The 53,059-nt window shown below is 36.0% G+C and overlaps 3 protein-coding genes across 5 annotated transcripts; all 3 read right to left on the bottom strand.

Annotated features, from left to right (window-relative positions):
• Nucleotides 1–23,534: 23,534 nt before the first annotated feature.
• On the bottom strand, nt 23,535–27,429 carry LOC140865416 (uncharacterized). Of its 3 annotated transcripts, XR_012144587.1 has the most exons (10): nt 27,186–27,429; nt 27,009–27,109; nt 26,805–26,897; nt 25,990–26,094; nt 25,761–25,865; nt 25,102–25,240; nt 24,632–24,747; nt 24,502–24,558; nt 23,882–24,056; nt 23,535–23,775 (listed from the first exon to the last, which is right to left on the bottom strand). XR_012144587.1 is itself a non-coding variant. In XM_073270056.1 (9 exons), the coding sequence occupies exons 1-9, from the start codon at nt 27,418–27,420 to the stop codon at nt 23,952–23,954; spliced, it is 1,056 nt and encodes a 351-aa protein (XP_073126157.1). In that variant the 5' UTR covers nt 27,421–27,429; the 3' UTR covers nt 23,535–23,951. The 3 variants fall into 3 exon arrangements, 2 of the variants coding, with proteins under 2 accessions (XP_073126157.1, XP_073126158.1); XM_073270056.1 differs by having other exon boundaries at nt 23,535–24,056; XM_073270057.1 differs by having other exon boundaries at nt 23,535–24,035.
• A 3,501-nt stretch (nt 27,430–30,930) lies between these two features.
• Nucleotides 30,931–33,204, bottom strand: LOC140866816 (uncharacterized). Its single transcript, XM_073271870.1, has 3 exons — nt 32,929–33,204; nt 32,512–32,676; nt 30,931–31,290 (listed from the first exon to the last, which is right to left on the bottom strand). Exons 1-3 carry the CDS (start codon nt 33,152–33,154, stop codon nt 31,256–31,258), a joined length of 426 nt encoding a protein of 141 aa, XP_073127971.1. The 5' UTR covers nt 33,155–33,204; the 3' UTR covers nt 30,931–31,255.
• Nucleotides 33,205–34,457: 1,253 nt separating this feature from the next.
• LOC140864046 (snRNA-activating protein complex subunit-like) lies at nt 34,458–41,677 on the bottom strand. The gene is made up of 11 exons (XM_073267941.1): nt 41,338–41,677; nt 41,109–41,161; nt 39,829–39,895; nt 39,689–39,744; nt 39,354–39,546; nt 39,193–39,281; nt 39,009–39,096; nt 36,845–36,940; nt 35,273–35,398; nt 34,918–35,184; nt 34,458–34,820 (listed from the first exon to the last, which is right to left on the bottom strand). The coding sequence occupies exons 1-11, from the start codon at nt 41,473–41,475 to the stop codon at nt 34,539–34,541; spliced, it is 1,455 nt and encodes a 484-aa protein (XP_073124042.1). The 5' UTR covers nt 41,476–41,677; the 3' UTR covers nt 34,458–34,538.
• Between the last annotated feature and the right edge of the window lie 11,382 nt (nt 41,678–53,059).

Raw genomic sequence — 53,059 nt, 5'->3', positions numbered from 1 at the left:
TATTAATTTAATAATTTATTTTTGTAATTTGGTAAACATGGTATGTAGTGACCCTGCATAGAATCACCTACTAACTGGAAACTAACAGCATGCATTAAACTTAATACAACAAAATACTTAACATAGTAAAAACGTGCGGAAACATAATCCATAATTTACATATCAGCTTAGTAGCCTTGAACTACCAGCTCCGTCCATCCTGCGACCTGCCCCATGAAATAGGGTGTCCAAGATAACAATTAGGACGTGAGCGCTAACGCCCAGTACATAAACATGAGTAAACATATGTATATAATGCATGCGACATGATGACTGGTACAGGGTCATCTGAAAAGTCATGCTCAGAACCGGCGCCACATGAGTGCTGCCACCGCACGGATCAACCTCTGGGTGCAACCACACTCGTCTAGTACACCAGAGTAGACAGACATAAATGCCCCCGCCGTCGCGGTACTCTCAGTGACAGACTATCGAGTATAGAGCTGAGTGGCTCTATAGTCATGTATAACAAGGTATAGGCTCAACGTGTATATGCACATGACATATGAGTATAGAAAGCGATAAATCATACATCATGCCATATAATAATGCCAAATAAATGCAACATATAAACATGTATACTCGCTGGCAATCTCAGCCAATGTGTACGTACCTCTAGGCTAGTTCAAGTATAATAAGATCCTAGGTTCCAAGCCTATATTCAAAAGTTCACCGTATCACTACATAAATTCTATAAGCCTTAACTAAGCTAATAAGTACTCCCAAAACTTAAATAGATTCCCGGACCATACCTTCGTCCGTAGTTAGCCCTTTGAAGTCGCTAGTCCCGGATGACTATAACCACACCTTGGTTATTCCAGAACCTCTATTATAACCGATAGGGCCCTCAAGTGTATATCTCACACTATATAACTGAAGAAAGAAACTCATTCGTAATTCAGAAATGAATCTGAGAAGCCCTATTTATAGGCAAAATTCCCGGCCAGGATCGGAACTTCCGATTTCGGGATCGGAGCTTCCGATCCAGCTCATTGCTTGCATGCAAGACACGCCAGGATCGGAACTTTTGATCGGGCGATCGGAGCTTCCGATCTGCTCTATGTTCAACACTTGTCAAAACTCGCGGCTGAGTCATCGAACATTGCTGGCAGCTGGAGATCGGAACTTCCGTTCCAGGATCGGAGCTTCCGATCTCTGTGCTTCCGATGAGCTTCCGAAGTGGCTAGGATCGGAACTTCCGATCTGGTTTCGGAGCTTCCGATCCGGCCCAAAGTCAAAAGCCCATATTCTCCTCCGAAGTCCAATAATACTCCGAAACTGATTAATTACCAACCCTTAATCATGTTTAACATATTATTATCTTAAAATGGTCTCTGGTTTACTACATTCTCTCCACCTTTAGATATTTCGTCCGCGAAATAATATCTAAAAACAAATTAAGATAACCATATGAAACATCAAACCATGTTTTATTACAACAACTGTAATTACATCTTACATGGTAAATCAAAAATATAAAGCAAACAACTCAGGATATTCTGCTTGCATACGACTTTCAGTTTCCCAAGTTGCTTCTTCAATGCCTCGGCGTTGCCACTGTACCATCACAAGTGGTATAGTCTTGTTCCGAAGAACTTTCTCCTTCCTGTCTAGGATACGGATTGGTCGTTCAACAAAAGACAGATCTGACTCTAGCTGAATATCAGTGGACTGAATCACATGAGATTCATTAGCTATATACTGTCGAAGCAACGAAACATGAAAAACGTTATGTATACTGGAAAGATTTGGTGGTAAAGCCAAACGATATGCAACATCTCCGATCTTCTCCAGTATCTGGAAAGGCCCAATGAAACGAGGAGACAACTTGCCTTTCACGCCGAATCTCATCACCTTCCTAAAAGGTGATACTCGAAGGAACACATATTCACCAGGCTCAAACTGAAGTGGCCTGCGGCGAATATTAGCATAACTGGCTTGTCTATCTTAAGCAACTTTGATCCTATGCTTGATCAAATCTACCTTGTCTACAATCTGCTGCACCAATTCAGGACCCTCGACTTGTCGTTCCCCAACTTCATCCCAGAATAACGGAGTACGACACCGTCGACCGTACAATTCCTCGAAAGGTGCCATATCGATACTACGATGATAACTGTTATTGTAGGCAAATTCGATCAAAGGTAACTGATCCTGCCAAGATAAGCCAAAATCCATGACAGAAGAACGTAGCATATCCTCCAGCGTACGAATCGTCCGCTCTGACTGCCCGTCAGTCTCCGGATGATATGCAGTGCTCAAACTCAGAGTGGTACCCAATGCCTCCTGAAAACTACCCCAAAATCGTGAGGTAAATCGCGGGTCTCTATCACTGACTATGCTCACTGGAATCCCATGCAATCGCACTATCTCCTGGACATATAAGCGTGTCATGCGATCATAAGAATACTCCCGGTTGTAAGGAATAAAGTGTGCTGATTTCGTCAAACGGTCAACGACAACCCAGATAGCATCACACTGACGTGACGTCATAGGCAAGTGGGTAACAAAGTCCATAGTCACATGCTCCCACTTCCATTCGGGAATCTCAAGATTCTATAGTAATCCACCTGGTCGTCGATGTTCAGCCTTGACCTGTTGACAAATCAAACATCTAGAAACAAATTGATACACACTCCTCTTCATCCCTTTCCACCAGAATCTAGTTCGCAAATCTTTATACATTTTCATGCTTCCAGGATGGACTGATAATAGACTCCTGTGAGCTTGAGAAAGAATATCGTTCCTGAGCTCCGCATCATTAGGTACAACCACTCGATTAGATAGGCACAATAAACCATCTGTCTGAAAATGGAATCCAGATGTATTAACTCCATTGGCCAGACGTGTCAAACGCTGAGTCTTAACATCAGATATCTGAGCATCTCTGATCCGAGAATACAATGTTGGCTCAGATAGAATAGTATACAAACGAATCCCATTCCTCCCTTTCTTGTGCTTGAGCATAAAACTCAATGAACAACATTCTTGAATCATATGAGATACTTCACTAGTCTGAAGTGCAGAAAGTCTCACCTGCCAACTCAAGGCATCAGCAGTAAGATTAACAGAACCTGGATGATATTTGATTTCACAATCATAATCTTTCAGAAGATCCATCCAGCGTCTCTGTCACATATTCAACTCCGCCTGATTGAATAAATATTTCAGACTCTTATGATCCGTGAATATCTCAAATTTCTCGCCATAAAGATAATGCCTCCAAGTCTTGAGCGCAAATACAATGGCGGCTAACTCGAGATCATGCACTGGATAATTACTCTCATGCGTCTTCAACTGTCGAGAAGCATGGGCAATAACATGTCCATGCTGTGTCAAAACACATCCTAACCCCTGACCAGAGGCATCAGTATAGACAACATAACCTCCTGATCCAGAAGGTAGAGCTAGCACAGGTGCAGTAGTAAGACGTCTCCGCAGCTCGTGAAATGACTCCTCACAATCCGAGGACCAAATGAAGGCAACATCTTTCCGAGTAAGCTGAGTCAAAGGCCTGGCCAACTGTGAAAAATTCTCGATGAACCGACGGTAATATCCCGCTAGACCCAAGAAACTACGAATCTCAGCAACCGTCGTCGGACGAGACCAGTTCAGCACTGCCTCTATCTTACTAGGATCAACAGATATCCCTTCATTAGAAATCACATGAACGAGAAACACTATCCGATCAAGCCAGAATTCACACTTGCTCAATTTTGCATACAGCTGCTTATCTCGTAACGTCTGTAAAACAATCCTTAGATGCTGTGCATGCTCATCCTTGTCATGAGAATATACAAGAATATCATCAATGAAGACGATGACAAATCTATCCAGATACTCTCGAAATATCTGATTCATCAGATTCATGAAGACTGCCGGTGCATTCGTCAAACCGAATGGCATCACCAAAAATTCATAATGCCCGTATCTGGTCCTGAAAGCAGTCGTAGATATATCTGAGTCTCGTACCCGCATCTGGTGGTAACCAGATCTCAGATCTATCTTCGAGTACACAGAAGTACCCTGTAGTTGATCGAACAAATCATCAATCCGTGGCAAAGGATACTTATTCTTGATGGTGACACGATTCAACTGCCTGTAATCAATACATAATCGCATCGATCCATCCTTTTTCTTGACAAACAAAACAAGTGCTCCCCACGGAGAAACACTCGGACGAATATATCCCTTATCAAGCAGATCCTGTAACTGCTGTTTCAATTCCCTCATCTCTGACGGTGCCAGACGATAAGGCGCTCGGGATATAGGCGTAGTTCCTGGTACTAGATCAATACCAAATTCAACCTCTCGCACCGGAGGAAAACCAGGAATCTCATCAGGGAATACATCAGGAAAATCGCTGACAACCGGTAACTGGTCAATACCCGTACTACTCGTGGACATATCAAATGCATAGATAAGGTAGCCCTCCCCACCTGACTCCAAGACATGACATGCCTTCTGTGGGGACCCGGGTTGCTAAACTCATCTTAGGGCAATAAACGATTAATAAACAATTAATCATAGCATAAAAAGCTATGCAAACCAAGAGCTAAACAAAAAATTTTTTTTTTTTAAAAAATGAGCCCCTCGCTCGATCGGTAAAACTTGCCTGCATTTCTACCGATCGAGCGAGCACAGGTTACAACAACTTCTGCTGTCAAAAACTCCTGTCAAGCCTTGTAAAACCAAACCTATTTTTGCATACATGCGATAACAACAACTACAAGCTATCTTATAAACTGTTATAAACTTCTAAACATGATATACATCAACTAGCATGAATCAATAACACAATAACAAGACTTGCTGCTAAACCCGTGTCCTCACTTGCTAAGACTCTTCTTGCTGCTATCCAAGCCAACTCTAGCTTGTTCATGCCCCCAACCTGATGCAATGCACACATACAAACAAAGCAACAGCCGGATAGCTCCGGTGAGAATAAATCTCAGTATAAATAGCATGCATATATATCATTTAAACTTATAAACTAATTCACATCTGGAATTAACATATAATAACATAACATGCTAGCATTTATAAACGCATAATCTAAACCATAGAAGTCTCTAGGTTAATGCATAAATGCAATGCATGTGCCAAGGAATAGGCTAGCAAAGCTGATACCAATAAAGCTTGGTTCTTTGGGATCCCGAGGAATAAAATAGCTCTTAAACTACCGACACTCCCATTCGAGGCAGCATCAAGTATTTTACTCCTCTGACTTTGGTGCAACTATAGTGAGTCTTCTGGCTTTGAATATAAATCACAATCTGTGCCATGAGTCAAGCTGACTCTAGAAATAAATCTATATTCCATGCCACCCATTACAGCTCTCCAAACGTTATTTGCATTCTAGGCGATGGCTGCCCTCTGTGCTATTAAGGCTGGAGTTCAAGATGAATGCAACATAAGCTGTATGCATTAAAAGTTATAACACACCTTGAACACTTGCTCAAATAACCAACAAAACAAAACAAAGCAGCTAATCACATAAAGATAGCAACAAATCTGCAAGCATTTCATAAAACATGTAAAACATGTTCAATACAGCAATTAATACAAATCAGCTTAAACAGGTAAACATTTACATAAATGTTCTGGGAAATTCAAGAAAATAGCTATCCTGAATAATCTATCCCATTTATGTAAACATAAACCATAACATATATAAAAATAGACAAGTATGTGATTTTAAGCAACTCGATAAGCAAAAACTATCTCGAGTTATTCTGCCCAACTTATAATGTCTATTCATACCTGCATTTCTGATTCAACTAGCTGACACTCTGTCCATTCTTGCTCAACAACAAGCTGTCAAAATCTGACATCAAATTCTGCTTATTTCAATCAGTGCTACTTGAAGGTATTCGTGATTCAACTTCAAACACTTCAAGTCATTTGAACTCGAACTCGTCGATTCAACTTCGATAAGCTTCAATTCCAATCTGAAATAATGTATAACATAGCTAAACATCAATTTCCAATCTGAATCGATGTTTCTTTAAAGCTGATACATTTCAAATCTGACTAATACAATCGAAATTCAAACCGACGTCGCAACTATTCGAGTTCGATAATTCTTTCGATTCAAATATCATTCTAGCTTCATTCTAAACATAATCTTATAGTCCATTCATCTACAAGTACTCTTGAAGATGAGCTCTAGACATTGATAATACATATCAATTCAAAATCTTAAACCGGCGGCGTAACGATACGATTTCAATTGTTCCAAAAGCTTAAACATCAATATTACAATCCTATAAACCAATAATCATCACCATTTCATTACATACTTCACGTACATAGCAGCTGATAATTTTCAGATTCTGAATAAGTCTTTCAAAAATCGGAAACATGTTCAAACGACGATCTTTTCTCGATCCGTCTTAGATATACTATCGTCGTATATGCTAGAACATGTTTATACAATCAAATCTTAATTCTACCAACAATATAAAATTCAAACATGGTAGAACTTCATAAAACTTACGTCAAAACGTAGCACTCGGAGCTGTGATCGCAAATATATGCTTAATCGAAAATTCTACCGGGCGAATCAAAAGATATCGGAGTTGAAAGGTTGAAAATTGAACTTGGAACCCTTTTCCTCTTTCTCTCGGTCCCTTGGCTGAATGTTCTGATAGATTTTCTTCCCTTTACACGTTTTTATGGCCACTTGCATGATAATTGCATTTTGGTCCCTGTACTTTAGCCTAATTGCAATTCAGTCCCCGGACAAGCGATTTAATTTAATTTCAATCCTAAATAATTTAAGAATATTAGAATTCAAGTCTAAACTCTAAATATTCTCCAATTAAATATTCTTGAATTAAAATTAAATCATTTCGGACATTATCGCAATTTAGTCCCTGAATTGCTCAATATTTGCAAATTGACCCTTTCTCGGATTTTATCCTCAAACTTCATTCTTGATATTTATCATCTTGGAATTCACATTTTAAATTCCATAAATATCAATTTCAAATATTTTTAATCTTTTAATTTAAGAATTCCGGATAATAAACTTCTTAAAATCCGAAAATCCTCAAATTAAATATTTCTGACCCGAAATTGCAATTTCACATTTCTTAAATTCTTCAAATAAATATTTTCTCATATCCGGAATTTAAATCTTAAATCCCGTCATTAAGAACTTAATATTTACGGGCCTTACATTTCCTCCCCTCTAAGGAATGATTTCGTCCTCGAAATCGCCTTCGATATTACTGCTAATTCTCATAAGCTGTGCAGCTGACTGAAGTAATACTAACTTCAATTCTCTGAGCTATCGATATCTAGCCTGATATCTTCTCTTCTATCATAGCTTAATCTTCTTTCTGATTGTTTCTACAATCATATCTATTCTCTTGCACTACAATCACCGAGTCAACTCAGATCTAAGTTGCTCTTTCTTGTGATCTAACTCTGCATCAATTACTTTGTCTTGCTTACACTCTTATTGACTTCTGTTGCATCTGAATTGAATACACATACATGTTCTAGCTAATATTCTTCAGCCAATGCATACGGATAACAATTCATCTATCTGATACTTCATGCTTGAGTATTAATCAATAAGCTAGATCAAATACTCATAGAAATCAATTCTGAAATCTCTTTATGAATCTACTGATGCTCGATAAACAATTTCTGAATTGATCATTCTGCTCAGGCTTCAAATCTCTATATCTGTTGCCCATTTCCTAGCTCTGTCTGTGCTGTTCTGTTCTTACTCTGTTCAAAACAATCTTTCCATTCTCTATCGTTTCTTGACCCATAGCTGGTCAAATAGCTGATAGTTCTGAAAGATCATTTCTATATAAAGACATTTCTGTGTTTCTGGTCAATCAATCATCAAAATACTGCCTTTATAGCTATTCATGAGCTCTTACAGGAATCATAGTAATCAAGTGGCAAATAATCAATCAATTAGTACCAAATCTAGTACTCTAGTTCTGAGCATATCCTCGAAAATCTGGATAATCACATCTGATAGTCCACTAATCAGAGGATGGTATACTGAAATCTCATACAACCAAACACTCAGAACCTCTGACAATCACTGCCACAATCTAGAAAACCAAGCTAAAGTCTCTATCTGGACAATAGATTTCACGCATTCCTGTAATCTGATCATCTTGCTAAATGCATAACCATTATCTTTTATGGTTGTATCATATCTAATACACCATATTCTTGAATCTGTCGAAATCGAATACAATCTAAATTTGCACAATCATGACGATTCAAGTAGATTTTACCTAAAGTTGTTCGTAAAGTTGATCTTCTTTCAACTTTTATGTAACTAATCTGTTACATAAATCACTAGAGTTCTTCTTTTCTGCTTCTTTTACTGGAATTCTACTATTGGTAACGTCAATTCTGTCGTATCTGCTTTCATTTCTTTCACCAATACTTATTTCCAAGTAATACTACATGTAAATCATACATGTTTAGACAACTGAATGGATATTCATCTGTTGGCATATGCCTCTTTCAGAATCTGATATTCCATATCTAGAATATCTGGCATAATCCAACAATTAGTCAATGCAAAAATTCATCTGTTCTGCTCTGTTGTCTTATCTCTTATCTTAATCGTGCATTTTCAATCAATATTCTATTGATTGCTTTAAGATCAATGTTGTTTTTATCTTTCCAAACCAATCGAGTTTAGCTTGGATCGCAACAATTCTGATCTTTTAAATATCTGTCAAGCACAAACTTACAACAAATACAGATATGTACCCAATAATTCCAACAATTAGCTAAAATCCAAAAATCTTGCTGATATTCTAAATCATAATATCTATCAGTTACGAGCCAAATACTTCAAAATACACTGAATAAATACATCAAATCATCAAAAATTCTCAAATCTCAGCGCAAAGAATCTTGCTCAAATCAAAATCATTCAAAATTACGTATTCTGAATGATAAAATCTGCTAAGTGACACCATATCACTTGCGGCAACAATCAAGAAGAATGAATCAAATCAGACTCTAGCAAAGAAGAAGAGTCCATCAAACTCGATCGAGGTCGAATGCAAAAACCTCAGAATCGATAACAAGAAATTCAAGAATCATGATTTCTATGATGTAATAGCTTCAGCAAAATTGAAGATATAGCTCAACTGCAACTGATTTTTCTGATTCTCTAATGATATGAGTTCATTTATTAATTCTGAGCTGACAATAGTCGAATATAATCTTTTCGACATAACTTATCCTCATAGAATCATTTCGGTACTACATAATTCTTTTCTACTCAATCTGCTAGCTGTTTCTGAAGTTCTTCAGATCAAGTAATGCTCTTCTATACAAGTTGTCATAATACTTTCGTACTAGACACCACTCTAAAAAGAATTGCATTCATGTCATAGAAAAGTCAAAATAGGCTTGAACTATTTCTGTACATTCTAACCACTGACATAGCTGTCAATTCTAGGTTAATGCTGTACTAGTTCAGTATATCGACTAGACTTCTACTGACATTCTTCTACAGTCAACATGATCTAATCAGTACCGAAATAACAAAATCTTATGTCTATACATTTCTATTGCTTTACCATTGCACAAATTTCTAGCTTAATATCCCATATCTGATATCAGTACATTCAATCTTATTTCCTCAATTCTGTATTGCATCGTTTATAACTAATCTTGCACATGCATTCCATCTACTTAAAGACAAAATCTCAGCAAATACAATAAATAAAGGCTCATCAGATACAGATTATAGCATAACAAATCACTGATCTATGAATGTATGCTATATAATCAATATACAAGTGGTTAACTAGAATTAACTCACTTACCTGTAAGATTCTTATCTGATACAACTTGAGCCTCATTTTCTGTACTTGCTTATTGCCTAAGAAATTATCTATCATTCAAATGTTCTCTTGCTCTGTTTCAGCTAGGGGACTTATGCTTATAGTTATTCATTTGCTGACGTTGAGATGGAATCAATCTTTGCTGATGTTGCCACTATTTCTTGCTGTTCTTGCTGCATATCTATACTGCTATGGAATATCTGGTGATGATCATAATTATGAGGCGTGAATAAGAATTCAACTCTGCCTCATACTACCGGTTCATGATTTTTTTTTCTGGCTTGACATCAACTTGTACTTCTATTCTGCAAAATCTACTGTTCTATCTTCTATAGCATATACAGAAATAAACAATTCTGTTTACTTATCTGCTAAACAATTTCAGTACTTTTTGCTGGCTTCACCAACTTCTAGCTAAGTCCTGGAGTTGATATAAAAGCAAGCTGATTCTATGTTCATCTGAATATGCTTCTCTTGAACAGCTGATCCCGCTCGTCAATTCAACCCCTTTCTAGACATAGCTTATGCTGTATCTTTCTGGTTGGTGATCAATAGCTTTGGAGTTGTTCAACTAACATACTCCTCAGTGTACTGAATTCAAATACTTACCTCAACACTGTTCTGTGCTATCTGCTATTCTGTTCTATCTGAGGTTCTTATGCTATCTGCACAACCTGTCTGATTTGATAACAGAAGCAATATATATAGCAGAGATTATAAAATACAATTGCAGTATACAATACATATAATCTCATGCTTCTGACTAGAACACATACTTGCAAAGTATCATGCTTTTTCAAATAATACATGCTTGCAACGAATTCATTTATGCTAATGAATTCAAGAAATCAGGCATACATATCAGCATGTAATTCTTATCTCAATAAAGCAAGTAGTGTTCAATCAAATAATCATAGTCGCATACAAAGAAGCAAAAGCAAGTAAAGCATAATCATGCAATACTATAAATACATGCGACTCAATCTACCCCGCTCAACTTATATCTTAGTCCAAGACTTTACGCTCCAAGACTTTACGTTCCAAGACTTTATGCTCTGATACCACCTGTTGTGGGGACCCGGGTTGCTAAACTCATCTTAGGGCAATAAACGATTAATAAACAATTAATCATAGCATAAAAACATATGCAAACCAAGAGCTAAACAAAAATTTTTTTTTTTTTTTTTTAAATGAGCCCCTCGCTCGATCGGTAAAACTTGCCTGCATTTCTACCGATCGAGCGAGAACAGGTTACAACAACTTCTGCTGTCAAAAACTCCTGTCAAGCCTTGTAAAACCAAACCTATTTTTGCATACATGCGATAACAACAACTACAAGCTATCTTATAAACTGTTATAAACTTCTAAACATGATATACATCAACTAGCATGAATCAATAACACAATAACAAGACTTGCTGCTAAACCCGTGTCCTCACTTGCTAAGACTCTTCTTGCTGCTATCCAAGCCAACTCTAGCTTGTTCATGCCCCCAACCTGATGCAATGCACACATACAAACAAAGCAACAGCCGGATAGCTCCGGTGAGAATAAATCTCAGTATAAATAGCATGCATATATATCATTTAAACTTATAAACTAATTCACATCTGGAATTAACATATAATAACATAACATGCTAGCATTTATAAACGCATAATCTAAACCATAGAAGTCTCTAGGTTAATGCATAAATACAATGCATGTGCCAAGGAATAGGCTAGCAAAGCTGATACCAATAAAGCTTGGTTCTTTGGGATCCCGAGGAATAAAATAGCTCTTAAACTACCGACACTCCCATTCGAGGCAGCATCAAGTATTTTACTCCTCTGACTTTGGTGCAACTATAGTGAGTCTTCTGGCTTTGAATATAAATCACAATCTGTGCCATGAGTCAAGCTGACTCTAGAAATAAATCTATATTCCATGTCACCCATTACAGCTCTCCAAACGTCATTTGCATTCTAGGCGATGGCTGCCCTCTGTGCTATTAAGGCTGGAGTTCAAGATGAATGCAACATAAGCTGTATGCATTAAAAGCTATAACACACCTTGAACACTTGCTCAAATAACCAACAAAACAAAACAAAGCAGCTAATCACATAAAGATAGCAACAAATCTGCAAGCATTTCATAAAACATGTAAAACATGTTCAATACAGCAATTAATACAAATCAGCTTAAACAGGTAAACATTTACATAAATGTTCTGGGAAATTAAAGAAAATAGCTATCCTGAATAATCTATCCCATTTATGTAAACATAAACCATAACATATATAAAAATAGACAAGTATGTGATTTTAAGCAACTCGATAAGCAAAAACTATCTCGAGTTATTCTGCCCAACTTATAATGTCTATTCATACCTGCATTTCTGATTCAACTAGCTGACACTCTGTCCATTCTTGCTCAACAACAAGCTGTCAAAATCTGACATCAAATTCTGCTTATTTCAATCAGTGCTACTTGAAGGTATTCGTGATTCAACTTCAAACACTTTAAGTCATTTGAACTCGAACTCGTCGATTCAACTTCGATAAGCTTCAATTCCAATCTGAAATAATGTATAACATAGCTAAACATCAATTTCCAATCTGAATCGATGTTTCTTTAAAGCTGATACATTTCAAATCTGACTAATACAATCGAAATTCAAACCGACGTCGCAACTATTCGAGTTCGATAATTCTTTCGATTCAAATATCATTCTAGCTTCATTCTAAACATAATCTTATAGTCCATTCATCTACAAGTACTCTTGAAGATGAGCTCTAGACATTGATAATACATATCAATTCAAAATCTTAAACCGGCGGCGTAACGATACGATTTCAATTGTTCCAAAAGCTTAAACATCAATATTACAATCCTATAAACCAATAATCATCACCATTTCATTACATACTTCACGTACATGGCAGCTGATAATTTTCAGATTCTGAATAAGTCTTTCAAAAATCGGAAACATGTTCAAACGACGATCTTTTCTCGATCCGTCTTAGATATACTATCGTCGTATATGCTAGAACATGTTTATACAATCAAATCTTAATTCTACCAACAATATAAAATTCAAACATGATAGAACTTCATAAAACTTACGTCAAAACGTAGCACTCGGAGCTGTGATCGCAAATATATGCTTAATCAAAAATTCTACCGGGTGAATCAAAAGATATCGGAGTTGAAAGGTTGAAAATTGAACTTGGAACCCTTTTCCTCTTTCTCTCGGTCCCTTGGCTGAATGTTCTGATAGATTTTCTTCCCTTTACACGTTTTTATGGCCACTTGCATGATAATTGCATTTTGGTCCCTGTACTTTAGCCTAATTGCAATTCAGTCCCCGGACAAGCGATTTAATTTAATTTCAATCCTAAATAATTTAAGAATATTAGAATTCAAGTCTAAACTCTAAATATTCTCCAATTAAATATTCTTGGATTAAAATTAAATCATTTCGGACATTATCGCAATTTAGTCCCTGAATTGCTCAATATTTGCAAATTGACCCTTTCTCGGATTTTATCCTCAAACTTCATTCTTGATATTTCTCATCTTGGAATTCACATTTTAAATTCCATAAATATCAATTGCAAATATTTTTAATCTTTTAATTTAAGAATTCCGGATAATAAACTTCTTAAAATCCGAAAATCCTCAAATCAAATATTTCTGACCCGAAATTGCAATTCCACATTTCTTAAATTCTTCAAATAAATATTTTCTCATATCCGGAATTTAAATCTTAAATCCCGTCATTAAGAACTTAATATTTACGGGCCTTACACCTTCATAGCCGAAACAAGTGGCATCGGAGGTCGCGCACCCTCACCATAAAAATACCAGTTATCACCCTCATCCGGATGAAACTGTACCAGACGCTGATAACAATACACAGTAGCGTGATACAAAGTCAGCATATCTATTCCCAAGATACAGTCAAAATCTGCCATCGCTAATATCATCAAATTAGCTATTAACACATTACCCTCAAACTCCAGAAGGCAACCCATCACTAGACGCTTAGTTACTATCTCTTGCTCCAACGGAGTAGATACAACTAAATCCATATCTAATGATACATAAGGTAATCTATGTCTCTTAACAAAGCGACTAGAAATAAAGGAATGTGATGCTCCAGTATCAATTAATACAAGTGCAGGAATACCACATAACAGAAAGGTACCTGTCAACATGCGATCGCTTCCCTCTGTAGCCTGCTCCTGAGACAGAGCAAACACTTGCCCTTGAGTCTGGGGACGATAACTAGAAGAACTCTGTGGTGCTGGCTGCTGACGTGGAACAATAGAAGCCTGAGATCCAACCTGTGATCCCGATCCACTAGCAGAACCCATGCGCTGAGGACAATCTCTCCGCAGATGTCCCTGCTGACCGCAAATATAACAAGCACCAGTAGCTCTCCGACATTAAGCTGCAGGATGCTTCCCTCCACAATGACTACAAAACTCCTCCTTCTTTTTCTTCTTTCCGAAACGGAACATACCTCGTGAACCACGAGATCCAGATGAAGTAGTAGGAGTAGAAGAAGACATAGGTCCAGTTTGTACAACAGATTGAGCTCGAGGCTCAAAAGATCCACTAGGCTGTGCTGGCATCATCAGCTGTGCCCGCCTGTTGCTAGTCTCCACAAGACGGCAACGGTTCACCAAAGTCTCAAAAGATACCGGGTCATCACATACGACAACCTGAGAGTAGATATCTTGGTTCAAACCTTGTAGAAAGATATCATACTTCGATGCATCACTCTCATTGATATGAGGACTGAAAGGTAGCAGATCAAGAAATCGTTGCTGATATTGATCAATAGTCATTGATCCTTGCCTCAAAGTAAGCAACTCCATAGATCGTGCTTGGCGAACAGCCGGAGGAAAATACAATTTCTGAAACTCCCGACAGAAGTCCCCCCAAGTCACCTGTCCTCTCTCAGTACGTGCCTGAGCAGCTTTGGCATCCCACCAAAAACGTGCTCGATCCTCTAGAATGAATTCTAGAACTTCCAATTTCTGATCCTCAGTACAATCGAAAGCACGAAAAGTACTCTCGAGTTTAAACATCCAGCTTCTAGATTGTTCAGGATTCTCGCCTCCCACCAAAGGTTTCGGTCCTACTTGCATGAACTTATTGATAGAGTAGCGACGTCTACCCTCATGATGACGATGTTGATCATCATGATGGCGGCGATGATGATGATGATGACCACCTCCCTGGCCAACACTACCATGACTCTCGTCAGCCATATCCTGAAATGAATTGCACATTAAAATCCCAAATGCGCAAGAATTACTCAATACTAGACTAAATCCCAAGTACTAATCCCAAAATCTAAGCATGCTCTGATACCAAAAATGTAGTGACCCTGCATGGAATCACCTACTAACTGGAAACTAATAGCATGCATTAAATTTAATACATCAAAATACTTAACATAGTAAAAACGTGCGGAAACATAATCCATAATTTACATATCAGCTTAGTAAATAATCCAGGCTTAATACTGTAGTGATACAACCAAATCGAAATCTTAAACAGTAAACATTATCCAGCTATATCGAATCCTGCTGTATAATAAGATCCTCAAGGCTCCCGCTCCCTAGTCCTGCCTTGAACTACCAGCTCCGTCCATCCCGCGACCTGCCCCATGAAATAGGGTATCCAAGATAACAACTAGGACGTGAGCGCTAATGCCCAGTACATAAACATGAGTAAACATATGTATATAATGCATGCGACATGATGACTGGTACAGGGTCATCTGAAAAGTCATGCTCAGAACCGGCGCCACATGAGTGCTGTCACCGCACGGATCAACCTCTGGGTGCAACCACACTCGTCTAGTACACCAGAGTAGACAGACATAAATGCCCCCGCCATCGCGGTACTCTCAGTGACAGACTATCGAGTATAGAGCTGAGCGACTCTATAGTCAGGTATAACAAGGTATAGGCTCAACGTGTATATGCACATGACATATGAGTATAAAAAGCGATAAAGCATACATCATGCCATATAATAATGCCAAATAAATGCAACATATAAACATGTATACTCGCTGGCAATCTCAGTCAATGTGTACGTACCTCTAGGCTAGTTCAAGTATAATAAGATCCTAGGTTCCAAGCCTATATTCAAAAGTTCACCGTATCACTACATAAATTCTATAAGACTTAACTAAGCTAATAAGTACTCCCAAAACTTAAATAGATTCCCGGACCATACCTTCGTCCGTAGTTAGCCCTTTGAAGTCGCTAGTCCCGGATGACTATAACCATACCTTGGTTATTCCAGAACTTCTATTATAACCGATAGGGCCCTCAAGTGTATATCTCACACTATATAACTGAAGAAAGAAACTCAGGAATTCGTAATTCAGAAATGAATCTGAGAAGCCCTATTTATAGGCAAAATTCCCGGCCAGGATCGGAACTTCCGATTTCGGGATCGGAGCTTCCGATCCAGCTCATTGCTTGCATGCAAGACACGCCAGGATCGAAACTTTCGATCGGGCGATCGGAGCTTCCGATCTGCTCTATGTTCAACAATTGTCAAAACTCGCGGCTGAGTCATCGAACATTGCTGGCAGCTGGAGATCGGAACTTCCGTTCCAGGATCGGAGCTTCCGATCTCTGTGCTTCCGATGAGCTTCCGAAATGGCTAGGATCGGAACTTCCGATTTGGGTTCGGAGCTTCCGATCCGGCCCAAAGTCAAAAGCCCATATTCTCCTCCGAAGTCCAATAATACTCCGAAATTGATTAATTACCAACCCTTAATCATGTTTAACATATTATTATCTTAAAATGGTCTCTGGGTTACTACATGGTATGCTTTAAAATAATTGAAAATAAAATGCAAAGGATAGTATATATAGTAATAAATGTTTAATTATATTGTGTTTTATGTTGTTAGATTAGATAATTGTAATGCTTTAAGTCTTTAATTTTTTTTATCAATAATTAATTATATATTATTTAAATAAACATAATAAATTAAATAAACGTATTGAAAATTATTAATAAATTTAATTTATATTAATAATTATTATTTAAGATAAATATTATTGGGTTGTGAAACACAACCAATTTTGATTTTGATGATAACAAAACTTGTTAAATTTTTAACATATTTACTCTAGCGTGAAGTTTTTAATTCAAGATGGAAGTCAAAAAATTGAAATTTAGCCAAACATAATTTCTGGCAAGCTTTAGTATTTTGATGATATCTCACAACTCAATGATGAAAATGATTAGCCACCAAGATTTACTGCATAGAAAACTCAATTTGAAACATATCGTATTTCACGTAAGTTGGGCAAAAACGGATGTTATCTAGATCAAACTGACGTCTCAAGACCAAACTGAATTGGATCAGTCGATCAAGAAAACAGAAGCAGTTGACCTCGAGCAGTTCTGGTAATTTGGTCATATCTTGCAGCTCGATTATCCAAATGGAACAATTCAGCATGAGTTAGAAATCTAAGATAATGATCTACAAATCATATTCATAAGTCAAAGTCTGAATCTGAGCATAAAAAAATGATAAAATTGAATTTTTTGGTTCAGAACTAAAATTCTGCAGAACAGAATTTCTGGCACAGTCTGATATCTCGAGCATAGCTCTCTCATATAAACTCGAAATGAAGTGATTCTTGATTTCATGGAAAGCTAAGAGAAAATGCTACAACCTTCATGTTTATTACTTTGTTCAGATATCAACGGATCATGCCAAACTGCATCCAGTTTGGCAATTCAGTTTTGATCGCTCAACTACTACCAAACTGAATGTCGGCTAATCATTTGCATCAATGAGCTGTGAGATATCATTAAAGCACTAGACCTCGCCAGAAATTCAGTTTGGCTAATTTCGAGTTTTGGCTTTCATCTTGAGTTTAACAATTTCACACTAGAATAAATATGTTATAAACACAATAAAAAGTTTTGTTATCATCAATATCAGGATTGCTTGTGTTCCAAAATCCAACAGAAACAATATAATCTTTAACATTGCAACTAATAAAAACATTTGCAATATTTTCGAACAATGTAACCCTCGCAGTTTCAATATTTTTTTTATTATTTAAGGTCATCATTATTCTATATCTACATTAACAGTTTAGAATGAGACATCATCAATAATTCATGTAAGCTTATAAATATAGTATTTAATGTAGTTTTACCTTGACACAATACTGATATTAAAACCTATGAAATTATTACAACTCGTGTTTTCCATTGTTTTGTTGATTAATCTTGAGCAATTATGGTTTGTTTTGTATCATGAATTCGTTTTATTTTCTATCTTATGTATGTATGCTTTGAAGCAATATGATTTATTATGTATTTGTTAATAAGTGAGATAAAATAATCAAATTAAATTAAATATTTATTTTGTAATTTCATATCTTATGTGTTGATTACTTATTTTGTGACTATTGATTTATGAAGAAAAAAAATGTAATGTAGATAATGTATTTTAAATCTTAATTTAAATTAGTGAGAAAATATTTTTTCCTTTTATATTTTGGAATTTTCTCTCTCAATATTTTTTTTATTTATTATCCATTTTTTATTTTCTATGAAAAAATCAATATTCTCATCATCTGTAATAGCAATTCTTGAGATGTTGTCTTCATCAATCATTTATATTTCCTATCGTTATTATTTTATTTTTTTGTTGGACGAACGACACTTTTTTTTATTATTAAACATCTTTACTTGCAAGAATAACAATAACTTCATCATTTCCAACTGCATTCTGGTATGTTATCGTCTTCTATTACTTGTATCGTTAAAGATCGATGTATTTGTTATACATCCTATTTTCTTTTTAATTTTTTGTTTTTCGAAATATAATGATCTCCTTTTGCTTACAATACATTCGTTGATGAATTTTTTGATTGAATTTTAAATATATTTAATTACAAATGTTAGCATTTCATCTTTTATTTCAATCTTTTTTTCTCTATTTTGAGAATAAATACATATTCTTTTTTATTTAGTGTATCTAAATACTTGTTGTATATTGAAGTACTATCGACTTGTCGTCCTATACGTAAAGCAGATTTTATTATTAATTGTCAATCATTATATAGTATTTGTAAAAAAATAAATTATTTATATAAACCTGATGATGAATCAAATCGATATAATATTCAACACTGCAACCAATAAAAACATTTGCAACATTTTTTAACAATGTAACTGTTGCAATTTCAGTGTTATCATTTATGATCATCGTCTTTCTACATTTACATTAACAGTTTAAGATAAGAAATTTCAATAACTCATGTGAGCTTATAAATATAATGTTTAAATGTAGTTTTGCGTTGACACAATATTAATATTGAAGTTTATCCAGTTATTACAACTCGGGTTTTCCATTGTTTTGCTGATTGATCTTGAGAAATTACTACATGCTTCGTGCCATGGATTTGTCTTATTTTTTTATCTCATGTATGTATGTCTTGAAGCAATATATATAATTTGTTATATATAAATGTTAATAAGTAATATATGTAAATCAAATTAAATCCTTATTTGTAATTTCCTATCTCATGTTCAATAAATGTTAAAAATAAAAAAAAAATTACCTTCAAAACATGTATTTTTAAGTTATAGAAAGTCATAACCAATTTATCCATCTCTATCTCTTGTAAAAGTATACATTTGTTAATTGAAAAATCATCTCATAAATAATTGTTATACTTTTTAGTTTTTATGATGAGACAAAATAGTTAAATTTTTAAAATTGAATGTTAAACATATATGGTATGAGTGTGTTGGTTTGTTCTTTATTTATATTTTGGATTAAAACTTGAATCCATTTGAATTGATTTCTTTCAACACCAGTGTATAATTTAATTCAAATATATATTTTAATAATGTTTGGAATATGATATTTCTAATAAATAATTATGAACTCGTGATTTAATTATTTAGCACAATATGTTCTTAGACAAATTTTGGAATGTCGTTGTTTTGAGCTGAACCTTTTCTATTATTAGTGGTGTGTTTTTTTATTTATTATTTTGAATTAAAATTTGAATCTACTTGAATTGATTTATTTCAACACCAGTGTATATATATATATATATATATATATATATATATATTATAATAACGTTTACAAATCTGATATTTGTATATATTTATGAACTCATTATATAATTAGTTAGCTCAATAGATCCTTATACAAATTAAAATACATAAGATTTTTTTTTGAAAAATTTTGTTCATTCAGTCTGCAAACAAATAAAAACCAAAGTATTTTGGTATTTCAATCTTTTAGAAAACTGAATAATATTTAATTAAAATTTTTGTGGAATTTTTTTTAAAATTATTTATGGAAAAAATCTGTTCACTTTATCTATAAAAAAAATTAAAATAAAAGTAGCTAGGTTGGTATTTCAATCTTTTCGAAAACTAGATCCTTATCTAATATGCACATATTTTGTCAATTTTGACCTTATCATAATAATTGATTTTACAAAAGCATCCTCACATGATTTATCAAGTGTGTACAAACCAAGGACAAAGTTGAAAATATATAATGAAAAACTTTGACTTTAATTCACACTTTTATAATTGGTATGGTATGATATGGCATAGATATAGATATAAAGTACTTGCAAGATTCCATTTAAAGAAAAATCAGCGTATAAATTATGTTATATAGACAATTAAGTTGCTAATGATCACGTGACAATAATTTCATAAGTATGTGATGGTGTAATATAATTGATGGGGTGTAACTAGGGTGGTTTTTCGGTATACCGTATCAAAAATATTGGTATGAAAAAAATTTATATCGATACCGATACAGAAATTCTGAAATTTTGGTACGAAAAAAATCCATATTGATAACGTATAGATACTGAAAAAAATGTGGTATACCGAAAAAATGTCTGTATATCGAAAAAATTTCATCTCAGTATTTTGATTTGGTATGCCAGCTAGGAGTGTAACCGTGTAGGAAGTACTTTGATTCATTAATCAATTCAAAATATTATATTGGAGGAAATCTAAAATGGATCGTTCCAATTAAAAGTGAAACTGGAACCCATATGGTTATGGTTTGAGCCTATTTTAATTGATTTTTAATTTTTTAGAATTTGAAATTTAAGAAAAAGAAAGAAAGTTATAGGCATGCAAGTAAAACTAATTAAGGTTTAATTATAGGAGAACTTGGGATTCAGCCCCTCCTATTATATACGAACTAGAATTCAATCGTGACAGAAAATTTTGTTTGAGATTTTTGGTTGTACATATATTTTCATAGATGAAATTCGGTACAGAACATTAAAAATATAATATTATATATCATATTTATAAAATTACTAACGATTTCATATATGATACGAAAATTAAAATTTTGAGTATACGTGGAAAAACTTTAGAATTGATCACAACAATATTATTTAAACAATCGATAACTGGACAAGACTTGGAAAGAGCTTCACATGGTGCATGTTGTATAAAACTTTTATATAACTCCAAACCGTAACAAACGTACAAAGCAATGCACAAACATAAACGAAAAGACACCACCACAAGCACTGTGGTATATATGGTGCTGAAACAACTGATAACTGGCTGGACCGGAAACCTAGCTAAACACAAGCACAAAACAGGCGTTGCTATCGACAACCGACGGCTAGAAATGACGACGATAGCTACAAGACATCATCACAAAGTCATCAGGGAATATATGAAGTGAATCTAGCAATGAAACCCAATCGATCATGCATGTAGTTATAGAAATTCTAGTTGGAAGGTGGTGGAGTACTCAATATGAATGGGATGTAAGGAATAAAGCTGGTGGGAATGGAAGACAATGGAGGCAAAGCGAATTTAGGTACACCAGCAGGGACTGATATTGGAAAGGCTGGATTGGCGGGGATTGATACCGTCGGTGGCACGCTTGGTTTCGGTAGGGCGGATGGAATAGTTGGGTTCGTAGGAACTGATGGAATGGGTGGCAATGCGGCGGGAATGGTTGGGTTGGTAGGCAGTGGTGGCAATGTTGACGGAATGCTGGGCAACCCCGGCCCGGATTGCAACAGATGACGTGAAGCGTCGCATTTTTGGATGTCGTGTGTGATGGTTGTCATCACGGAAAGGACCATGAGGCAAGTATAAAGCGTTCTGGCCATGATATATGTTTGCTACAAGGAGATTGAACTGATTTGTTGAGGAAATTAATGTTTTGGTTTCAATTTGATGATGGAAAACATATGGCATTTAGGGGTATATATAGCTAGATAGATGGATATGGAGTTTGAGGCATGCTTTTGGTAATTTTGACTAGTGTTTTTAATGTTGGTGGATATGGGTTTAGTTTGGTTATGACTTCCATAAGTTGTTTGGAAATGGAGGATGGAAGTAATGTTGGTTTAATGGGGAATAATATAAAACAATCTTCAAATTTTTGGTCTTAGGTGATCTTAGATATTGTGCTTAATCTAGGAGTTGTTAAACAACAAAACTAGGTGGCCATCTTGTCTACAAAATGGTGTTTTGTCTTTCATTTATAAAATAAATCCTAATATTTTAATATATATTTATGAATGACATTAATTCTATAAATAAAATGTGAAATACGACGATGGAGAGGGGAATAAAAATTAAATTCATCATGAAATATGGAGTTGGTGCATCGGACAAGGGTATTGGATATTAGTAATGGACAAAATAAGACTCACAAAAACAAACCAACAAACTAACATATCATAAGCTTTTTCCCTACGTATCCTCTCTATGGTAAATTTTTTTTTTGTTTAATTAAAGCCTGTTACAATATTTTGAACATGAATAGAAAATTGGGAAAATTTCAAGCTATTCTTAGGTTAATATCCTAGCAATGCATCCCAGAGTAAATATTTAATAATAGATGTAAATTTGCTGAAAAACTCATTAAAGCTCACATGTATGAATAGAGGTTTTTAAATTTAAAATCGAAAAAACCGAACCGACCATTTTACATCTGATATATATTGAAATATTTAAAATTTGTATATATATAATATATTAAAATATATAAAAAATAAAATTTATCTATTCAAGAGATGATCATCTTTAATACAAAATATCAAATTGAAGCTTTTAAATGATCATGATTATTATATTTGATTGTGTCATTATATTTTGAATGGTAAGTTTTTCCATGATCAAATTTTTTTTTCTTTTATTAAGTATTTTAAAAAGAATATTTAAATTTTAAATATTTACAAACAATTCATTCTAAATTTAAATTTATTATTAAATCGTAACACCAAACTGAATTAACCAAATCGTTATTAAAAAAAAAAAACGAACCGAACTTAAATAGTCGTCTGATTTTCAAATTAAACATTTAAAAATCGAAAAACCGAACCAAATGAACACCCCATATATTAATAAATGTTTACCGTTAAGAATTAAGATAACTATTAGCTATATTTACAGAATTCAAAATCCTTCTTTCAAGTAGTCTCTGAAATCTAAATCTTCCAATCCAAATATAATATTAATTAATAATTATAAATTGTACTTCTAAGTTCTAAACTTGATATTTAAAAATTTAAGTTATTTATTTAATAGTAGATTCCTTGGTATATAACGCATGGAAATAAGAAAAGTAAAAAAAGAATAAAATTGATTCTAATCCGGTTCCAATTTGGTTTTGGTATTGCATTAAATTACTCTCTCAATAAATAACCGGACTGGTTCAGTATACTTTAGGATCGTTCCTGATCCATTATCTTGTATTCCGGAACCGGTTTAATAACGTACCTACTTACAACCCCATGAGGCCAAATACTCGACGGAAGACACTAACAGGCGATCAGTTGATTGCGCACACAAATTATAGACCGCGAGCATCAGCGCGTTTACCCTTGAAACAATTTGTAGCAGCATCTTCCGATCACAGAATCGAAAGAGACTACATTACCTCCATCAAGCAAAGATCAAATTCACAGAACCGAAAGAGACTACATTACCTCCATCAAGCAAGATCAAATTAAACCACGTAACCATTTCGGTTCTTGTCAACTCTTCTTGCGATGGCAGTCATGTACCGGGATTACTCTTCTTTTGTGCCCATGTTGGACCATATATGGCCAGATGTGTCCTCCCAAACCTCCGATCAGCTATCTGCTTTTTTTTAACACCCAACTGGTTTAAATTAGGAAGAAAAATACACATAAATGAAGCTTCACATATACAGTGCCAAAACATGAGTTGCTCTATGTAACAACACATGGAAACAAAATCAATGATCTAGATTGTGTTGCTTGTAATTATCGAAATCAAATCGGAGCTCAAGCATTCTTCAAACTTATTTTCCGACTAAAATCGATGCCAAATTATTTTATTTCATAGCTTGTTAGCCCCTCACAAATTTTAATATATATTTTTTAACATTATTTCAATAATTTGAGCTTCAAGTTAATAGAGCCCAACAATTAAGTTCCACTGTCTCGAGTTTCAAGTACTCCAGAAAAATTCGAACTTCCCCTTGAAAACGAAAAAGTGACCAATATTCGATTCGTTTGCAGGCAACGAAATACACTTAATATTGAATCTCAAGAAACATGTGGCATACATAGACAAAGTGTACCTTTATCAAGTGCCCACATGAATCCAACATGTCAGTTCTCAAAGGATACTCAACCACCTGGAAATGTTGGTATAGATATAAAGAAAGATTGTAGAAAAAAAGTCCTATAAAAACAAAATCACCAACTTACTATGAAGGTATTCTCTCCAACTATAGATGACTTGGAAATCTGATCCATCAGGACTGCATAATCAACAAGCATATACGGAGGAGTAATGCTAATGTAATCAAAGACTCCAACTTTACCTGCATTTACCAGGTACCAATGTGTGAAAACTTTACACAAAAAAAGTGCTGCTATTGGTGGAGAACAAATTAAAAACAGAAGCATACAAATAGAAGCCATAATAAAAGTGTCCATAATACATTATGAATATATCTGAAAAATTCTAAATAGAAACAATTAGAACGAGAATGAAATAGGGGAATGAGAGAACCACCCCAGGCGATGGCTAATATTCAAATCACGATTTGACATTTTCGTATCACCCTCGATAGCAAAAAAATTGTCTTTTATTGGGGTATTTTGTCCTGTATTACAAATCCAGAAGCTGGAATAGCTCAATTACATGAGAGAGACCAAGGAAGGAATATATTCACCTCCAAATCGTTCTGCATTTCCAAAAAAGGTTTCTACACGGACACTATGTATGACTGATACATCAAGAAAACCAGTTGATTCTAAATTTGGCCGGAGAACATCCGAGATAACCCAAGGATCCATTTCCACAAAGTGCACCTATAAATCACAAATAAACCAATAAAATTTAAGACAGACAAACCCTAATCAAGGCAAATAGACACTGTAAAAAATAGTCCCAAGTGAACTGGCTTGGTTACTACTCTGAAATCTCTCAAGCTTAGTGGTCGGAAGTGTTTGCAACAAATTATGTTTTTGTAGAAGTGAATAAATTTATAAATTCTAAAAAATGAAGAAAAATTGAAGTGGGTAGTATTTGAAAACAAAAGTAAAAAGCTAGAAATCAAAAGTAGCGTTTGATAAATAAGTGATTATAATGATTTTATCATTAAATTTTTACTAGAATCGCTTTTGGAGAATCAAAATCACCATATGATCAGCTTTTAGATTTCGATTAAATTAAGCGGAAGCTAACACATGATCTGGATTTAAGAACACACAAGACTTACTTTTTTTAAGCCAAAATTTGATAATCACTATTCTTTAGTGATTGCAAACACTCCGTAAATAAGTCAACAAAAAAATCACGTTCAAAGCTCCATCACAAGTGAAAACGAACCTCAGAGCAACCTCTGCTCATAGCTTCAATCCCGACAGATCCGGTACCACTATACAAGTCTAACCATCGTCCAGGCCTCAGATATTGAGGAGAGCCTCCAGCAGCCTAACGTTCCAACAGTTTAAATGTACTAAATTGATCAGGACTCATTGTGTTTCATTGATAATTATTTAAAAAACAATGAAACCCTCTGGATGAAACACAACACATTCAAAATCATAATACCTACCTGCAATATACTGAAAGCTGCTGCCTTTACAACTTCCATCATCGGCCTCACATCATTACCCTTTGGTGAGAGCAACTTTTTTCTACGAGCAGTTCCTCCAAGAACCTGAAAACCATCATGGTCTATATGAGACTCTTTTTCCTGGACAACTTCAGGTCTTTTCTCTTATTTCTCAATTTGATTCTTCACTTTTGACCACCACATAAAACAAATGTTCGATCTTTTCATTTAGGATCCAAAACTAATGCTTGGCTAGACTGCTACTTATTATATCCTTTCAACTATGAGTCTGCCGGGATACTTCCATTTAGGATCACCGACTATAGGATAGTTCCAAGCGAGTATTCGTTGCTTGAATCGAGGATAATATAACAAACAACTTATACATTTTTTATGCTGAAAGAAGTTTCATTTGTAACTTGATTTCGATTGTGCATCTGCTTGCAGGAAACTTAGGCCTCGTTTGGTTTCAAAAGCCAGGTCAAAAAAGTACTTTTTTAAGTGCTTTTCATTTAATAAAGTGTTTGGTTGACCAGAAAAGTGCTTAAATAAGCACTTTTTTAAGTCAAAATTAGAGCTTTTTCAAAAGCCAAAAATTATAGCTTAAAAAAGTGCTTTTTTTTTAAAATATCTACCAAATCCAAACGGGGCCTTATTCGCTTCCATTATAATTCTATAAAAGAACTTCTTGTGGATTGACGAGGACTCTTGTTAATATATTGTGTGGTACTCAATTCATCGGTCTCTCATGGTCCATTTTATTTATGAAGCAGCTCATCGAGCAGAAATTTTAAAACAGCAATAATATCCCAAACCTGAAGTAACTTGTGAGTCTCGCGGGCGGGTTTAGGCTCCTCCACAGGCATTTCCTTTCCATTTCCAGTTTTCCGCTGCTCCCTTCTCTTAACCTGAATTGAAAAAAAAATATATATATATATATATATATTCCCAAAAAAATCAAAAGGCGCATACAATTCGAAGTACTTAGCTAAAATCATGAAAAGGGGAAAAATAAGAACCTTTGGAGACGGTTTGGTTAAATAATCATCAGGATTAAGTCCGTACTGTTCAAGGAATTCCCTCTTCTGTTCACTATCAACAGTGTTTCCACCCCTTGATTCTGGTACAGCAGAAAAAATTGCCTGATTCAGCTCATAATTGTTGATAAAATGAATAAGAATCAGCTAGAAACTCACTGTAAGATAAGGTAATAATGAATGGGCAGCGGCGAGCGCTGCTGATTTGGGAGACTTGAAATCTGAGTGGAGGAGAATTGGGGCAAAACAAATTAGCTTCGGCAACGGGAATCATCTGAGATGAAGGAATAGCCATTGATAATCCGCTCCTTCTCTGGTAATTTATCGAATTTGAGTTCAAGATAATAAGATCCAAATGTGCTTTTCCATTATTCGAACATACAAAATTATGCATTTATTCTTAATTTTGTTATGTTTGTGTGTTATTTAGCATATTGATTGACTTGATATATATAATATTATTATTACAAATACTAAAAAAAAAATTCCGGGGCGTGTGTTATTTAGCATATTGATTTTAACTATTTAATTTAAGTTTGTAAAAGCGTCAAACTTTACCTTGATATTTTGTCATTTTCAGGGTAGCTACAACGTTGTTAATTCATATCATAATCCATATCAAAATTAGTATGTTCTAACAGTAATTAATGGTGTATTATACATATTAATCGCATCAGTATACATATTGTGTGTTGTTGAAATATGAATATTTATTATTGTCGTTGCTATTATATTTATTTCTAACAAATTTGAATTTAAAAGTAAAATGAAGACGGAAAAAATGGAGAAAATCATAGATATGTGAAATTTAAAATAGAGACTGAGATTTTGTTTTGTTTTTTTTTTTTTTGGCTTTTTGTATGGTATTTTAGATATTTCGTATGTGGTTTCACCAAATCAATTTTAACCATTGAAAATATGATTAAAAAATTTAGATAATATTTAAATTAATGGTGGATGAAGAAAGAAGAAGATGAAGAGGTTTCATTAACACATGAAGAAAATGAGTGATACAAGAAAAAATTCACAATTAAAAGTGGTATATTTATATGTAAATAATAATATGTTAGTTATAATTACTTGCAAAATTGCATTTAAAGCACAATTAATGTTTAAATTGTGTTTTATAGACAATTAAGAGGGTGTTTGACAGAATTTATAATCTCTTGAAAACATCTTATAAGCTATTTCAGAGTTTATAAGCTCTTTTAATTTTTTTGTAAATTTTTTTTCAAACAACTTATAAGTTGTCAAATAGGTGGTTTGACAACCCCTACTTTTTTTGATATTTTATTTTTTTCATATTATCCTTATATATTTTATTAAATTCCTGCACTCTGCCTATTTTTTGTACATAATTTATCAAAAAAAACTCTAAATTAAAAATAGTTTTATTTTTTTAATATATGTTTAAAATTTATGATAAATTTAAAACTAGTTTTGGTATATAATATTACTATTTACATATGTTCATAGTATTAATATACCGTTTTGATAATTTTGATAATAAAAAGATATTATAATAACAAACTCATCAACATTTTTGAATTATTTAAAATAAGTTCATTCAAACCCTTTAAAAAATTATTTTTAAAATAAATGCCGACAACTTATAAACTTTTCTTAAAACTTATAATTAATATGTTTTAATAAGTTTAATCAAACAATCATGTGAAATAATTTCATGTATGTGATGAATGATGATGTAACGGATGGGGTGTAACCGTGTAGGAAGTACTTTGATTCATTAATCAATTCGAAATATTGGAGGAAATCTAAACTAGATCGGTCCAATTAAAAGTGGAACTGGAACCCATATGGTCATGGTTTGAAACTATTTGAATTGATTTTAATTTTTTTTTGAATTTGAAGTTTAAGAAAAAGAAAGTAAGTTACCAGGCATGCAAGTAAAACTAATTAAAGTTTAATTATCGGAATATTTGGGATTTAGCCCCTCCTATCATATACAAGTTAGAATTCAATTCAATCTCCGTATCAAAAAAAAATTTGTTTGAACTCCTTGGTTGTACATGTATATTTTTCATATATGAAATTCGTTACAAAACATTAAAAATATAATATTATTCTATTTATAAAATACCAACAATTTTTTGATATGATACGAAAACCACGATAACTGGACTCGACTTAAATAAAACCACTACTCCAAACCATAACAAACGTACAAATCAATTGCACAAACATAAACGAAAAGACACCACAAGCACTGTGGTATACCGTATATATGGTAGTGAAACAACTGATAACTGGCTGGACTGGAAACCTAGCTAAACACAAACACGAAACAAGCGTTGCTATCGACAACCGGACGACTAGAAATGACGACGATAGCTACAAGACATCATCATAAAGACATCATCATAAAGTCATCAGGGATCTCATCTAGAGTAATATGAAATGAGTCTAGCGATGAAACCCAATCGATCATGCATGTAGTTATAGAAATTCTAGTTGGAAGGTGGTGGAGTCGATATGAATGGGATGTAAGGGATGAAGCTGGTGGGAATGGAAGACAATGGAGGAAAAGCGAATTTAGGTACACCAGCAGGGATTGATATTGGAAAGGCTGGAATGGCAGGGATTGATATCGTCGGTGGCACGCTTGGTTTTGGTAGGGCGGATGGAATAGTTGGGTTCGTAGGAACTGATGGAATGGGTGGCAATGCGGCGGGAATGGTTGGGTTGGTAGGCAGTGGTGGCAATGTTGACGGAATGCTGGGCAACCCCGGCCCGGATTGCAACAGATGACGTGAAGCATCGCATTTTTGGATGTCGTGTGTGATGGTTGTCATCACGGAAAGGACAATGAGGCAAGTGTAAAGCGTTCTGGCCATGATATATGTTTCGTACGAGGAGAGATTGAATTGATTTGTTGAGGAAATTAATGTTTTGGTTTTGATGATGAAAAACATATGACATTTAGGGGTATATATAGCTAGATAGATGGATATGGAGTTTGAGGCATGCTTTTGGTAATTTTGACTAGCGTTTTTAATGTTGGTGGATATGGGTTTAGTTTGGTTATGACTTCCATAAGTTGTTTGGAAATGGGGGATGGAAGTAGTGTTGGTTTAATGGGGAATAATATAAATCAATCTTCAATTTTTTTTTGTCTTAGGTGATCTTAGATATTGTGCTTAATCTAGGAGTTGTTAAACAACAAAACTAGGTGGCCATCTTGTCTACAAAATGGTGTTTTGTTTTTCATTTATAAAATAAATCCTAATACTTTAATATATATTTACGAATTATGAATGTACATTACTTTTATAATTAAGAGGGGAATATAAATTAAATTCATCATGAAATATTTGTATGGAGTTGATGCATCGGACAAGGGTATTGGATATTAGTAATTAGTAATGGACAAAATAAGAGACAAAAACAAACCAACAAACTAGCATATCATAAGCGTTTGCCCTATTTAATTCAAAAAAATAATAATAATAAGCGTTTGCCCTATGTGTATTCTCTAATCTCTATGGTAATTTTATTTATTTTTTAATCAAAGCATGTTACAATATTTTGAACAGTTGAAGAATTGAAAATTGGGAAAATTTTAAATTTTAAGTTTACTTAATAATAGATTCCTTAGTATATAACGCATGAAAATAAGAAAAGTAAAAAAAAAAAATGATTCTAATCCGGTTCCAATTTGGTTTTGGTATTGCATTAAATTACACACTCAATTAATAACCGGACCGGTCCAGTATACTTTAGAGACTAGAGTTTAGGATCGTTCCTGTTCCATTATCTTGTATTCTGGAACCGGTTTAATAACGTACCTAGTTAGAACCATTGACCACAACCCGGTTAACGAGTTGGGTCTGGTAAAAGAATTATTTGATTAGACTCTCAACACGCATAAGCTCGTCTCAACAGAGACTCTAATCCACAAAAATAGGTACGGAAGTTGGCCCTTTCTGAATTCTAAATCACACAACAGAATTCCTCATACAATGCTTCCAGTCCGCGATAATATTGAGTTTATGTATGGATGTTCCAACAAGAATGTTTACTCCGTAAACAAAAACGAAACAAGGTTGCAAGAAGTCAACTACATGACTAGCATGATGCTGTCACGTTCTTGTCAGCTGAATTGTTTCACGAGTCCTCATTTTGACTACTATGTGTAGTATTTTCTGAAATGCAGAAATTTATTAGCTGTGGAACAAATAAAGGCAACTGAAGATGGTGCGTTAATCATGTTATTGTTGTCCACTTCTTTGTGATACCAATTTATCTGCAAATACAAGGCATATATAAAATAGTCGTTAGGCAACTTTGGATAATCTCACAAGACGACTTTATCACACTTCTAAAATACAAAACAAGAAAAACCATAAAATCGGAGGGTGTGTAAGGGTAATTACTAATTAGAGGGTAGCACCGGTGATTGTACTTGTACGAGAAAACAAATAGATTTTGATTGTACATGGTACTTAAACATGAATATTAACCAAACACAGTCACCCCCTCGTTTAGAATATATGGGATTGCATAATAAACCATTCATGAAAGTAACCTGTTAATCTAGAAACAGGGCACATCATACAACAAAACTATCTCTGAACATTAAAAATCTTACATCACAAGGAATAATTTCAGATCATTACATTGGGTTTTTAGGAACTTCGAAACTTTGAATAAGTTCATCGGTTATTTGAAATAACCAGGGGAACAAAATAATGGGGAGGAAATACAGAGTTCTTAATCATCAATCACTATGAAGCACAAAAGAACAATGCAGAAATGCATGTGGATTATGCAATTAAAGACAAACGACACATTTCACCACATCAAACACCACCATTTCTGATGCATGCAAAGTCCTGCAAATATACACGAAAATTTCATAAACAGCCACCAGTATTTTCAAGATTCATACTCTCCATATTTGCTGTGCAACTACTTGGCATTAGAATAATTTTGCATTCTAAATACACACCACCATCATCTCCTCACCTTCTCCTGCCCTCACTCATCCCTCTCCTCCTCCATCACCAAGACAAAAAATTATCCAAGTACTTGTTACAATTTCACTAGTTGACGATATGTACCGAAATGAGATAGTAGCCAAGTCTTATATTCTTATAACTTGGCGAGTTCCGGATACGTAACTGATTTCATATTTTAACTTTTGCATGCTAAAAAAGAGGTATCTACAGTTAAGGGTGCAAAGTCAAGCTGAACACTGGTGATCTCTGACTTGAGCGTTGACTGGTGGTCTTGGTTAGCATTCAAGACCTAACAAACAAATTATTTTGGCTTGAACAATTTCAAGGTCACCTTTACTGGAAAATTTGAATTCAAATAACTGGTTCATCAAGCTGGTTATATTCACTTGCACATCTTTTTATAGTTAGTGCTGCTTCTAACCACCAACCGACTTCCAATAAACCCACTTCATTAAATGGACAAAGTGAAAAATGATTTGGGGAATAGGAAAGAAATAGAATCGCACCTCGCATCAATCCAGCTGATATCATTCGATCCATGTTGTCGATCCGCTGTTGTATAGACTTTAGAACAGAATTTAATGCTCTGACCCTTTTCCTAACGCCAGAAATCCTAGCTGAATGTTGCATAATGAAAGTCGATGGTGCATCTTCCAGCAAATTATCAAGCTCTGGATGAAATAGAGAATCAAGAAATAAAATAACAAATAGCCCAGTAAACTGGTATGCAAATTGGTATGCAATTACTACTAGCCAGTATAAAGATGTCTTCTTTCTTTCAAACATTATAATCACCAAAAACCCCTTTTATACGTATAGAATTCAGAACACTAGATAAATCCAATTTTCCCACGCACAAAATGCTTAAATTAAAGAGTTTCAACACACGTACAAAATGGAAATAGCAAAAACTAGTTGACCACCTCCAGTGAGGCGATCGAGAGCAGAGGAGAGCTGGTCTTGGCTTCTGGAGGTGGCGTCGGCTGTGCGATCGAAGCCGGTGATTACAGATGAAATCAAAAGGTTCAAACTATCCGCCACAGAAGAATTTGAGCAACCTGTGGCGGCTGAATTGTCGGTGCATTCGCGTTCGCCGCCATGGTTCACGGCGGTCCCGGGCGAATGATCATCTAGGGTTCCGTCCGACATATTTCCGAGTATGCTTGTTCACCAAAATGAATTGAGTTGAATTAACTTGTATTTTCGTCCCTCTTGTTTATCATATTTTCTGAAATGATCCTTATACTATTCTTTATTTGCTATTTGGAGTCCCTGAACTTTATCAAGTACATCAATTTTAGTCTATTAATTTTTAAAAGAATATTCATTTTCATCTCTTTTATTTCCCACTTTTCTTGGAGTGATTCCTCCTCCAATTCTTTTTTTTGGTCCTTCGAATTCACCAAAAGCTTATTAAGTATAAATTATATGTATATTGCTTGCAATACTTTACAAAAAAGAAGCAACAAAATTTCCTTTTCCAAGTAAATATTCTTCTCTACAAAAATCTCTTTTGCATCGTTTGATTTTTGAAATTAGATAATAAATTGATATAATATATATATATATATATATATATATATATATATATATTAGTTTTGATATGGTGAGCACCTATCATGTGCACTTATGTGTGCACCTGCTGATGTGGCATTCACCTATTGAATGTAAAGAATGTCACGTCAGCGGTGCACACAAAAGTGCACATCATGGGTGCTCATAATATCAAATCTAATATATATATATATATATATATATATATATATATATATATATATATTACTTATTACTTGTAGAACTTAAGTCAAAACCTGGATTTTTAATTAATTATTAACTTTGGCTCCAACCGTTGCAAATAATTTTAGGTAGTATTTGCAACCTCTAAAAATAAGTTATTATGAATTTTTTCTTAATAAACAATCTCTTAATACAGTGAAGACTTTGGTAAACACTTTACTCAGTTATTAATTAAATGATTTACTTCTCTTTAAGTTGTTTTCAAAGTTTTTTTTTTTTGACAGGAGTTGTTTTCAAAGTCTTCAATGATCTGATTTGTATGATTTTAATATCAATAACAATATAACGGTCGTATTTATAACATCAATAAACAAGTCCAATGCTTGGTGTCATGGTGTGTATAGGAATTGAAAATTAATAATCCTTCACTATTCAAAAAATAGCAATCATAGTTTCCAACAATCATTTTGCAATTATAATGCCGAAGGGTTAAAGACAAAAGGAGATCGAGCTCACAAGAATTCCAGACCGGCATATCCTGCATCTTACCAGGGTCCATCCTCAAGCTTATATCACCAAATTGACACAAAGTTCTAGTTAAGAGTCCAGTATCCAGGGTTCGGATTTCGTACTTCCAATGGCAAGAACACTAGGGGTTGTTATTAAGGAAATCCAGCTGAGTATTGGGGATGGAGCAAAGGTATTTACTGAGGGAGAAGTCAGAAAAATTCAAAACAAATGTAAAATTCTTCGGAGCTGTTCCAACTCTGGTACAGAATTCATATTTCAATAACAGCTATTCGTGATAATAATCATAAACAGAGAAATCCGTATAAAGCAGAGATCCATTTTCATAGTGAAGCATGTAATAACAAACATCACAAAAATAGCATGGATTTAATGGCGCCCATTTGTCATCCACAGTCACCTTCTGCGCCTGGTAAATTTTGCAAACAGAGCATTTCCTGCAACGGAACTTGGTTTGAAATGTCATGAGTGGATAAACTGCTTGATTCTGTACATCCTCTGAATGTATCAGCCTCATATCCCGTATCACAAACACGTGCTTGCAATCGCCCTGAGGATGTCATTACTACGCTTAAACTAAGCCATTGCGCTATGTTTATCCCTCACAAGTAGAAAATATGAGTGTTAATAGAGAAAGATAAATGTACCTGATGACAGTAGAGATATCCAGCCCCAATTTGAAATCTCAAGTCACAGAATCTAATATTCTGCATGTTAAGAGTCCTCAACTGTGGCAGAGGCAACTGCCGTTTGTTTTCATCCCCAAATAGAGCCTTTTGCTTCTGTTGTAATTCACCAGAAAATATGGATTCCCATTTATCAAGGGCCTCACTCTTTGAGTTTTGAAGCCAATCAAGTATGGGCATACTGTAGTCTATGGCCGAGGGATCCCTCATGTCATTGTAAAATACATCCTACAAACACGTAATATTGAAATTAATAACCAGTTATGCTCATTGAGAAACAAGGCAATGGCATTTCCATGAGATTAAATGGATTTACTTCTATAAAGAAGTATCCTGAAGGATTGTACCGTCCCGCCTTATCCATTATCTCATCTGTCAAACAGTAGATTCTATCTTTTACGCCTGTCAACAATTGCCGTCCTAGAACCAGAAACTCTTGAGTCTGATATTGTTACAAAAAGCCATCAGTTGCTACCGGTGAGTAAAATCAGTCAAAAAAATATTGAAGAAACTAAAACAGAACTAATCAAATATTACAAGCTCTACAAGAGTAAACTTGTTCTTAAGTCTATAGTGCCTCTAAAAATTCTTAGGAACCAAATCAACATATCAATCATGTAGTCTGGAGAGTACAAGCAATACAACTACTGCTCTCAGCCAATAGCAGAATACTTCACAGATAGGCGCTTTAATTTACAGTCACTACTTTCCTTTTTCATTTTTTAACAGTTGACATTCCTTACATTCAACCGTTTTCCATTTCAAATATATAGCCTTTCTGTACTCGATTCAATTTAATTTAAACAAATTTGGATGTTGATTACAAGATAAACTCAACATATTCATAAAACATTATGACAATCAAATACTGCCATCTAAAACTTTTAAAAAAATTTGTGCCGTTAATACATATGAGATAATAAGAAATTGTTCAATACAATATTTTTCAGGCTTCACATGGATATGATCATTTTGTATAAACATGCAAAGATCAATGGATAATGGTCTGCAACAATTTGGCAATCATGTTAAAACATTGTTTTAAAGATACAAGCTTGCAATGTGCTTACTATACATGAACTTTATTATACAAGATGTTATCAGATAAAATACCGTCGTGAATCACATCGATCAGTAAATGGCAATTCACGTACTTCAGCAAACCATAAACTTTAGGCAGGTCATTATAGTGCACACTTTGTCACTCTTAATGAAAATATTGCTGCAATTTGAATCTGCCCCTAATTGTAGATATAATAAAAAATTTACTGATTTTAAATTTATAGGCTTTGCAATTTGGCTCACTCATAATCTCATGTGAGTACCACCAATAATCAAGATCCAAAAAAAAAAAAATGCAGTTAATCATGATAAACACAATCAATCCTCAGTGGTACACCCCGTAGCACCAAAGAGAAAGGTAGGAGATAAACAAAAGGAATCATTACCTATGCAATCAATGTTCAGGTTACATGTGCTGGTGTGTTAATTTTTGTTCCACATCGGTTGGGTAAGACTTGGACCTATCTCAACCCCAAAAGCTAGGTCAAGGGGGGAGGGTTGCACTTGTCTATACTATATTAAGGGCTTCCAAGATATTTACCCAACCGATGTGGGATAAACTAACATACCAACAATATGCAATGGAGATTCATCAAAAGGAGCAAAGTGTAAAGTCGACAGACAGAGTCACAACATGATATATTGCCTAGTAGATCATTCTCACAGATACCATTAATGATTTGCCTGTTGATATTATGTTAAGATAAATACAAAGTACGCAGTTCAAGGATGTTAAGAATGTATGCAGGCAAGATATTAGAGTATCGACCTCTATGCATTTAACTCCATCCCTACGTCAGTCACAGAAAAGGAAATGGTAACTTACCTTCAATGTATTTCGTTTGTTATGGTAAACCTCCAAACACAGCACGACCTCAGGAAAATCCACTGGTAAATTACCACAGGTATCTGACGGTCTAACCTACCAAGCATTTCAAACATCCATAAAAAAACAAGGTTTTCAATATGACTTTCAGACCAACATAATCATTCACTGGTTTTCAATTAAGAAATTAAGTAAAACAGGGTAAAAAAGCAGCACAAGGAAAAGTTTACCAACAATGAAAGATGAGGTTGATTTCAAAGCTTTTGTGGAAAACGCAATGAATTAAGCTATTCTCTTAATTTTCACAAGAAAAGGAGCATCACAAAAAAATGTGTTGAACCATCTGAACCAAATGTAAATATTAATGAGCACGCAGTTAAAATATTGGCCAACAACGTAGGCATCAAAGACCCTCGCTGTCTTGGATTAGCTTTCCCAGCTTTGGCAGGTGCAACAGTACTTCATAACTAAAGGATGAGAACTTTTTATGGGGAAAATGAGGACGACAAATCAAAAAGGGCACTGACCGCAATGTCATGTTTGAATTTTAAAGTTTCAGGGATGGTTTGGGAAATGTTTTGAAAAATGATTTTGGAAGATAAAAAGGTATATTTGCAGTTACTTTACGAGGAGGCAACCTTCACTCTGCAAACCAAATCATATAAGATTTGTTCATTAAATATTATTATTATTAATTATGTTTGAATTTATCTTTGTGGAATAAAGTTTAAAGTGAGATTTTGAAATTTTAAAATACATATTTGATCGAAATATGATATAATGGTAGAATGGGGGGGGGGGGGGGGGGGGGTTTATATAGCAATTGTACAATATATTTAAGGATCGGTTAAAAGTTCAATTAAATGTAAATAATTATATTGGGAAGTATAGAAATGGTACAAATTCATATTTGGAGCAAGAATTAAGAGGGCGTATTTGGGAAATAAGGATTGGGGTTGGGGATGAAAATGTTTGGAGAAAAGGACAATGGCTATATTGCTAACGGCTAAGTTCTGGTTCCACATACACACACCATTCAAGAACAATTTTAGCGCTTGAAAAACCAAAGGAATTGATAGAAGTGTTGGAATCATTTCTCAACAGATAAAAGTAAGAGCAGAAACAACAGAAAAACATGCATACAAAATCTCATCCCCCTCCTTCAAAACCTAGATCAAGGAACCTCTTCAGAACTTGAGAGTCCAATCGATGGACGAACATTATAGATGTTAGTATTAGATTAACAAAGTGTGGGGGTCTATAGGCAGAATTCCAGTAGTGAGGTGGTTTATAAACGACTACCAGATAATGGTTGTCCTAGGCTCTTAGCTATATATACTATTAGTCCAGTCTCAAATTCTTAAGAGACTATTTTAGTAGTAGAATCGAGATCTTGTAAATGCTTGCATAGAGTGTCGTCTATGCATGGAGCTGTGTAAATCGTGTATCATGGCAGTCAGTAATATTCGAGATCATTGTTGGATTCCTTCAGGCAGAAAAAAGAGATGAAAAAAAGAATTCGCTTGCTCATAAAAGGATTTATTTCGAAATTCTATAAAATACCAATGTTATTTACATTTATGTTCCTCTTCATTCCTCTATTCCACTCATCCAGTCAAGATATTTTAAATATGCATACGGCAGAGATAGTTATCATTGCCTCTACCATCTCTATTTTATTTTGAATAATTTTTTAAGTGATTACTTAAATAATTCGTCCTTCTATTATTTCTTGACCTGGGTAATTTTCTTGCTCCTCTGCTGCTGATAGGCATAAGAATTAGCTTCAATGGTGGAGTCTTAACAACTGGTTCAGAGAAGGTGCTTCTACAGAAATCCATTCTAGCTTTGAGTTAAAGACCAAGTAGGCAAGTATGGTTTGTGAGTAGAATTTTTCAGATTTAATTTTCAATCTCATGAAAACATTTACAGTAACTAAGAGGGAGAAATTAATTTCAAGGAAAGATAGAATTTTATGCACAAATTTTGTAATACATGAAAATCACCTCACCTACATCTTTCCTTTATTCGCAAAAAAAAAAAGGCAAGGGTTGACACTATGTCTTAATTAATTTATGTTTTGTAATCATCAAGTTTCCAACAACTATATCTAGATGTCACGGAAGGAGTGAGAGTGTAAAAAATGGTATTTGTGTGCACCAACCTGAGTTGAAACACTTGCAGATTTCAATGATCTTATCATCTCAACTTTCTTTGTGAGTGTTCCACAGTCAGGAGCCCTGGAACTACCGCTGAATCAATAGAAAAGAAAAACAGCTTCAGCATAAAAAGCAGGAAGGGATGATATATCTAAAATAGCATGCATATGAATTTCCCAACGGGCCTACTTGAATGAATGTAGTCTCACAGATGCTTTATCTTCTTCTTGTTTCTGTTTAATTCTAGCGAGCTGCTCCACCTTTGCAATGCAGTTTTCCTGATAGGAAATGTATAAAAATTGAGCTTAAGAAGAAAAACACTGGCTGAACACTAAACTATGCATCCGTACATCAAGAGAGTTGCCCTTATCGCCACGTCTCCTCTTCTTTATCTTCCCTTCAGGCTTTTCATTTGATTTGATGCAGTCAGAATCTCTAGGAGGAACAACTGAAGATTCAATTGGAACAACTGCCAGCATATCTGTCTCTGACCTTTGAGAACATGTATGCTCAAGGCTGGATGCACCATTATCATCTGATATCCTGAAAAAATAATAGTAATAACCAGATATATCTAAGGTACCAAACCTCTATTTGAATAATGAAGCAAGTAATGGAGATGATAAATCTGAAAAATATGGAATGCTGTCAATCATAAAATCAAATCTAAGTTTGTTCAACTGACCTCAGACTCGAATTCTCTTCCTTATCTTGTGAAATGTATACGGTCAACTCACCACCCTATGGTCATCACACAAAAGCATGTCAGGCATTAAATAGGTAGGCCAAACAGTAAACAAATAAAAAAATTTCAAAACAGTTTACCTTGAAACCTTCTTCAAATGCCATATTCACTAACTCATCCTCACTGATTATTTTGAGTTCATCAACCCTTTTAAAGGCACAGATTTCAGACATCAGGTGCTTAACTCACGCTAGTAATGAAATATTCAATAGAAACAAGCATGTGTGCTTGAGTGCAACAACGGCAATGTTAACTAGTTATCTTGGCAACGACAGTTTCTTAATTGGTTTTTCAAATAAAGAAAAAATGATTGATGTTTGCACAACTACTATTTTCCTCCATGTGTTTGTAAACTAAAAAAACAATGGAAAATGAAAAAGAAGTAAGCCAACAGAGAAAATAACAAAACGTGCATGAAAAATAAAGAAACCATAGAAACACGGCACGAAGAATGTTTGCAAAACTCCTATTTTCCTCCAACAAGGTTAACTAGTTATCTTGGCAACAAAAGTTTCTAGAGTAGTTCTTCAAATAAAGAAGATGATAGATGTTTGCACGACTCGCATGTCCTCCATGTCTTCGTAAACTAAACAAGAGAATGGAAAACGACGAAAGAAGCACTAGGTAGAAAATAACAAAACATGCATGAAAAATAAAGAAACCTTCAAACCATAGAGACATAACACAAAGAATGTGGGAAAATAAAATATGATAAACATCTGAAACAACAAAAGCTTCACTGGTCCCCGAAGACTAAAATCCTTGGGCCCCTTCAAGGGACTTCATCAGTAAGTGCAGATAACTTTGGGTTATAGACTGAGCAGCCATTACACGAAAGTTAGTGATACTGCAGCGTAAATGCTACATTTAACAGCCTAAAGATCAAATAAAATAATCTTATAACAACCAGCTAAATATCCACGTATGTGATATTTTTCAAGGTAATACAAACATCAAAGTACATGATTGTCTCAAGGGCAAACTTAAAACTCACAGCTAGTAATACATAGTCGTGTCTAGTAACAAGAGAATGGGATCCATCACCCTAACAAGTTCTTGATGTCCTAAATTTATGTTCCTTGTGTACAACTAACATACTCTTAGAGAGAAGGTTGCATCCAAAAACCAACCAGCACTCCAGTGTGCAGAACAACAAAACAAATCAATATAGACAATTGCCGAGGACAAGAACTGCTCAAGATAATAAGTAATACATCTGTCGAAAAAGCCAGATAATTCAACAGGGACAGATAAGACAAGAACTGCTGCTGCAGCAGGAAAACACTATATACAAATCGTGCCAAAGCTTAGCATAACAATGAGCAACGATTTCAACAAAAGGATGGCGTCCAATGCTTACATAATTTCTTCACACTCCTCCAGCGTGTCACTAGCCAGCTCTTTTTTCAAACTCTACAATTAGGAAAAGAATGACACAAACGTAAAAACATGTAGAAATTTATAGCATCGTATGGATATTGAATGACTCATTTAAGTAGGAAAGGAATTTTTTATTTTTTTAAAAAAAAACGAAACAAAACAAAAGGCACGGAATTGCAAATGCAATGTAACAAAATTGGTGCTGATACCTCAAGTTCACGAGATACAGAAATCTCGAAGGCTGATACTTTCGTGATTGGACTAACCATGTTGGGAACATATATTGGACCACCACGTGGAATTGAAACATGCAGGTCTTCTCCTCCATCATCATCTCCAGACAACATTTATGGTGAACGAACTCCACAGACAAAAAAAAATACTCCTAGGAACAGAATAACAAGTTCGATAAACAAGAACAGGTTTTTGCAGTTATCTTATGATTATGATTATTTAGCGATTTTCCGGCGGCTGCCGCGGCCGTTGCTGGTGGTGGTTAAAGCTGGGATAGAGGAGGAGTCCTTACGGTACGATGAGGGCAAGGGATTGGGCCGCACGGGCCGAGGGCAAAAACATATTTTTGGACTTTATTTATATTTATTTAAAAATAATAATTTTGGTCCTATCAAGGGTTAATTGGGCTTAAATCCCTCTACCCAATGTTTCAATTGGATTCAGTTTCCGTGTATTTATTTTTTGTCTGCACTACCTGCTGCAATGTATTTTATTTCATTAACTCCCTAAACTGGTTTTTACTATTATACCCCTGCTTCATTGTGAAGTATATTAATTATTTTTGTTCCCACTCAAATCGAGAACAGAAATTGCATCTGGGAACTTCACGGGGACTTGAAGGAGATCAGAGCCGGGACAGAAATTGCATGTGGGAAAATTCACGGGGACTTGAACGGATATCAGAGCTGAGACAGAGCTAGGAAAACTCACAGCGGCTCGAATTCACGGGGACTTGAACGGAGATCAGTTGAGACAAAGCTAGGAAAACTCCCGGCGGAGTTGGGAGAACTCGAGTTTATTCGAGCAACCGACCTCAGAGGGAAAACAGGCCGACGAAGCAAGTGTAAGCTCATCTTTACACTGGGTTTTCAAACCGACTACTACCAATATTTTTGTTGTTTAGTGGTTCGATTTCTAGGTTTTATGTTGTGTAATGTATATTTCTGTGTTTTTGGGCAAAATTACTCTTTCGTAGTTCGAAAAAATTTTCATGAATTTTTTCGACTATAAAACTATTGGAAATTGTTTAGTTGAAATTAGTGTTAGGTTTTGGTTTACAAAGTTTTAGTTTTGTTATTTGTACGACTGTGACAATTAAGAAAAATATTTGTGGTATTTGTATATGTGTGAGAGTTTCTTCTATTTTGTTTCCAAATGCATTTTTTTGGTGCGTTGAATTATGTTAGGATCTGGTTTGAATTTTTTATTATTTTCAAAATTATAATTGTATTGATATATTGGTTGGGGTTTCGATCATCTGTATGAATTTGAAATACTGAATTTTTAATTTTTTGTTTTAGTTTTGATAAGAACTATTCTGAATTGTTTGTTTATCTAAGATAATTGGTGAATTTGTATGTTTTTTGTATCAGAATGTCACGAAAAAGGAGAAACAATGATGACCCTATTGCTGGTATTGTATCAAGAGGCAAAGAAGCATTTTCACGTTGTTCGCCACCATATTTTTTAGGTGTTATGGAAAAATTAGTCCCAAAACTAAGTGAAAGGCAAATGGGGAGGATAAAGGCTACACCACTTGGACCTTGGCTGAAGATGCCCAACCTGTTCCATTGGAACTTGTAGAATTGATTCAATTCTTAAAAGATTCGAAGTAGAAACCTCAAAATTCCGATTTGGCTCAAGTCTGATGGTTCCATTCACTTCACCGGAGTTCTCTATCGTAATAGGGTTGCCTAGTGTTGGGCAACCTGTTAATCTTGATTTGAAAATGGGATCGGGGTTTTTTTATCGTCATTTTGGATCAAAAATGGTTATTATTAAGAGAAGAATGATAAAAGATAAGCTTTTGGAATTAGTTCATGACAATTCGGACATTGGTGTGAATGATTTTATTAGATTTTATATTTTATTAATTTTCAACACAATTATATTTCCTGTTAGTAACTATGTTACGCCAAGGTTTATTTTTCCGTATTTGGATGATTTGGATACTTTCTTTGACTATGGATGGGGAGATGCCGCCTTTAGATTCTTGCGTGAAGGAATTCATGAGCATCTTGGTTATTCAAAAATTAAGATAGGAAAGAAAGCATCTGTTGATGGTTGCATTGTTGGAATGATGGTGAGTTTGTTTTGTATGTAAAAATTGTGATACTTTCATATTAAATACTAATTATCATAAATTTTTGTCGTAGGCATGGGTTTATGAAAGAGTCCCATCACTTGGTAAACCTCGTGCGATACATTGTTTTCCAAGATTGTTTAAGTGGGGAGAAAGTGAACTTCCACTTAGCGTTAAAATGGCTGAATCCTTGTTAAATTCGATAAGTTGTAACAAGGTAATATATATATATATATATATATATATATATATATATATATATATATATATATATATATATTATTTATTTATTTATTTATGTATGGAAACTTTTGTTTATATTTGATTGTGAATCTAACTATGAAACGACCCTAACTCTATAATTAATAAATAAATAAATATGCGAATTTTTTTTTTTTTATACTTACTAAATATAACATGTACATACATGCCCATACATATATGCACCAAAATAAAAAGATTTTAAATAAATAAATAACTTAAATAAAAAATGCATTCTTTAATAAAATAAATATTTGAGTCAAATACGTAATTAAAATGCTGTCATAAGAAAATAATTAAAAACTGCATGCACCGAAAATATTTAAATAAATTATCCAAAAACTCAACCACTGAAAATAATTAAAAATATTTAACGTGCTAGAATATTCAAACATGCATCATGACTCAGATATCTATCACGGTCACGGGGATCACTGCCAGTCTGCTCATACGTCCTCGCCTCCGGTGGGTACTACGTCCTCTACGAACTCACCTACATCATACCAGTGTAGTGAGCCTAGAAGCCCAACATGCTAACATAACAAGGATTTAAAATAATTTAAATCACTTTAATACTAATACATAACATATACATGAATGAGCATGCTTAAAATAACATCATGACATAACATAACTTAAATTAACTTAAATATCATAATCATACATAATACATAAACATTGTTGAGCAAATTATTTTCTAACATCACATGGTTGTATCCATAGTGTAACCTTAAATCATACATCAAATACTGATCAGCGTGGAAACCAACGTACGTGGCGGTGACGAATCACCTCTTAAATTGGCAGTAAACTGCCCTTCAATAGTTCACATATGGGGACGAATCCCCCTCAAATTGTCACACTACTTCAACTTCCAACATAAAATATTTTCTTTTGCTCAACCTTAAACATTAAATCATGCATAAAAATTATTTCATGAATGCATGTACTTAAATAAAATATGTGTCCTTCATATATATTTAATTTAATTTCATAATATCATATAAATATAAAAATAACTTCCATGCATAAAAATAATTAAATATATATTCAGGACACATGCAATTTCTCATGGGTTGTACTGAACTGCTGGCCCTAACACTCAAGCTCATTTACTTAAATTTGGCCCATTAACACAGAGACTGGCCCAATAACATACTTAAGCCCAATAAAAATTATTCTAAGCCCATTTAATTAATTAAAGCCCATTAAAACCTTCCTGGCCCAATAACAACCTATTTTGGCCCAATGGGCCCTAAAGCCCAAAGATTGGCCCAATAACTTCCATGGGCCCTAAAGCCCATAAAAATTAGTGGGCTCACTTAATTAAATTAATTAAGCCCAAATACTTAAATTTAACCCAAAGTAATTAAATGGAACCCAAAACATTTTATTTCAAATTAAATGGCCCAAAAACCAATTAAATCATAAAATACTTTAAAAATTAAAAATACTCGAGCCCGGCCCACCTAACCCGGACCCGGACTCACTTGACCCGACCCTAGACCCTACTGACCCGACCCTGACCCCAAGACCCGACCCAGACCAACCCAAACCCATAACCCGAAGCCCCCCCTTCGTTTCTGTTACGGCCGCGAGCAGCAGCCCTTCTAGGGCTGCTGCCGCCCTGCTCCGGCCGTTCCTGGCCGAAGATCTGCCGCCCAGACGTAGCCCACGTCGGGGCGGACCAAACCAGCCCAAGGCCACAGCCCCATGCACCTCCTACACCTTAACCGATCACCCTTTCCTTTAAACCCTAACCTGCGCCGATCTAGGACACCCGATCTCCTAGCTTGCTTTCTGGGCTCGTTTGGCTCGAACCACTCAAGCCACTCGAGTCCAGACCACCCTTACACGACCTCAAGACCCCTGGCCAGCAGCGAGATGCACCATGGTTGAAGAAAACATGAGCATGATGGAAGGAATACATGAACAAAGTGCATAACAATCAAAAGCCAATGTTTTTCTGAAAATTTCTTGGATGTTTCTGCTGCATACACACGCACACTATTACCCACTGATATGGAACGAAAATTTGAGAAAGAAAACATGCCTTCCACCGAAGTTGAAGAGAAAGCAACGTGTAAAGCGATTCCGGGATGACGGGACGACGAGCAACCTTGAAACTTCGAAGAAACTCGGCTATGGAACCTATTGGCTGTGGTTCGAGGAAGAAGATGATGGATGGGGGTGAGAAAACTGATGGAGGCGGCTGATGGAGGGTTTGAGCGTAGGGTTGGGTAGTTTTAGGATTTAAAATTTTAAATATAATTACCCTACATAAATTACTTAATTAATATACCAAAGTATATAATTAAAGACTCCACTTAAAAGATTTAAATCTGATACTAATCATAAATCTCGAATTATATAATTAAGGAAATTTTAAAAATACTAAAAAGTCATTATTTTGGCTTAATTTGAATAAAAACGGACTCCTAAAAATATATATAATTAAATACTAGAAATTTTGAGGAAATAAAACTCAAAATAATATTTTTGGGCTCTTAAAAGGCTCATGAAATAAATTGGATAGAAAGTTGTCATCTCGTCCGTCCACGGTCCCGTCAACGCGATCAAAACAATTAATTTCCATAAATCGTGAAAATCACTAATTATGGGTTAAATGCTTAAAAATCAATTAAATCATGCACAAATAATTCACATAATTATTTAACCCATAAATCTAAAATTTAAATAATTAAATTCCCTAATTATGCATGTGGATTTACGTATTTAAAAAAAATACCGGGTGTTACAATTCTCCCCCCCTTAAATTGAATTTCGTCCTCGAAATTTAAAATACTTACCCGAACAACTCCGGGAAACGAGTCCTCATCTCTGCCTCGGTCTCCCAAGTAGCTTCCTCCTCTGAGTGATTCAGCCACTGGACTCTGACCATCGGTATGACTCGCGTCCTAAGCCTCCGCTCCTCCCTAGCCAAGATCCGTATAGGCCTCTCCTCAAATGCTAACTCCGGTGTCAACTGAAGAGGCTCAAAATCCAACACATGCGACGGGTTGGAGACATATCTCCGAAGCATGGATACATGGAAAACGTTGTGCACTGCCGCTAGCCCTGGTGGTAGAGCTAAATGGTAGGCCAACGTGCCAACTCTCTCCAAGATCTCGAATGGCCCTATATACCTCGGATTAAGCTTGCCTCTCCGGCCAAATCGCACTACTCCCTTCATAGGTGACACCTTCAGGAATACGTGATCACCTACAGCGAACTCCAAATCTCGTCGTCTGGTATCTGCATAACTCTTCTTACGACTCTGAGCAGTCCTCATCCGATCTCGAATCTGAGTCACAATGTCAGCTGTCTGCTGCACAATCTCAGGACCAAGTAAAATCCTCTCACCAACCTCATCTCAATGCACAGGAGATCTGCATCTCCTCCCATACAATGCTGCATAAGGAGCCATACCTATAGACGACTGAAAACTGTTGTTATAGGTAAACTCCACTAATGACAGTCTAGTCTCCCACGAGCCCTGAAAATCGATGACACAAGCTCTCAGAAGATCCTCGAGAACCTGAATCACTCTCTCAGACTGACCATCTGTCTGGGGATGGAATGCTGTGCTGAACAAAAGTCTAGTCCCCATAGCTATGTGCAGACTCTTCCAAAACGCGGATGTGAATCTCGGATCTCTGTCTGACACAATTGACACTGGTATGCCATGCAACCTAAAAATCTCCTTGATGTAAAGCTCTGCATACTGTGTCAATGAGTAAGTAGTCCTCACCGGCAAGAAATGAGCTGACTTGGTGAGTCTATCCACAATCACTCAAATCGCTGTGCAACCTCTGGCACTCCTCGGTAAGCCAACCACAAAGTCCATCGTAATATTCTCCCATTTTCATTCCGGAATAGGAAGAGGTCTAAGAAGTCCTGCTGGACGCTGATGCTCTGCCTTGACTTGCTGACAAGTCAAGCACTCTGACACCACTCTCCCGATGTCTCTCTTCATCCCGGGCCACCAATACAATAGCTGCAAATCTCTGTACATCTTCGTACTTCCGGGGTGAATGGAGTACGGAGATGTGTGAGCCTCTGCTAAAATCTCAGCTCTCAACTGATCGATATTCGGTACCCATATCCTACCACGGTACTGAACAATTCCATCCACCACTGTATACAAGAGGTTACCCCTAGCCTCATCTCTCTGTCTCCATCGCTGCAACTCCTCATCAGTAGACTGTCCATCCCTGATCCGATCTCGTAGAACTGGCTGCACCATCAACACTGACAAGCTCGGTGCATGACCACTCGGATAACACTCCAAGTCAAATCTTTGAATCTCGCTCTGTAGTGGTAACTGTATGGTCAAACATGAGACCACTGACGACTTTCGACTCAAAGCATCTGCTACTACATTAGCTTTACCCGGATGGTAGCTAATGTCACAGTCATAATCCTTCACCAACTCCAACCATCTCCGTTGCCTCATGTTCAACTCCTTCTGGGTGAAGAAGTACTTGAGGCTCTTGTAATCAGTGAAAATCTTGTACTTCTCGCCATACAGATAGTGCCTCCAGATTTTCAAAGCGAAAACCACTGCTGCTAATTCCAAGTCATGCGTCGGGTAATTCTGCTCATGAACCTTCAGCTGCCTCGACGCATACGCGATAACCTTGCCACACTGCATAAGTACTGCGCCTAAACCCAGCTTAGACGCGTCGGTGTACACCACTAGCTCCTCGTGTGGTACTGTCACCGCTAACACCGGTGCAGTAGTGAGTGCTTCCTTCAGCTGATCGAAGCTCCTCTGACAGTCTGAACTCCAAATAAACTTTGCGTTCTTCTTGGTTAAGGAAGTCAAGGGTACTGCAATAGAGGAGAAACCCTTGATGAACTTCCTATAATATCCTGCCAAACCCAAGAAACTGCGAATCTCCGAAGCATTCTTTGGAATACCCCATTCCTGCACTGCCTCAACCTTCGACTGATCCACTGCAATCTCATCTCTCGAAATAACATGGCCAAGGAATGCCACCTGCTCGAGCCAAAACTCGCACTTGCTGAACTTGGCATACAAACGATGTTCCCTCAAAGTCTGCAAGGCTGTTTGCAGATGCTGTCTATGCTCCTCAATGCTCCTAGAGTAGATCAAGATATCATCAATGAAGACTATGATGAACTGATCAAGATACGGCTGAAAAACTCGGTTCATGAGATCCATGAAAGCCGCTAGAGCATTGGTCAACCCAAATGGCATCACCAAGAACTCGTAATGCCCATAACGTGTCCGGAAAGCAGTCTTGGACACATCTGCCTCTCTAACTCGCAGCTGATGGTAACCAGATCGCAGGTCGATCTTGGAGAACACCGAAGCTCCCTGCAACTGATCAAATAAGTCCTCTATCCTCGGCAGTGGATATTTATTCTTCACTGTGACCCTATTGAGCTCTCGATAATCGATGCACGGTCTCATACTGCCATCCTTCTTCTTCGCAAATAACACTGGAGCTCCCCATGGAGAAAAGCTAGGACGAACAAAGCATTTCTCTAATAATTCCTGTATCTGCTCCTTCAACTCTTTCATCTCGGTAGGAGCAAGTCTGTATGGTGCCTTAGAGATAGGTACGGTGTCTGGCACTAAGTCAATGCTGAACTCCACATCTCTCACTGGTGGAATTCCTGCAACATCCTCCGGAAAGACATCTGGAAAGTCACGAACCACCTCTATCTCTGATAATGATCTGCTAGATGGTTCTGAGGCCGTGACAATACTCGCTATAAACCTCTGGCAACCCCGTCTCAACAACTTCCTCGCCTGAATAAGAGATATCACCTGAGGAAAATCACTGCTCTGAGATGCATGGAAAGTAAACGGGTCGCCTCCTGACGGTTTCACTGACACTGACCTCTGACGAAAATCAATCGAAGCTCCATTGACTGTCAACCAGTCCATACCCAAAATCAAATCAAAACCACTCAATGGCAAAACCACCACATCTGCTCGAATGGAGTGTCCCTGAAGCTCCAACTCCAGTTCTCGAATAACCTTCGAGGTAGAAATAATCTGCCCTGATGGCATAGTAACATCATATCCACTGTCAATAATCTCAGGTGTGATGTCTATCCGCCTGATAAACTCTAGGGAGATAAACGAATGCGTAGCCCCTGAATCTAGCAACGCAAACGTGGAGTTGCCTCCAACTAGAATTCTCCCTGCACGCAGAAAATTCCCAACAATTTCATACCACTACTAAACTTTTTCCCAACAAGTCACTACTAACCCTTAATTCTAATCACAAGTAAAACATGCTTCTTATTCTAACATGCAGATAGATAACCCAAAGAACAACAATTCCATAAAGAAAACGAAATTCTTAACCAAAGGAAAAATTATAAAATACTAGGGATAAGATATACCGGTGATCAAGGAGGTGTCTGGGTCTGCCTCCTCTGCCTGCATGACGAACACTCTACCAGCAGTGTTCTTCTTCCTTGGGCAGTTAGCTATCTGATGCCCTGGCTCTCTGCAGTGGTAACAAACTCCTGCTCCCAACAGACAAGGTCCCGAATTCATCTTCTGACACTTCGGGCAAGTAGGAAAACCTATAGCATTAGGGGCCCCGCCCCTCTGCTGTTGTGGCCTCTGCTGCTGCGGCCTCTGCTGCGGATTCGGGCCCTTAGCCGGCCCAGTAAACTGCTTCTTCGCAGGAGGCTGCGAAGATGGTCGCTGATACCCCGACTGAAACTGTCTCTTCCCCTGCTGCTCTCGCTTCATCTCTCTCCTACCCTCCTCTGACCTCAGTGCTCTACTAACTGCCGCCTCATATGTAGCGACGTCCATCATACGTATGTCGTGCTTAATATCCGCTCTCAGTACCTCCACAAACTGTCTCATCTTCTCCGGTGGACTGTCTGCAATCAGAGGCACAAAATGACAGCCCCTCTCGAACTGGCTCACGTACTCCACCACTGACCTGTCCCCCTGCCGGAGACTCATAAACTCCCGGATCATGCGACTCCTCACATCCTCCGTGAAATACTTGGCGTAGAAGACACGCCTGAACTCCGCCCAAGATAGTGTAGGGAGGTGTACTCCCCTGGCAGCACCCTCCCACCAAAGAGCTGCGTCTCCCCTCAACATATACGTCGCACAGTTCACCCTGTCCGCATCTGTGATCCCCATATAAGCAAAGATGGACTCCAAAGAACGAATCCACCCCTCAGCCACCAATGGATCGGTGGTACCAAGGAACTCCTTCGGCCCCTTCTTCTGGAACCGCTCAGCTACGTCCTCCTCATGGGACATTCTGGGACGTGAAGCCTGCTACTCTAACAGAGCAGTAACTCCTGCCATCAAGGTAGCATTGGCCTGCTCCAATGCTGCAAGTGGGTTCTGCAGAGGTGGAGGTGGAGGTGGAGGTGGAGGTGTAGGTGGAGATCCCCCATGTCTGTTCATCGGTCTGGGAGGCATTCTGCACCACCACATATTTCTTTACGTAAATCGCCATGCATAACTAAGTTGTTTAAAACTAATGCTAACTTAAATCCTTAAAAATAAATCGTACTATAAACACTTAAAACTTACAGACCGGTAGCGTGGATTTCTGAGCTCGCATAGCAGTAATGACCCCTCCAAGGACCGTGCTCTGATACCAACTGAAACGACCCTAACTCTATAATTAATAAATAAATAAATATGCGGAATTTTTTTTTTATACTTACTAAATATAACATGTACATACATGCCCATACATATATGCACCAAAATAAAAATATTTTAAATAAATAAATAACTTAAATAAAAAATGCATTCTTTAATAAAATAAATATCTGAGTCAAATAAGTAATTAAAATGCTGTCATAAGAAAATAATTAAAAACTGCATGCACTGAAAATATTTAAATAAATTATCCAAAAACTCAACCACTGAAAATAATTAAAAATATTTAACGTGCTGGAATATTCAAACATGCATCATGACTCAGATATCTATCACGGTCACGGGGATCACTGTCAGTCTGCTCATACGTCCTCGCCTCCGGTGGGTACTACGTCCTCTACGTACTCACCTGTACCATACCAGTGTAGTGAGCCTAGAAGCCCAACATGCTAACATAACAAGGATTTAAAATAATTTAAATCACTTTAATACTAATACATAACATATACATGAATGAGCATGCTTAAAATAACATCATGACATAACATAAGTTAAATTAACTTAAATATCATAATCATACATAATACATAAACATTGTTGAGCAAATTATTTTCTAACATCGCATGGTTGTATCCATAGTGTAACCTTAAATCATACATCAAATACTGATCAGCGTGGAAACCAACGTACGTGGCGGTGACGAATCACCTCTTAAATTGGCAGTAAACTGCCCTTCAATAGTTCACATATGGGGACGAATCCCCCTCAAATTGTCACACTACTTCAACTTCCAACATAAAATATTTTCTTTTGCTCAACCTTAAACATTAAATCATGCATAAAAATTATTTCATGAATGCATGTACTTAAATAAAATGTGTGTCCTTCATATATATTTAATTTAATTTCATACTATCATATAAATATAAAAATAACTTCCATGCATAAAAATAATTAAATATATATTCAGGACACATGCAATTTCTCATGGGTTGTACTGAACTGCTGGCCCTAACACTCAAGCCCATTTACTTAAATCTGGCACATTAACACAGAGACTGGCCCAATAACATACTTAAGCCCAATAAAAATTATTCTAAGCCCATTTAATTAATTAAAGCCCAATAAAACCTTCCTGGCCCAATAACAACCTATTTTGGCCCAATGAGCCCTAAAGCCCAAAGATTGGCCCAATAACTTCCATGGGCCCTAAAGCCCATAAAAATTAGTGGGCTCACTTAATTAAATTAATTAAGCCCAAATACTTAAATTTAACCCAAAGTAATTAAATGGAACCCAAAACATTTTATTTCAAATTAAATGGCCCAAAAACCAATTAAATCATAAAATACTTTAAAATTAAAAATACTCGAGCCCGGCCCACCTAACCCGGACCCGGACTCACTTAACCCGACCCTAGACCCTACTGACCCGACCCTGACCCCAGGACCCGACCCAGACCAACCCAAACCCATAACCCGAATCCCCCCCTTCGTTTCTGTTACGGCCGCGAGCAGCAGCCCTAGAAGGGCTGCTGCCGCCCAGACGTAGCCCACGTCGGGGCGGACCAAACCAGCCCAAGGCCACAGCCCCATGCACCTCCTACACCTTAACCGATCACCCTTTCCCTTAAACCCTAACCTGCGCCGATCTAGGACACCCGATCGCCTAGCTTGCTTCCTGGGCTCGTTTGGCTTGAACCACTCAAGACACTCGAGTCCAGACC

The sequence above is a fragment of the Henckelia pumila genome, chromosome 4 (assembly GCF_033568475.1).
Source record: "Henckelia pumila isolate YLH828 chromosome 4, ASM3356847v2, whole genome shotgun sequence".
Lineage (NCBI taxonomy): Eukaryota > Viridiplantae > Streptophyta > Magnoliopsida > Lamiales > Gesneriaceae > Henckelia > Henckelia pumila.
The sequence above is the reverse complement of the archived record's forward strand: the minus strand, read 5'-3'. Positions and strand labels throughout refer to the sequence as shown.

Coding starts and splice junctions, on each gene's coding strand:
- LOC140865416 (XM_073270056.1), bottom strand. CDS start 27,420: ATGCATAATTTTGTATGTTCGAATAATGGAAAAGCACATTTGGATCTT. Junction 26,898..27,008: donor TAACCAAACCGTCTCCAAAG/GTTCTTATTTTT, acceptor TTTTCAATTCAG/GTTAAGAGAAGGGAGCAGCG. Junction 25,866..25,989: donor CAGCTTTCAGTATATTGCAG/GTAGGTATTATG, acceptor TTGGAACGTTAG/GCTGCTGGAGGCTCTCCTCA.
- LOC140866816 (XM_073271870.1), bottom strand. CDS start 33,154: ATGTCGGACGGAACCCTAGATGATCATTCGCCCGGGACCGCCGTGAAC. Junction 32,677..32,928: donor TCTCGATCGCCTCACTGGAG/GTGGTCAACTAG, acceptor TATTTCATCCAG/AGCTTGATAATTTGCTGGAA. Junction 31,291..32,511: donor ATCAGCTGGATTGATGCGAG/GTGCGATTCTAT, acceptor TTGTATTTGCAG/ATAAATTGGTATCACAAAGA.
- LOC140864046 (XM_073267941.1), bottom strand. CDS start 41,475: ATGTTGTCTGGAGATGATGATGGAGGAGAAGACCTGCATGTTTCAATT. Junction 39,745..39,828: donor CATTTGAAGAAGGTTTCAAG/GTAAACTGTTTT, acceptor TGATGACCATAG/GGTGGTGAGTTGACCGTATA. Junction 39,547..39,688: donor GAAGAGAATTCGAGTCTGAG/GTCAGTTGAACA, acceptor TTATTTTTTCAG/GATATCAGATGATAATGGTG.